Genomic DNA, 72,089 nt, shown 5'->3' with positions numbered 1-72,089 from the left:
TCTTTCTCTAACTTGTAAGACCATCCCCTTCAAACTATAAAAGGGGATGTGCCCTCTCCTCTCCAGGGACATTCACTGGGCACTAGACGCTCTCTCGGCACATGACATTCTCTCAGCTCTCAAGAGAAAAGAGGCTGGATGTTCTCTCTAGTTCTAGACAATCTGAGCATTCAAATAGCTCAACAGCACTAGAATTCAATAGCTACACCGAGCATATGCTAAAATAATTAGCACATGTTAAAGCACCCATCACTCTCGCTGCTTTGATTCAGAGTCCGACTAGGCCTTTAGCACCCCCCTTCTCATTCTTACTCGTTTGTAACCCCACAACAAACTTTGAGCACCTAGGCTCAGGAATAAAGTCATTGATCGACTAAGACTGGACGTGGGACACATTGCTTGAACCAGTATAAATCCTATGTCATTGAGTGCTAGGCCACATCCGATCATAACACATAGAAAAACTACAAATATTTACTTGATCACCTTTTGTACCAACAGTTGGCGCCGTCCGTGGGGAGGACGCCGTGCATTGACGCTTTTTGTCATTGGATGGCCTATCTTTCCACCATCCTTGTCATGGCAGGCTTGAGCGATATGATTCACTTTGGCTCGCTAGAGTTCCCCACACTCTCACCTATTGGCATGTGGGTTCCTCCCGTCTTCGTGCCACTCTAGACTTTCCTCTTCTAGAGTCTGAACTTCGTCGCTGACCGACTCGGCTACTCTGCCTCTATGTGGAGGCATGTGTCTTAGCGTCCACTAGAGGAGGATCATCCTCCACCAGCCCTAGGCCACTCGACAACCTCAACATCGAAACACTCTCACTTCACCTTGAGCCCATGCTGGGCTCAAACTCCACGGTGAGTAACATACATGTTGTTCTTTACTCGTTGTTTATTACCTTCTGCCGACTCTCCGGAGGTACCCTGTCGTCCCTACCGTGACTGTCATATGGCCGGTTCCCCTATGGCTTCACTCTCCCATAGACGCGTATGCACAGGAGCTCCGAAGGATGCTGAGGTCAGCCCCTCTCACATCTGAATTCATGGGGATGGTGGGCTATGCTCCCGCCTCCTTTCATGACCTCATGGATGACGAGGTCGAAAGCGACGGTGCCAGGATTGGTGATGTCATGGTACCTGGCCACCCTCTGTCCTGGGAGTGCACTATGGTGGACACTCTAGGATAGCCACCAGTGTTGGTGGAGTCACTATAGACTCACACCCCTCTGGACCCTCATGCGGAGGCCCTCGTGTGTTCACAAACCCAAGCGCGCGTAACCCAACGAGCGGCGCTCAGGGTTGTGCCTACCAGGTCCAGCGTAATATCCTAGATGGAGGGAATGACCCCCAAGCTGGCCGACCCGCTGGAACAGGCAATCCACCAGAACCTCCAGGCACTGGTAGAGACCACCGCCATTCAATAGGCAGAGAGCTCCGCATCGTGACATCAGCTCATGGCAACTTGCCCCATTGGGGGACTAGGGCTGCACCAGTTGAATCGCTCTATCCACTCGCCATTATAGTTGCCAGGAGTGGGGCAGGATGCTGTGGCTGCATCACAGCCCGACCTGGTGCCCGCTCCACACCGACCACCTGTGCACGAACATCTTGGGCCAAACCATGATGCTCGTAGCTTCATCAACAATCGACGCCATGCCCGGCACGATGATGACGTCTATTGAGTGGCGGCGAGAGCAGGTGGCGTGGATCTTAGCCTAACCGTCGATGAGTGTGGGGACACCCACCCTAGGCATGGAGGTCGACCAAACGACTGGAGCCCTAGCCTGGATGGCCCAGGGCCATGGGCCTTTGGTCGTCGCATCTAGAGAGTGTTGTTCCCATAGCACTTCCGACCACCCACCAACATCGCCAAATACACCAGGAAGACCAACCCTGGTATATGGCTCGAAGACTTCCGGCTCGCCTGTCGAGCCAAAGGAGTGGATGATGACCACTTCATCATCCAATATCTCCCCATCTGCGTGGGGGAGCATGTTGGAGCATAGCTCAAATTCCTTTTGCCCAATAGCATCTACGACTGGGCGGACCTCAAGAGGGTCTTCGTCGGCAATTTCTAGGAGACATATGTCTGCCCTGGGAATTCCTAGGACCTCAAGAGCTGCCAATAGGAACTTGACGAATCCCTATGGGATTACATCCATAGATTCTCAAAGCGGTGCAACTCCCTTCCTGATGTCATCGACGTGGACATCATCAGCGCATTCCTCTCTGGGACAACCTGCAAGTCCTTGATCCACAAGCTCGGCTGGGTAAAGCCCCGTACCACCCACGATTTGCTCGACATTGCCATGATCCATGACTCTAGCGAGGAGGCGATCAGGGTGGTCTTTAGCGGCGGTTGGGATAGGGGCAAGGCCAAGCGTGAGGACCAAGATGAGGGCCCCTCTACACAAAAGGGGAAGAAGAGCAAGAAGGATCGGTGTTGACCGACCAACCCAGACTTTGTCGCCGCAGCCGATTGTGCAGGCAAGTAGCCCCAGTAGGGCTAGCCTGACCACTTCGACAAGCTCATGGGGAGTCCATGCACCAACCATGCCTACCCCATCAAGCACCTCTACAAGGATTGTGAGCTCCTCAAGCGCTTTCTATGGCAGGCCAGCAAGCCTAAGGAAGGGAAAGGCAAGGAGGAGTCGGCCAAGAGAGGAGGCATGGTGGGCAAGGATGATGATGGCTTCCTCAACCTCAAGGAGTTCCTCATGATCTTTGTGGGATCTGACACCATCCACTCCAAGCACACGCATAAGGTACGCTATAGAGAGGCATGTGCCACCAAATTGGCCATCCCCTTTTTCCTTAGCTGGTCGGACTCTCCGATCACTTTTGATCAGAGAGACCATCCTTCCCACGTCACCTGGCTGGGTCGCTACCCACTCATCCTCGACCCCATCGTCCATAAGAAGCACCTCACCAAGGTGCTGATGGATGAAGGCAGTAGCCTCAACATCCTCTACATCGACACCCTTGATGCCATGTGCATCCCCTGGTTGGAGCTCTGCCCAGTGAGCTCTCCCTTCCATGGTGTGATCCCAGTGACATAGGCATACCCGCTCGGGCAGATTGACCTGCCCGTCTGTTTGGCGACCGAGCCAATTTCTGCTCAAAGGTCCTCACCTTTGAGGTGGTGGACTTTCCAGGGTCCTACCATGCCATTTTGGGGTGGCCATGCTTTGCCAAGTTCATGGTGATCCCCAACTACACCTACCTCAAGTTGAAGATGCCAGGACCAAATGGCGTCAACACCATGGGTAGCACCTTTTTGCATGCCTACACATTCAACCGCAAGCATTATGAGCTTGCCACTACCATCATCAACTCCACCGAGCTGCCAAAGCTTAGGAATTTGTTGACTCCAGCAGTCCTAGACTGCAACGAGCCAACCTCCTCGACTACCTTCCACCCAACTGAGGAAACCAAGGCGGTGGGGATCGACCCCACCGACCCGATCAAGATGAGTGGCCGAAACCAACAATCGTCGTCTATGTAGATGACATAGTGGTGAAAGAGGCTCAAGCTAGCGATCTGATCAAAAACTTAGTTACAACATTCGTGAACCTCTGAAGGTTCATTGTCAAATTGAATCCCGAAAAATGTGTTTTTAGGGTTTAGAAGGGGAAACTACTCGGATACATCGTGTCCAAGCATGGCAACGAAGCCAACCCTAAAAAATCATGACCATCTCCAACATGGGCCCTATATGCAATGTCATGGGAGTATAGAGGCTCACCGGCTATTTGGCCACCCTGAGCCAGTTCATCTCCCAACTAGGCGAGCGGGAGATTGTCGATACGGGACCCATGGGGTTTCGTACGGAGAAGAGAGAAGAAGACCTAGTCCAACTAGGATTCCCTACATGTAATCCTACTAGAACTAGTTACACGTAATCCTACTAGGATCTCTACTTTGTAACCGACTAGGACTCCCGCCTCTCCTGGACTATATAAAGGAGGGTAGGGGTCCCTAGATCGGGACCAACACATAACCGATAGAACTCACAACCACAACATACCTCGCAACACAACAAATAGCGCAGGGCGCAATATACTATCCACCCCACACTGGACGTAGGGCGCCGTGATTTTCCGGCGTGCCGAACCAGTATAAATCGTTGTCTCCCTACGTTTACCATCGAGTTCCTACAAACGCCGATACCCCTCCGAACAAATCACCGCCTCGGGTACTCCCGTGGCGGGTTGCCGGTGGTAAAACATCGACAGCTGGCGCGCCAGGTAGGGGTTCTCGGCGCTTTGCATTCGAGAGCTCGGTGGACCTCAGATCAAAATTCGCCGCGGTTCTCATCGGCCCTTGTCAACAAGACGCTGCAGTTCCCATCAACCACGATCAACAACTCGCTACAGATCTCTGCGCATGGCACTCATCGACAACTCGCCGTGACAACTCTCGCCGACCATCATCAACAACAACTCAGCTAATCATGGCAACATCCTCGACAGGCCAAGGCATCCTGATTCAACAAGCAAGCAAGTGAAGCCGCACGTTCAAATTTGCAGAAGACTCAAGGCACCAGTCAGGAGTCAGTCAACTCCTCAGCCACGGCGAAGAGTCTGACATCACCACATGTTGGATCAGCTAGCATCAACTTCGGCAAGGAGTACGTCCCAGCGTTATCAACTCGGATACGGAGGTATGACCAGATAGAAGACGCACAGCCTACCAAAAAAAAGGACAACATATATGTGTATATACACGCACGAAAACATATGGTGTATATGCTACGTCCGACAACCAGCCCCAGATTTCACCTCGACAAGACGACAACTGAGTTCGACTCCAACTCGAACACCTCGAGGGCTCATGGATGCAGCTGGATCAGAGGACAACTGGGATTTATCCGAGAACATCCGAGTTCAACTCCAAGAACACGACATCCGAATTCAACTCTGTATATCCGGAGACATCTGACTACATCAAAGCATCCCACGACACCACAACAACAAACAAATATAGGGAACGCGTATGTGTATATATACGTACAAGCAAGACCAGAAGCCATCCAAATTGATTACTAGACACATACAAGACTACAAGATGGAAATGTGAACTAGTACACATACACCGACAAAGATCAACTTTCATCCGGCACCCGCGACAACTCCATCACACACGTCAAGCTGGATGGATGCACCGTACGCACACTGTCGGCAACGACTATGACAAAGGCTTCAGAGTACACAACGATAGGTTCCAAGTTGTTTCAAATACTCGACATACCGGCCACTCGACTGGTTTACCCCATCAACAAACTACTCAGCCAAACTGTCCGACTACCAGGCGACAAGAGAGCTATCAAGTCTACTCTACCTACTCGGCCACACGTCGCACTGATCGACCACCCGGCTGTAGTGATCATCAACGCGGCCACGAACCAAGCTAAGTCATGTCTCATTTTTTATATATTCCAGATATTATTCGTATGCCTCTGTGGCCATATCATCTTCCCTTAACGGCTATTAATTTTCTCGGATAGTAAGCCTTAATTCATGAAGCTTGTTTTCTCGAATGGATGGTCACGTCAATGAACCTCTGAACCATACGGATGGTCACGTCAAAGAACCTCTGAACCATATGGGTGGTCACGTCAATGGACCTCTGAACCATACACGAGATTCAAGTGCTTAAACGTAACAGGCTACTACCCAGGAAATTAACCGACCTAGCAAGGGAAGACACAAAAAATCATCATGCGAGCAAACATAGTGCTCTAGGTCTTCTCTTAACGATCGCCGAATTCCTCAGGTAGAACACGCCTTAATCCGTGAAGCTTGTCTACTCACATGGACGGTCACGAACCGAGTGCCAGGCTCACATGGTCATGTCATGAACCTCTGAACCATACGCCAGAGATTCAACTGCTTAAACGTAACAGGACACTACCTGAGGAATTTGCATGGCCTAGCAAGAGCAAGACGCAAAAAGTTTATATGCATTTCATAATGCCGGGGCCTGCCCCTGATTGATTATTCAAATATGGGACATGCGCCCCACTTTATATCTGGAATGTTATTTACAACATATTTTTATGTTTAACATGCAGGAGAGCTACATTGGTACCATGAGATCAGGAAAAACATGCTCCTGAGAGCTAGCCCAGAAACAACCCGGATTGATCAAAAAAGAACCCCGACAAAGTGCGGCAAGAACCAAGACAAGATCAGAAAGAACCTGAATTGAAGAAAAACAACCCATATAAGTTGGGAACAGAAATCAAGACAAGAAAGAACCCGAATAGATAAAAAAAGAACCCCGACAAGGTGCGGCAAGAACCAAGACAAGATCAGAAAGAACCCGGATTGAAGAAAAACAACCCAGATAAGTTGGGAACAGAAATCAAGACAAGAAAGAACCCGGATTGATCAGAAACAACCCCGTAGAGGTGCTGTAAGTAACAAGACAAATTCAGAAAGAACCCGGATTGATCAGAAAACAACCCGGATGAGGTACATACAAGATCAGAAAGAACCTGGACGAAGTGCAAACAACCTAGAAGAGGTACATCAAGAACCAGAGAAATCTAGAAACGACCTGGATGAATAAAAAACAACCCGGATGAGGTACATACAAGTTCAGAAAGAACTGACCTGGATGAATAAAAAACAACCCGGATGAGGTACATACAAGTTCAGAAAGAACCTGGACGAAGTGCAAACAACCTGGAAGAGGTACATCAAGAACTAGAGAAGTCTAGAAACGACCCGGATGAATAAAAAACAACCCGGATGAGGTACATACAAGTTCAGAAAGAACCTGGATGAAGTACAAACAACCTGGAAGAGGTACATCAAGAACTAGAGAAGTCTAGAAACGACCCGGATGAATAAAAAACAACCCGGATGAGGTACATACAAGTTCAAAAAGAACCTGGACGAAGTGCAAACAACCTAGAAGAGGTACATCAAGAACCAGAGAAGTCTAGAAATGACCCGGATGAATAAAAAACAACCCGGATGAGGTACATACAAGTTCAGAAAGAACCTGGACGAAGTGCAAACAACTTGGAAGAGGTACATCAAGAACCAAAGAAGTCTAGAAAACGACCTAGAGGAATAAAAAACAACTCGGAAGAGCTTCACGGCTTTGTCAAAAACTAAGCTCGGGGGCTCAGCATTCACTTCAACTACGCCCGGGGGCTCGGATTCAAGGATGAAAGTCCAAGAATACAAGTACTCAAGACTATGACAACACATCAAGACCCTTCATCCGATTTCTATTCTAAAGAAAAGTACTCAAAGAAGGCTCGGGGGCTGCAGGATACATAACCCCCAAAAAAATTTTTGAAGACAAGAATCTAGACCCTCCAACTTTTGCAAGCAAAAGCAAGAGGCTCGGGGGCTACACTCAGTGAGTGCAATTTTCTAAAAAAGAACTCGGAGCAACCAAGAAGACTAAAGGGACCCTCTGGCTTCTTGTCCCAACAAGCAAGAGGCTCGGGGGCTACACTCACTGAGTGCACTTTTGTCCAAAAGTGCACATCAGTCGAAGAAAAGACAAAGAAGACCATCTCAAGGTTTCACTTGAAGAAGAACCTGGAACGGATTTACAACAACTCAACGAAGACCAAGAAGAACAAGAAGGCTTCCGAAGCTCATCCATGAGATGCTCGGGGGCTTGTCGATACGGGACCCATGGGGTTTCGTACGGAGAAGAGAGAAGAAGACCTAGTCCAACTAGGATTCCCTACATGTAATCCTACTAGAACTAGTTACACGTAATCCTACTAGGATCTCTACTTTGTAACCGACTAGGACTCCCGCCTCTCCTGGACTATATAAAGGAGGGCAGGGGTCCCTAGATCGGGACCAACACATAACCGATAGAACTCACAACCACAACATACCTCGCAACACAACAAATAGCGCAGGGCGCAATATACTATCCACCCCACACTAGACGTAGGGCGCCATGATTTTCCAGCGTGCCAAACCAGTATAAATCATTGTCTCCCTGCGTTTACCATCGAGTTCCTGCAAACACCGATACCCCTCTATACAAATCACCGCCCCAGGTACTCCCATGGCGGGTTGCCGGTGGTAAAACATCGACAGAGATGACTCTCTACAAACTTCTCAAAAAGATAGACACATTCGTCTGGACAGAGGTGGCACAGTAGGCTTTAGAAAGCCTCAAAGCATCACTGATGTTGGCTCCAATCCTCATCGTGGCAAGCAACAATGTTGTGAGCGCCGCCCTAGTCATCGAAAGGGAGGAGCTGGGACACCCCAAGAAGGTCCAACAACCAATATACTTCATTGGTGAGGTACTCACCAATGCCAAGGTTTGATACTCCTAGGTTCAGAAGCTTCTATATGCCATACTGATGGCAACCCAGAAGCTCCTGCACTACTTCACCTACCACAAAGTCATGGTCATCACTTCACACCTGCTGGGAGACATCATCCACAACCACAACACCATGGGATGGATCTCCAAGTGGGCTCTTGAGCTCATGGGCCATGACATCAGGTATATCCCTCGCACTGCTATTAAGTCTGAGGCTCTCGCTAACTTCATCACCGAATGGATGGAAGTCCAGCTCCTAACCCTGGACATCACCTATGAGTACTAGACGATGTACTTCGACGGGTCAGTCATGGCACCCAACTCGGGGGCTAGAGTGGTTCTGATCTCCTCAGATGCGAGTAGGCTCCGCTACATGATCTGTCTCCACTTCTCAGCCTCGAACAACGCCATGAAGTACGAGGCTCTCATTAATGGACTATGCATCGCTGTCGAGCTTGGTGCCACACGACTGTATGTCCGTGGTGACTTGGAGTTGGTCGTTGACCAAGTATGAAGGAGTCCTCCTACAAGAGCCCTCTCATGGCAGCATACTGCCTGGAGGTCTACAAGCTCGAGGACAAGTTCTAAGGGATCGAACTGCATCATGTCCCCTAAAAGGACAACGATGTCGCTGATTCCCTCGCAAAATTGGCTGCTAGGAGGGTTCTGTCTCCAAATGGGGTCTTCATCAATGACCTCCATAAGCCATCTACCTGCATTCTAGAGGTTCTGATCTAGATGCACTCCTACACCAATATGGCACTCGGAGGCTCTAACCCCCCGACGTGGCCTGACCCCGACCAAGCGCTCGGGGGCTCCAACCTTGGCACCTCCATAGCAACGTCGCCCGTTGACATCGCCATGGCGGCATTCGATCTAGTCGACTAGAGAGCACCATAGCTCGTATACCTCCTCGAGGAGGTTCTCCCACCAGAAAGAACTCAAGCATGATGAATCTCTCAACGCGCTAAGACATTCATCGCCATTGATGATGAACTTTACAAGCGGAGCCCATCAAGAGTACTCATGAAGTGAATCCCGACCGACCAAGGAAAATAGCTCCTCCTCGAGATCCATGCTGGACTTTGTAGACATCATGTGGCCTCGAGGTCGCTGGTTGGCAAACCTTTCACCAAGGTTTTTACTAGCCCACTATGCTACGATATGCAGAGGAGGTCATCCGTAGGTCTGAGGGATGTCAGTTCTATGCTCGGCAAACTCATTTGCCAGCGTAGGAGCTTCAAACCATCCCCATCACCTGGCCACTCGTGGTCTAGGGCCTCAACATGGTCGGACCCGTCAAAAAGGCTTTGGGCGGCTTCACCCACCTACTCATAGCAATGGACAAGTTCACCAAGTGGATAGAGGCGAAGCCCATCACCAATATCCACTCGGAAGAGGTGGTCAAGTTCTTCCTTGACATCATCTATTGATTTGGAGTTTCAAACTATATCATCACCGACCACAGAACAAACTTCACTAGGAAGAAGTTCCTGGACTTCTATGATGGATACGGCATCAAGATCGACTGGACCTTAGTCGGACATCTACATACTAATGGTCAGGTCGAGTGGGCCAATGGCATGGTCCTCTAAGGACTCAAGCCCTACATCTTCGACCAACTCAGTAAGAAAGCCGGGCAATGGGTTGCAGAGGTCCCCGTGATCCTCTAGAGCCTAAGAATGACCCTAAACCGATCCATGGAGTTCACTCCCTTCTTCCTAGCCTATAGAGCTGAAGCAGTGTTGCCCTTCGACCTCGACCATGGTGCCCCAAGAGTGAAGGCCTTCGACCAAGACCGAGCCACAGAGGCTTAGCAGGATGCGGTCGACCTACTCGAAGAGGCTCATGAGATGACCGTCATTCGCTCCGCTCGCTACCAACAAACTCTCTGTAGGTACCATAAAAAGAAAAATCAGGGGAAGGATCCTCGAGGTCGGTGATCTCATACTTAGGAGGACCCAGTCCACCAAGGACAAACATAAGCTCTCTCCACCATGGGAAGGACCCTACACGGTGACCGAGGTGCTCCGACCAGGTGCCTACCGGCTGAAGGACGACAATGGCAATGTTCTCTCCAACACATGGAACATCGAACAATTACATTGTTTCTTCCCCTAAAATTTGGTCTTATAGTTTCTTCCATTCAACATTTGCTCCTACAGCGCCCTAGCCCGAGCACTCTTGGCCTAGGTCCCTAGGGGGCTCCATGGGGGTGCGATACCACCCTCCTTCAACAGCTAAGTGTCGCGGAAATGCGTATGTTGCGTTGGATTTGCGGTCATACAAGAAGGGATCGAGTTCGGAACGATGATATACGTGAGAGATTAGGGGTAGCGCCAATTGAAGAAAAGCTTGTCCAACACCGGTTGAGATGGTTTGGACATGTGCAACGAAGACCTCCAGATGCACCGGTGCGTAGTGGAATCCTAAATCAGGATAGTAACGTGAAGAGAGGCAGAGGAAGACCGAAGTTGACTTGGGTAGAGGCAATAAAAGGAGACTTGAAAGGATGGAATATACCCAAAGACTTAGCCTTAGATAGGAGTGCTTGGAAGACAGCTATTCACGTGCCTGAACCTTGATTGCTTCTATTGGGTTTCATCTCTAGCCTACCCCAACTTGTTTGGGACTTAAAGGCTTTGTTGTTGTTGTTGTTGTTGTTGTATATAGTAATACTTTTTGCCCAAATGAAAGGGCGTCGCCCAAATGAAAGGGCATTGTATTCCTTTGATTACCCTACATAGCTTGCATTTTAAACTCCCGACCGATCACACCCCGCCATGACCTATGGTTACAAGCAGCTGAGCCTCGTGGGCCATGCCCAAGTTCTTAAGGTTGCAGCCTATGGGTCAACGGGCAGGTGTGAAAAAGAAAGGACAAAAAACAAAACTACACTAGGGTAAAAACAAGGGCGGATGGGACAACCTTCCCCTCATGAGTGATTTCATCACAAAATGAATTTGAAATATTCATGAGTATAAAATAGTTCACACGAGGGCTTCCCCACGAACTCATCTTTTACATGTACCGACTATTTCTACTCTAAACTATATCATGGCCTCCCGGTGGCATCATCGGACGGTACGGTTGACGAGGACGAAGGTAGCTAACTCTCGATCGGGGTGATGTTTGGCTCGGTTGGGGGCGGGACGACGCTCGCCTTTGACCCAGTCTCCCCTCCCTCCATAGGTTGGACGGCGTCTTCCCGACGCACGTCTTCAGCCATGCTCAAATGGCAAGCCTCCATCACCCACTGCGTGGAGACCTGCTCGGCGACCCTCTATGCATATGGCACCAAACTCTCCCCCAGCACATGGATTTCATTTGCGCTCCACCCATCGGCGTACCCTCTGCAGATGGTTATGAAGTCCAGATCAGGGTGATGGGTCGCCACCGAGGTCAACACCCCTGACGTCCCATAGAACATGCCATCAGAGATGAGCGCCCGAACTTCGTTTGGGACCTCCACTAGCTGGACGACGGGCGTATTGGTGCTTGGTCCTAACCCAAACACCTCAGAGATGACCACCTATGCAACATTGTGAATCTGGTCGAGCTCTCCCTCAAGAGCGCATCGCTCTTCAAGGGACTAGGCTAGTGCCTCCATGCCTTGACCGATCGCCGTTGTGGCTGTCCCTAGCTCTTGCTCCAGAGATCTGATCTTTCGACCCAGTTCTTGAAAAAGCGACAAATTCAGAAGCAAAAGAAAGGAAAAATCAAGGCATCAACTAAGGGCGAAACAGATATGTACCAAGGCAAGCGCTTTCAAGAATGGAGAGCCCTTCCTCTTGCCGGGTCACCTTCTCAAGCAGTCGGGGGTTCGACTCCTTTGCCCCAAGCATCTACTCCCGAAGCATGACCACTTCTTATTCAGCATCCAACCAGGCTTTCCATTCCACCTCCAGATCCTCCAAAGACTTCTAAAGCGCTGCCTCAGTCTCTGCTAGGTGGATCTTCACCACGTCAAGTTCTCGCTCAGCAACAGTCACCCGCTCAACTGCATGTAGTTTCGCCACCTACGCTCCTGTCGCCTCGGCCATTCGGTCTTGGGACTCATGGTGGGCGGACTCTAGCTAGTGCCTGAGATCATTGACCCACCATGATGCTATTGCTTCCTGCTCCATCTGACCATGCTCCTCCTGAAGAAATTGGGACTTGCGGATCGACATCATCTCCAGATCCTATGTGACAAGAAGGAGGCATATTAAGACAACCATTGAAAGGCCAAGGAGTCAAGGACAACACCAAAAATGGAGAGAGCTTACCTCTGCAACACATGGTAGGTCGACTGTCATAGCATGATGGATGACCTCAACCCTCTCCAAAGCCTCCTTGAGCCTCGCCATGGTAAGGGCAAGGTCGGACTCCATCAATAGTCCTCTCTCCCTGAGCAGGCGCTAGAGCTTCACCTCCTCCTCATCACGAAGGACGAACCAGGCCTTTCCCGGCTCGCCAGGGCAAGGCCACACCAACTCGTGGCTCGCCCTCAACCCACTAGAAGATCTAGCCACCATAGTATCATGCGATGACCAGATCATCACCAGCTCCTTGGACGCCGAGATGGCCAGCAGCCCTACCCCAGTGTCTTCCTTGCTGGAGAAAGGGATCTCCACCTCTAGGGCTCCATGGTCTATCGGTGGATGCCCTACATCTGGTCTGGCCATAGTTCCTCCAGACCCCTCTAGCTCCGACCAGGCGAGCGAACCATGCACCCCTCCACCGAGTGAGGCAGGGAGCCTGGTTTCCCTCCTCTCCTCCTCTGTAGCCATCCGGGGAGGGACCATGAGAGTCACCTCTGGCTTGACCTTCGCTGTCACTATGGGGATCGCCGCCATCACCGCCGCTGCCACTGTCGCTGTGCTCATAACCGACTAGGAAGACGCAACCCCCGGTAAGGAAGGTCGTGCCACCGCTAGCTTGCTTCCTCCACCACCCATCGTGACCCACTGTAGGCTCAGTCTCCACTCCTCTCGCATTGGAGGTGGGGAGATTCCTAGTCCCACTAGCCCCTAACTATTGTCAAACAAGCATAGGTTATTCACACTCAAAAACTCAACTATGAGAACAAAGGGGGGCATGGATGCATACCTAGATGATAGCGGCAGAGCCCTAAAGCCCCGAGTGACTGATGATGAGGTGACCGAACGAGGACCGCTCACAGGTCATGACCCGCGCCCCTCGTATCGTCTGAGGGAGGGGCCAACCCAACATAATGGAGATGAGGGTCTCAATCTTCCATTAGGTTCAAGATAAACAATGATTTGTTCGGAGAGCGACACACCGATCCGGCTATAGATCGCAAAGACCCAAACCCTGCAACCTTAGCACCACGTCTCCTCTGGTTATCAACCGTGTCACAATCCGGTTGACCTCGCTAAGAAGGCTAATCCCTACTACGAATCGAGGAACACAAGTAAGAACAAGATAAAACGCAACTCAATTAAGTGACAATTGCAGATGAATGATTAAGCACTCGAAGTTGGGGTCTTGCAAACCGATAACGGCGACTGTTCAATGACAGATTGATCTAAAACAAAACCCAAACCCTAAAGTAGGTGGTGGCTACTGATTATATAGCCTAAGGGACGTCCAAGGATCCCTCTTCACGTCCTAAAGGTGTCCCAACATGTTGCAAGGCCCAATGGCCCAAAAGACGACGACGCAGCGCCGTGACAGATTCTGGACATCAACTTGTTTCGATGATTCCCATTGATTTTGATGCAATTTTGATGTGGGACCACTTCCATTGGTTTCCTTATGAAATTATCTTTCCATCCATATGTGGATCATCAAAAACAGACTTCGTATGCGACCTGGACGTCCGTTTTATTGCAGACTGGTCCTGATGGCCGAGGCAGACTCGAACTCGGATTGGACTGGGCCTCTGGCTTGGCTTGGACGTCCTTGCTGGCCTCCTAAGGTGGTGGCCAAGGAGGAGGACGTCCAAGGGCTTTCTTGGTGGGTTCTCCAAGTCCTTGGGGTGTGCTCCCACTTAGGCCAGGGTCTCAAGGATGAATAACAAGCCCATGACGACAGTGTAACTCTTGCCAGAAATAGTGACAGAATATATTGGTGATTTGAACGCCTTGCCGACATGATATTGAGATGTAACTAGATCTATTTGAAAGCTTATCAAATAAGCTTTCCATCAAGTGCTCATTGACCTCGATCGCACTCCGGATGGATGAGTTATGGCCTTCCCAATGAGGCACTGTCGGGCTGCTGACGAACCGAAAGTTCAACTTTGATGAACTTCCATTATGAAACACATTTGAACCTACAATCAAATAGTGACATATACATGTGGAACCAAGTGAATTATAACCAAAGCCACTATGCAAATGTAGGAACGAGCATACCTTATAATCGTTGTTCATATCCGAAGGTGCCATGTCCTCATCATCCTCCCCTTCTTGACAACAAACCGTCCTCGGTTTGAGCTTAGCTGGTGGACAAGTTGTCGGTAGTAGCCAACATTGCTCCCCTTCTTGAAATTTAACCTGTTGCCTCATTATAAAACTTGGGGATTTCAACATGACAACATTATCGCTATTGGTGCCCTCTAGTTGATCATATTTTTGCACAATGAAAGGAGATTTCAGAGTTGAACAAATATAGACACGATGCAACATATACTCTCCTTTACAATTATATTTGCTAATAAAGTGACATGTACATCTAGATAACCATGGCAATCCTGCACAATTAAATTTCTCCTCCAAACTACTCAGAGCACATAGTGTCTCAAACTCAATATACCCCAAAGTATTTAGAGAAGACAACAATTTTAGTTCATCTTGTTCAGTGGCAATTGGAAGCAATTGTTTATTTTTAGCACAAGTATTTGGTTCCAAAACAAAAGAATCATTCTCATTCACTGGTTGCGGCACATTAATAATCATATCACTATCACACAACTCTTCTCTATCGCAAAGATCAGTAGAACATTCGCCATGTGTCAAAGGTAAATCAATAGAAGATTTTAGTATAGAATTATTATCATCATTGGTGGAAAAAATCAGCACATCAAGAGAGCTCTTACCTGATACATTTACCTGTTCTTTCTCAGTCACCTTGTCCTCTTTTTGGGATACATGCTGCAAAATATTAGTTCCAACAAGAGGCAAAGCACTATCTCCATTTTGTAAAAATTCAGATTTAGATGACGGTATTGTAACATCTGAAATAGCCCATTCTTTTCTAAAAGGCTCATTTTTTCTTCTCTCTGTTCTCATGAGATCTTCTCTTAAAATTTTAGTAGCAGCCATAGGTATAAAAGTAATTTTTCTACCATTATATCTGAGCAAATATTTATTAGTAGTTGTGTTGTGCAAAACATTATTTTCAGATATCCATGGCTTGCCTAGCAATAATTGGCATGCTTGCATAGGTACTATGTTAAATTATGCACTGTCCTTATAAAGACCAATTGAAAACTCAATATGAGCAATTTCAGTTACCTTTATCTTATCCCAAGAATTTACCCATTGCATGTAATATGGATGTGGATGTGACTGTGTGGTCAGACCAAGCTTCTCAACCATCTCTAAGCTTGCAAGGTTGTTGCAAGTTTCTCCATCAATCATAACACGACAACATCGTTCCTTCACAACAAAGTATGTTTGGAACAAGTTGTTGAACTAGTTTTGCTCTACCTTCTCCATTTGAGAACTGAGCACGCGCTGTGCAAACTCTGTAGTACATGCGGGAGGTGACGGTGATGATGTTGTTGTAGCAGCGGAGGAGGAAGGTTGTGTGCACGCTCTAGTGACCGCTTTTGTAATTATTTCATCCATCCTTGTAGTCAGTCGGTCCATGATGTCCTGCATTTCACACTTAAAAAGAAACTTATTGTTTGGCATTGTTAGCAATCAAAATAAATGCCCTATCAACTATTTATTGGTCAGTGGAATCACACTCTCACACGTCTTACCAAGTTCTTACAAGGTTCTTACCAATGCAAAGCAGTGGATGGTACAACCGGTGGCTGGTTTGTGATACCTGTGAGGGTGTGACACTAAGATTGCAAGGGTTTTTTCTGTACCGATCTGAAGTATATGTGGAGCTTGGGAGGCATGAAAAAGAACAAATATATATATGTGGCACACAAGTCAGTGACAGACAGCAATATTGAATAAATGTCCAAAGCACTTATCCTAGTTGCTGGCCTATACGTGTTTCTAAAACTAGTTGTGATAAACAAGAGAGGAAACAAGGATGAAAGGAAACAAGTATTAAAGGTAACAACGGATATGAACAAGGCAAAAGATACCACAAACAATAGAGCTATTGGGTGTTCCTTATGTGCTCCTTTTCAATATCTTCTATTCTCTTTTACTATTTTTTTCTTTTATTTTTTTGTCCAATCTTTCTTTCTTGCTTTTGCTCTTTTGATATTTTTTTCTCAGCAAGGAGCACATAAGAATAAACCACAAAAAATTTGAGCTCAATTGAATAAAAGATGTGGCCTATAGAAAATTAGGACTGTGATCTAAAAAGCATACCAAAACTTGTGGGCCCAGAAACTTAATTTTCCTAATCGAATTTCACAAATCTAATTTTTGCGAACCCAGCAAAGCTAGGATGAAATAGATCTAAAATTTTCTGGAGTTCTCCGTAGATATAAAATTTTCCCCGTTTCGAGTTCGGATGCAAAAGTTATGACTGTTTTAAGGAAGCTGCTCGAATAAGGGTTTTAGTGGACACAAGATGCAAACCGATGGTGATACGGAATAGCGGCGGGTGGAGGGATCAACACAAACTAGAAAAGAACACAATCTAAATCAGCAAAAAGACTTTGACCTAGGACACAAACTCAACAAAGCGGACTCTAAAACTGAATCATGCAAAGGCTATGGCGCGGATGGTTATAGGATAGGAAACAAATATGGCATTGGACTATGGGATAAAAGTAAAAACACTCAAACGAGGGAATAAATGTGAACCTGACAGTATACCTTAGCTCTGATTACCACTTAATGGAGACGGGGATCCCGATCTTCCATCAGGTGATGGATAAACAACGATTTGTTCGGAGAGCGACACACCGATCCGGCTTCAGATCGCAAAGACCCAAACCCTACAACCTTAGCACCACGTCTCCTCTAGTTATCAACCGTGTCACAATCCTGTTGACCTCGCCAAGAAGGCTAATCCCTGCTGCGAATCGAAGAACACAAGCAAGAACAAGATAAAACACAACTCAATTAAGTGACAATTACAGATGAATGATTAAGCACTCGAAGTTGGGGTCTTGCAAACCGATAACAGCGACTGTTCAATGACAGATTGATCTAAAACAAAACCCAAACCCTAAAGTAGGTGGTGGCTACTGATTATATAGCCTAAGGGACGTCCAAGGATCCCTCTTCATGTCCTAAAGGTGTCCCAACACGTTGCAAGGCCCAACGGCCCAAAAGACGACGATACAGCGCCGTGATAGATTCTGGATGTCAAATTGTTTCGATGATTCCCATTGATTCTAATGGAATTTTGATGTAGGACTACTTCCATTGGTTTCCTTATGAAATTATCTTTCCATCCATATGTGGATCATCAAAAATAGAGTTCGTATACGACCTGGACGTCCATTTTATTGCAGACTGGTCCTGACGGCCGAGGCAGACTCGAACTCGGATTGGACTGGGCCTCTGGCTTGGCTTGGATGTCCTTGCTGGCCTCCTAAGGTGGTGGACAAGAAGGAGGACATCCAAGGGCTTTCTTGGTGGGTTTTTCAAGTCCTTGGGGTATGCTCCCACTTGGGCCAGGGTCCCAAGGATGAATAACAAGCCCATGACGACAGTGTAGCTCCCGCGTAGAAATAGCGACAGAATATATTGGTGATTTGGAGGCCTTTCCGACATGATATTGAGATGGAACTAGATCTATTTGAAAGCTTATCAAACAAGCTTTCCATCAAGTGCTCATTGATCTCGATCGCACTCCGGATGGATGAGTTATGGCCTTCCCAATGAGGCACTGTTGGGCTGCCGACGAACCAAAAGTTCAACTTTGATGAACTTCCATTATGAAACACATTTGAACCTACAATCAAATAGTGACATGTATATGTGGAACCAAGTGAATTATAACCAAATCCACTATGCAAATGTAGGAACGAGCGCACCTTATAATCATTGTTCGTATCCGAAGGTGCCATGTCCTGATCACAACGGTCCCCGATCAGTCCACGAACGACCGCGACCGCTAGCCTGTGGTGAAACCACTAGAGCAACTGGCGGGGCATCTCCCCATTGGGGGTCATGCACACCCGCCAACCCCAAAGCTATAGGGGAACGGTCACGCCCCACTGACTAACCGACATGCTCCACCACACTCGGAGTAGGGAGGCGCGAACCTAACAACACCTCCGAAGGGCACGGCGACCACGCCCGCTTCACCTCTCGTTCGAGGGTGGTGTCTTCGCTCACGGCGTGCTTCCTTGACATAGGAACATCACCGCACATCTCCGTATCACACCCACCACTGACGGGTGCGGCTGCGGGCTCACGGTGCTCCCCTAAGGTCATAATAGCACCCCTGTCTCCTTCGTCCTCGGAGGCACTCGCATCACCACCCATCTCCATGGGATCCTCCAACTCGAGCTCCGCCTCCACATCGCTCTAGCTCTCGCCCCCTAGACCCACTGACTGATCTCCTTCCCCTTCTCGAACCTCCTCCAGGCTTTCTCAGCCTTCTTCTTCTTCTTGGCAAGCACCGCTTCTCTCTAGGTAGCTTGCCAAGCTGCGCCCTTTGGACCCCTAAGAAGATGTGGCCGGGACATATAACCCATGAGTCTCTATGAAATGAGCAACTCGAAACTAGTCAAAACAAGAAGAGCAAGAAGGAAAAGGTCACGGGAAAAGAAGAAGGAAGCATACCAGATTGGATAGCTTTGCGGCATGGAGAGGCCTGGGCTTCCCTTTAAGGGAGTCATGATCCCTCAACTACAGCACCCGATCGAGTCAACTCCAGACTTCATCCTTCAGCAACTCCTCTAGTGACGCACGGTCGGGATCCATTAGGCCACCATACTCCCACATCGACCACCTTCTCTCCACCAATGGGGTGACCTAATGGTAGAAGAAGGTATGCAAGACCCGCAACCTATTGAGGCCACGCTGCACAAGCCTCTGAAGCTCCATCTCGATGATTTCCAATTTGTTCGGCCGACCGGTGGGACCCCACGACCAGCTTTCCCTACTCTCCGGCCTTCTTCCGGTGAACGATGGGAATGGCGCCTCCACCGGGTTCCTGATATAGAACCACTCACCAAGCCACCTCCAGTTGGAGTCATCGGGGGAGTACGCAAGGTAGGGGGTCGTTGGCTTTGGCTTCTTCTACAAGGCGAATCCCCGAACCAACGCAACTCTGGGTGGCTTCCACTCAGATAGGGCACGCCCGCTGAAGATCCGCTGGAAGAGGTCCACATATGGCTCTATCCTAAGGAAGGCCTTGCAAACGGTGATGAAACCGGTGATGTGCAGCACCCTAGTCGGGTTGAGGTGCTGCAACTCTAGTCCCCACTTGTTGAGGAGCCCGTGCAAGAACCAGTGCACAGGATACCTGAGCCTGTGCTCGTGGAAGGCAAGGAAGGATATGACCTTGTCAGCCTAGGGGCATGGGACGACCTTCCCTAGCATACGATCCCTCCAATGCACCACCTCCTTCGGTGGGAGCAGCCCCTTCTCGGCGAAGGCGGCCAGCACCTCTTCATCCACGCTGGAAGGCCTCCAGTTCGACATTGTGCCTCCAATTTGCAAATGAATCTATGAGTTTTTCTCTCCTTCGCTTTACCCTCCTCTCTCCTAGAAACCGCCATGGCACACGAATGGGCTTGGTGAAAAAAGGAAGTAGAAGAGGCAGCAGTTGGAGAAAGGTGAAAGAATGGAAGGAAAACCCTCTCCCTTCCCCTATTTAATGCGGAGAAGCATGCGGTGGGATGGCGTCCTGGCTGATGGGACGTGTCCTGCTCAACAAAACATCGCATGGTTAATGGGACATGGCCTGGGCTAGGCCCACCACTACCGCAACCTGGGCACAGGAAACAAGGCACAACCGCATGCAAATGACCCTCCGCCTTCTTAGGCAAGGTTTGGAAGGGCCCACCAATGGGATCTCCATCGAGGAGAAGCCAATGGGTCACCTGAGTCGATCGGATGGCTTAGGTGGCTACTGAGAGACAGGTAAGGAGCAGTGTGATGCCCCAAGCGGGCTATGCCAACTCCGTCATGAACAACGGGCCTAGATTCTATTTGGACATATCCGATAAGAGCTTCCCGAACCCATCACTCGAGCTATCAAGGTAACTTTACCAACCCCCACTTTTTACTTTTCCAATACATAATCATTCATTGATTCATGCATGCATTCATACATTCATCCCATACATCCAAGCATTGCATATGCAATTGTTGCATCACAATGCTTCGTGTTGCGTCACGAAGTGGTAGTCGCCTCATTCGATATGAGCAACAACCAACCGGGGTTCGAAGGCTAGCCCATGAAGGGCTTGAGGCCACCTCGTGTCAAATAGAGCTTGGGGAGAAAACACAGATGAGCCCCAGCGACCCTCGCCAATCCGCTCCGAAGCAGATAGGGTCATCTCGACCTTCTCGTTCGATCCTAACCTTGAGCCATGCCCACAGAATCTCCATCAAGGGGACACTAGCGGGCCACCTGAGTCAGTCTCTAGAATGCCTCGCCCGACCCCTTAGCCATGCCCAACGCTTGGGTTGGCGAATCCGCCTCGCCTGACCCCTCGGCCGCACCCAATGTATGGGTTGGCGCCCCGACACCTTGGGTAGGCGCTCCGCCTCGCCCGACCCCTCGGCCACGCCCGATGCTTGGGTTCGCGCTCCGTCTCATTAGACGACGACCCAAAAACTCACACCCACTAGGTATGCTCGCAAAACGAGTATAAATAGCCCCTTTATGACTTCATAGAAGTCCCAAAGGGCTCGGGGGCTCCTGTTGGGTTCTTAAACCCAGGGTCCCCAACGGACCCGCTTCCCTACAAAAAACTTGGCCCAGTAGATGGCGTTGCGACAATGCGCACCTCTTGGGCCGCCCCAGATGCATAATGATAGGCCAGGGCAATGATCCGGCACCCGACTAGAAGGCCCTATCTAAGGTAGGGACATGGTCTGACTCTGACCTCCTTTTCTGACCGGGGATACGCCGGACCTCCGCTTGCAATTCTTCTCCGACCGACATGGTCAAAGCTGACTGGGAACGACCCACTGGGGACGCCCGCTTGGTGAGGGCTCGGGGATCAGGCAGAGCAGATAAGATAAGGTGCTCAAGTCAACCGTAATACCGAGGACCGTACCGTGCCATACCCTGCACACCTACAGGACGATGCCACCAGGCCATGCCAGATAGGCACTATGCAACCTTCTAGGTGTGTCGGAGCATGAACAATATTATAGGCGCTGACGTTTGTCGTGCCAGGAGAACACGACAGAGCCTGCCACATGCGTCTGGCATAAACAGTATTGTGGGCGCCGACGACCATCTTGTACCCAACAGCGTGGGTAACAAGACTAGGTAGCACATGTATCCATTCTCTCTTTCTCTAACTTGTAAGACCATCTCCTTCAAACTATAAAAGGGGATGTGCTCTCCCCTCTCCAGGGATGTTCGCTAGGCACTAGACGCTCTCTCGGCACATGATGTTCTCTCGGCTCTCAAGAGAAAAGAGGCTGGACGTTCTCTCTAGTTCTAGACAATCTGAGCATTCAAACAGCTCAATAGCTCTAGATTCAACAGCTACACCGAGCATACACCCCAATAATTAGCACACGTTAAAGCACCCGACACTCTCGCCGCTTCGATTCAGAGTCCGACTAGGCCTTTAGCACCCCCTTCTTATTCCTACTTGTTTGTAACCCCACAGCAAACTTTGAGCACCTAGGCTCAGGAATAAAGTCACCGACCGACTGAGACTGGACGTAGGGCACGTTGCCTGAAACCAGTATAAATCCTATGTCATTGAGTGTTAGGCCACATCCAATCACAACGTATGACAAAACTATAAATATTTACTTGTTGGTCACTTTTCGTACCGACAACACTATACTATTTTGAGCCACCAACATAGCAGTCAGATAGGAGAGTCTTTCATTGTGCTCCCACAGTCCAACTCCACTGTAGGGAAATGAAATTGATAGAATAAGAACATGAATGATGGGATAGAGTAAGCAAAACCATCTCCAAATTTGTTTTAGGGGCCGTTTGGATCATTTTATTTTGGAGGAATTGAAATATACTTAATGAATTAGGCTATTTGGCTTGAAATTTGACATTTCATAATTTTTCCAAGCTCACGCTCTCAAATTCATACGGTGGGAGATGAAAATAGATTCTATATATCACTATATTATAATTCTACTCTACTCTCTAATTTATAGCACACTCTTCAACTCACTTCCCTACAATAGAAATGCATCTTGTAAGTATGTCCTTTGTATACCTAACAATAAATAAACAAATATATTCCATATACAACTATATTAGCTTAATTAATTTATATGTAAATTGTAATTATTAGTATTGATCAGTATAGCGTATTCTAGGCATCCCTAGCAATCTGGATCTACAAAATCCAGCACAGAGATAAAAAAAAAGCAAATAGAAGTTGACATTTCGCTTCAAAGGATGCACAGCTTATAAAGTGAAATGTTATTTTTTGGCCAAGGCACATTATATTAAGGACCTATTTGGTTGAGATGTGACTTTTGGAGAAGCTACTGTAAGTTTTGAAAAAGTAGATGTGGAGAAAGTAGCTATGGAAAAAACAGAAGACCATTTGGTTAAACAACTATGGCTTTTGGAAAAACTGTTTTCAGCAGACCTACATGTCATATATGGCCCACATGTCACTCACTTCTCTCTTCCTCGTCTTCTCCAGCATGCTCCCGTTCGCCTGGATGAGGCCGCCAGCGCCGGCCGCCCGACCACCATGCTGCGCGCTAGCTCGAGGGAGAGGCGGCCACTCCGGCATGCTGCACATGTTGCCCTGCCACCGGCCAGAGAGGGAGGGCGTGGCAGCAGTGGAGCTCGCGCTCGCTCTGCAGATCGACGGAGATGGCACAGCTGCAGATCGACGAACAATCGAACGAATGGGGCCGAGGACCATGAGCACGGATCAAAATTAGGAAGGATTAAATCGGAGCTTTCTCAAAGAAAAAAGAAAGTAGAGAAGCAGCCAATCTACTGCTCGTAACTGCAGGAGGTACGAGATGGCTTTCTGGATCTCATGACCACGGCGTGCCGGACTCGCGCACCTGCTAGGTGTAGACCTCGTGGACTTCGCGGATGTTGCACTCGTGCCACCAGGAAGGGAGGGCCGACCTGGAGTTGTGTCACGGCCGACCGGAGTTGCGCCCGCCGAAGCAGGGAACGCCCGCCGCCGCCGCCGCCGTGGGATTCCCCCGTCGAGCGCGGCAGTCGGCCGTACTCGTCGCCACTCGCCTCGGTCTCCCGCGCACCCGCGTGTCGCGGTCAGGGCAGTGTCCGCTGCCGGGGCCAAGGTAGAGGCTCGCCGTCGCTGGAGACCTGACGCGCGCGCGCTCGCTCGCGACCGAGGAAGACGAGTTGCTCGGGAGAAAAAAATCGAACCGTTGTCTTTCTGTGGCAGTTGGGTAATTTCTTTGAAGTTGTCCACCTCCAAAGCTGGTGAAAGTGGGGGTGAACCTACTTTTGAATTTGTACCAGAGGAAAAGCTGCTTTTAGAGTAAAGTAGCTGTGTCTTTTCACTCATTTAGTTAACTTTTGGTTTTTGGAAAAGCAAAAGTAGGTTGTAAGACACATATAAAGAGGGCCTAAAGAGGAATCCTTGAAGACCTCGTATGCAAGAGGCAATAACAAATATATTAAGGACTCATCCCAACTATGCTACATGGCAAACTCTTGCGAACAATAATTGTGAGGAGTTGGGAACGAAGCTGACATTACATTTGTTGTCGATCTTAGAGATGAACGAAATTAGACATATTGACTTCAGCAAGGCTAGATTATGAACCGAATTAAAGAAGATCATGTGATAAAAAGAAAAGCATCCGGGGAATTTTGGTTGGGGTGCTACTTGATAGATTTGATATGGGATCAATTAATCAAGGAGAGTTTATGCTAAAAATGAATTTGTGGGACAAAGCTCTAAAATTGAAATGGAATCTGCTAGTTGTGTATGGAGCAGATCAAGAAGAGAAGAAGTTAGCTTTTTTAGCCGAATCGTCTCATTTCTGTGCATCTAACTCTGAACCCATGATAATTGGAGGAGATTTCAATATTATAAGATACAGTAAAGAGAAGAACTCCATGGATGGTGTTCATAGACACACTCCTCTGTTTAATTCTTTGATTCACTTCTATGAGTTAAGGGAGATTGTTATGTCTGGAGGTATGTTCACTTGGTCAAATAATCAAGAAATTCCTATTCTTGAAAGTTAGACAGAGTTTTGGTAACAAAAGAATGGGAAGATATTTTCTCTCAAGCTTCTATTAACAGATTGCTGAGGGAAATATCTGACCATAATCCTCTTATTGTATCCACTGGGAAAAGAGATAATATACCTTTCATTCAATTTAGATTTAAGTTAGGTTGGCTTTAAAATCTAGATTTTTTTTCCACTTGTCGAAAAGATTTGGACAAGGCCTTGCAGGGCTAGATCTACCATTGATAAGATTCAGTAGAAACTCAAATTATTTAAACAATTTTCAAAGGATGGGGATTCAATCTCTCCAAGGTGAGTTGAGAAAAAAGAGGAAGGAATATCAGGTTGAGCTAGCTGATTTAGAAAAAATTGAAGAAGAGTTCGGTTTGAGTAGTTCCCAACTTGATAGGAAGGTATGGTTGTTATGTGAAAACCTGAAGAGTCTAGAGCAAGAAGAATTATATTGGTTTGAAAGGAGTCATGAAACCTGGCTACTGCAAGATGACAATAACACAACTTATTTTCATAAATGTACTAATGGAAGAAAAAGTAAGAATCAAATTTTAAGTCTTGAAAATGACGGTCTTTGTAAGGAAAATGGACCCTAGGCCCATTTACTTTGGATTTTGGTGTTTGATGACTAACACAACCAAGTTGGACTAATGAATTTGCAAGTGATTATTTTGTAGTTCAATAGGGTGCAAGACGTGACATGGACGAAGGCGACGTGATGATCCGATGATCAACACCATAAGCAAGACAATAGGAACACAAGAGAAGACCCAAGATATCAAGCAAAGTCTAAGCATGAAGATAGGAACCAAACCGGACACAAGAGCGCGAAGAAACGAGCTCACAGAAGTGACCGGACGCTAGCGGAAAGCGACCGCACGCTCCAATCAGGAGGCTCGGCAATAGCAGGCGCGACCGGACGCTGGCGACAAATCGACCGGACGCAAGACTGCAGCGTCCGATCGAGTACAGAAAGGTTCTAGAGCGGCGAAATTGCGATCGGACGCGTCCGATGGCATGTGACCGGATGCTGGCAGCGTCCGATCAGTTGATCACGGCTCTAACGGTTGGGACGACCGGACGAGTCCGATCAGGACGACCGGAGCATCCGGTTAGTAGCAAAAAAGCGAAATTTCATCCCCAACGGCTACTTTCTCAGTGGGGCTTATAAATACAACCCCCAACTTGCCAAATGAAGTGTGTGGAGCTGAGGAAACATATCAAGGGTGTTGATACACTATTTTAGTGATCTCCACTTGCATAGTGCTTAGTGATTCATTAGGTGATTAGCGTAGGTGCTTTGCAAAGTGCTTAGGTTGATTAGACAACCGCTTATGCGCTTGCTCTAGGTTTAGGTCTAGTGTTTAGTGAGGTTTGCATACCTCTTACCACTCGGTGCTTGGGTGCACCATTGTTGTACATCGGAGGAGCTTATAGTCTTGTGAGATCACACCAATCGCGGTTGTGGTGTGGCCGCCACCGTGTACCGGAGGGAACAAGGCCCGTGGCGTTTCGGACGGAAGCTTGATAGTGAAGACAGCGGGGAGCATCCGAGAGAGGCTTGCCAGAAGACACGTCAGAGACCCACTTACGCGTGGGGAAGGCATCGGTTTCAGTCTTAATCCTTGGAGCAAACCTACATGGTTTAGAATTGTTTAAGAGCACAACACATAGCTTGTCTTTCGATTGTTCATCTAATAAGTGCCAAAGTCCAAATTGTAGATAATTTCTCCCAAATATCGCCTTTGAAAATGACTCTCACATTCATGTGATGTCATCTTTCAAGTGGTATTTTTTATTCTAAAAATCAATGTGCAAGTTTCCTACAAGTATTCCACACTTGTGTGCACAAATTTAGGGGAGGTTACTCTACAAGTTGGATGCCTTGAGACTAATACCTTTTCAAGCTTATCATGTGTGTAGTAGTCTCATTGCAAGGAAAATGGAGTCCCTGGAGTTAAGCATCATACTTCAAATATCCACCACCTATCGCAAGTGGTAGAAATCAAATTGGGTTCCACATGTGGTATTTCTAAACCGATATCATCATGTTGATTTTATTTTGATATTTATATGCTTTCTCTATACATTATATAGATTAAATTCCCTTAGCAATAATTTACCAATTATGCATATGTTTTGCCTTCTACCATATGCATGCATATATTTAGGGGGAGCTTAATCTATATAATGTGAGAGTCAATTTTTGTGACCTATTCCACTCTACACACAAAGGATCATAAAGTTTGACCCTCCCTTGTGTTACTAATGTCTTCCTTTTCGATGTTTGGTTCTAAAGGGGGAGAATTTAGAGGACCAAAAGCAAGCATTAATTGGTAGGACCAAAAGCTAGATCATAGTAATTTACAAGTGGTAATGGTTCGAGAAAGGGAGGATAGTGGATTATGGATTAGTCTATGTAATGGGGAGAATTTGTAGGAAGCAAGGCTTAAATCCATAATGCCACATGGGGATATTTGCAAGGACAAGATAAGTTTTTATGTAGTATCTTTTAGTCTTACAAGTAGTATCTTTTAGCATCATATAACCTTGCCCCAGGCATTGCATCCTAGCAAGTAGGTAGTCTTCAAATTTCAAAATTCTATTATTTGCTTGCTTTGATCGTGTTGTCATCAATCACCAAAAAGGGGGAGATTGTAAGGAAAATTGACCCTAGGCTCATTTACTTTATATTTTGGTGTTTGATGACCAACACAACCAAGTTGGACTAATGAATTTGCAAGTGATTGTTTTGTAGTTCAATAGGGTGCAAGACGTGACTTGGATGAAGGCGACGTGATGATTCGATGATCAACGCCATAAGCAAGACCCTAGGAGCATAAGAGAAGACCCAAGATATCAAGCAAAGTCCAAGCATGAAGATAGGAACCAAGATGGATGCAAGAGCGTGAAGAAACGAGCTCACAAAAGTGACCGGACGCTGGCGGAAAGCGACCGGACGCTCCGATCAGGAGGCTCGGCAATAGCAGGCGCGACTGGACGCTGGCGACAAATTGATCGGACGCGGGACTGCAGCGTTCGATCGAGTACAGAAAGGTTCCAGAGTGGCGAAATTGCGATCGGACGTATCCGGTGGCATGTGACCAGACACAGGCAGCGTCCGATCAGTTGATTGCGGCACTAACGGTCGGGATGACCGGACGTGTCCGATCAGGATGACCTGAGCGTCCGGTCAGTAGCAGAAAAATGGAATTTCGTCCCCAACGGCTACTTTCTCGGTGGGGCTTATAAATACAACCCCAACCGGCCAAATGAAGTGTGTGGAGCTGAAAAAACATAGCAAGGGTGTTGATACATCATTTTAGTGATCTCCACTTGCATAGTGCTTAGTGATTCATTAGGTGATTAGCATAGATGCTTTGCGGAGTGCTTAGGTTGATTAGACCACCGCTTATGCGCTTGCTCTAGGTTTAGGCCTAGTGTTTAGTGAGGTTTGTATACCTCTTACCACTCGATGCTTACGCGCACCATTGTTGTACATCGGAGGGGTTTGTAGTCTTGCGAGATCACACCAACCGCGGTTGTGGTGTGGCCGTCACCGTGTACCGGAGGGAACAAGGCCCGCGACGTTTCGGCCGGAAGCTTGATAGTGAAGACGGTGGAGAGCATCCGGGAGAGGCTTGCCGGAAGGCACGTCGGAGACCCACTTACGCGTGGGGAAGGCCCGAGGCTATCCACGGAGTTACCCGACCGGGAGCTTGGCCCTTGCGAGGGGCTCCAATGAGGACTAGGGGGAAGCTTGCGTGCTTCTCGATACCTCGGTAAAAATACCAGAGTCGTCGACGGGAGTTTGCATATCTCTACCTTGCTCTTTAGCTTCTGCATTTACATTGATTGTATTACTCCTTTTGCGGTAGAGATAGCGACATACTAGCAAAACTGTAGTTGCACATTTGGATAGTTTATCTATTGCATAGGTTTTGCTAGGGTTAGAAAAAGAGGCCATAATTTAGAGTTAGAATTTTAAGTTGCCTAATTCACCCCCCCCCTTCTTAGGCGTCACGATCCCCTATAATCTTTTGATTGAGGGGGTGACAATTTACTAAAACATGCCTCTGATTATTACTCTGATTTATTTGGACCACCTATTGAATATGAGGTCCAATTAGATCCTTCTTTGTGGGATGGGATCCCCAAGGTTTCTGAGGAAGAAAATAACTTTTTATGTAGTCCTTTTTCTGAAAAAGAGATAAAAGAAGCACTAAACCAAATGGGAAAAAACAAAGCTGCAGGGTTGATAAAATTCCTATCAAATTCTACCAAAGCTGCTGGAACTTTATTAGACTTGATATTTTATAACTATTTGATGATTTTTACAATCAGAAGGTTGATATCAGTAGATTGAATTATGGGATCGTCACTTTGCTTCCAAAAATTAAAGAGGCTGGTAAAATACAACAGTTCAGACCGATTTGTCTATTGAATTGCTTGTACAAACTGATCATAAAAACTTTGACAATAAGGCTTGAAACCGTAGCTGATAAGTTGATTCATAGTACACAGACGACATTTATGAAAAATAGGAATATTTTATCGGGAATTATGTGCTTACATGAAATTTTGCATGAGACTAAGAGAAAAAATGAGATCGGAGTCATTTTGAAACTTGATTTCGAGAAGGCTTATGACGAAGTAGATTGGAATTTGTTTTTTGCCTGTCTAGATAGAAGAGGATTTGGGAAAAAAAAATGGCGTGATTAGATCAACAGGTTGTTTTGGGGGTACTGTTCCTGTGAAGATAAACAACAAAATAGGTTCTTACATCAAAAGTTACAAAGGTGTGCGACAAGGGGATCCATTATCCCCAATACTGTTTAATTTTGTAGCAGATTGTTTAACTAGAATGGTTCATAAAGCTCAACAAAATGGTTTGATAACTGGTCTGATAAGTCATATTGTACCCAATGGAGTGGCAATTTTACAGTACGCTGATGATACTATAATTTTTCTTGAACATGACTTTGAAGGTGCCATGCATATGAAGCTATTGTTGTACTTATTTGAAATGCTTGCTGGTTTGAAAATAAACTTCAATAAAAGTGAGATTTTAATGATAAATGATGAAGGAAACTGGGGTCAAACTTATGCTGAGATGTTCAATTGTCAAGTTGGCCTCTTCCCTATAAAATATTTGGGGGTTCTTGTTAGCCCAAGTAGGTTGAAAGTTAGTGATTGGCTGTCATTGATTGAGAAGAGTAATAAAAGACTTGATGTTTGGAAGGGAGGGAATTTATCTATTGCTGGTAGATCAACTCTTATTTCTGCTAGTTTGAACAACTCACCAATGTACCAAATGTCAGTTTACTTGCTTCCAAAGACTACTGTGAGTCATCTAGAAAAAAATTAGGAGAACTTTATTTTGGCAAGGTGGTGGGACTAAAAAGAAATACCATCTGGTAAAATGGGAAATAATTTGCAAGAGTAAGAAAAAAGGAGGTTTAGGAATCAAAGACCTAAAAAGATTGAACATCAGTCTTTTATGTAAATGGTGGTGGAAGCTGGAGAAAGAAGATGGCTTATGGCAACAAATTGTCAAATATAAGTATATGCAAAATAAATCAATTCATGATGTAGATCACAAAATCAATGACTCGCCCATGTGGGCTGACCTTTTGAAAGGCAAACATATTTATCTTCAAGGGAGGGGGTTGTCATTAAAGACGGGACCATGACCAGATTTTGGCATGACCCTTGAGTTTATAGTGAGCCTTTAGCTACACAAGCTCCTGTGTTTGCATTGTGTGAAAACAAAGAGATCTCTGTTGCTCATGCTTTACAAGGAGTACCTATTCTTTTTAGAAGATGGCTATATTATGAGCTCAGGATAGAATGGGACGAGATCTGGGGAAATGCAACCAGTTTTCAGTTAGAAGATAGTCAGGATGTTATTGTATGGAACCTGGGTAAAAATAAAAAGTTTTATGTTAAATCTGTATACAATGGGCTCACAAAAAATGAGAGTGGGATTTTTCACGAAAGAATCTGGAAAGGGAAGATCCCAGCAAAAATCAAGATTTTCTTATGGCTTATGTCGTGTGGAGCACTGCTAACTAGAGATAATTTGCGAAAAAGAAATTGGCAGGGTGACCCAAACTGTGTTTTCTGCGATTGTGTTGAAACCATTTCACATTTGTTTTTCCAATGTCCAGTAGCTAAAGTTGTTTGGTCCGTTATAGCTAAATGTTTTGAGGCAAATTACATTCCAACCAACTTACAACAGTGTTGGAGTGGGTGTGAAAGGTGGTTTCCTTTTGGGAAAAAGTATCATCCCTGGGGATTGCGGCAATTTGCTGGGCTATTTGGAAGAGCCGCAATAAAGCATGCTTTGAAAAGATAATCATAGAGAGTCCATTGGAGATATTGTGCCATGCTAGCGCGCTTATGATCTTTTGGACAGGTTTGTATGCTGAAATGGATCGTGACCAACTGATTGAAGGAGCCAACCTGTTGCCAAGGAAGTCCTTGCGAAGCAGATGGCGAGGCAAGTGAATCAGATGATGCTCCAGGATGAACAAGATGGCGACACTAATGAGGACTCGGATTGAGATGTTGAAGGGCGAAGATACCTGCCTCGTTGAAGGAGATGTGCTCAGCTTTTGTGTGTTGCTATATCTTAGCTTCGGTTGACTTAGGTCCCAGTTAGCGTTTCTGTTCGTTTGTTCTGTATTGTGTCCGGCCGTTTAACTGTTCGAGCGCGTTGCTGCTCTTTGGTGGTGGTCGTTGGCGCCTGTCTGTGCGCGTGAACTGTTTGGTGGTTGGCCTTTATACTTTCTGCAGGTTCGGTTGGATCGTAGGTTCTTCTAAGTTCTATCTACCTGTAATGCTGAATGCTGTATTCCCGTTATTTCATAATGGGAATGAGATGTCTCGTGTTGAGAAAAAAAAAAAGGAAAGCATCCACACCATTCAGACATTTCATCGAATAGGGTATCTTCGTATACTGTCTCGCCATCGAATAGGGTATCTTCGTATACTGTCTCGGTCAATAGAAAAGAGTGATTCTCGCTTCCTAAAAAATCAACGACTTTTAACTTTGATCAAATATATTTAATAAAATATTAATATTTATGTTATATAATTAATATCATTAGATAGATCGTTGAATATGCTTTATAATAAACTTATTTGAATATATAAACATTGTACGTGTTTTCTACAAATCTAGCTAAAGTTTAGAAAGTTTGATTGATACGATTTCCATAACTACTCTTTTTTAGGGACGGATGGATTATGGGATAGCAGTGAGCCATGCACCTGTGGCCGCCGTGTGGTTGCCAACGCCCACCGCTCGGCCGCCGCACTTGAGACGTTCACGCGATGGTGGGGCGGCTACTGAACAACACCGGCGTCCTGATGATTAGATCCGGTCGCATGTAATCTGGCGTACTGGAGGATCCGGTCACGAACACCACGTGATGGAGGCGCGATGGCGCGGGTCCTGGAGACGGGGGCGGAGGCGCGATGCCGCAGGTCCTCGAGACGCGGACGAAGGCGCAATGCCGTGGGGCCTGGTCATGATCGGGAGAGGCGAGGCGTGGAGACGATGACGCCGCCACGGCGCCACCTGATCCTGGTCCCGATGCTCCACGCACGACAAGGACGAAGGCGCCGTCGTGGGGTGGCGGGGTCTGCAGACCGCGAGCGAGGTTCGTAGGCGGGGCCTGGAAGCGGACAGCGCCAGCCGGACGTGGCGAGGCCTGGAGACGAAGGCGCGGTGATGTCGCGCGGACATGGCGACAGGGACGAAGGCGTGGTGATGTCGCGCAGATGTGTTGCGCGCGGATACGTTAACCGCGGATGTGTTGCCTTGCACGCGGATGATGGTAGGGGGCTAAGGTGTACCATACACACAATCCTGACCATCGTATCTGACTGAGTAAGGAGAAAGAACAGTGAGAAGCAATATGGATGGTTCATTTGTAAGGAGTTATTTTTGTAGGTAGACTTTGCGGGGTGCGTGGAGGAGGGCCAACTTAACAGGGGAGGGTTTTTTATGAACTTAGCATAAAAAAAGATGATGCTTTAGTAGGGTAGATTATCTACTTCTACCGTTATATGACTAAAACATAAATAGCCCTCTAAATATAATAATATCTAAATTTGTATCTAAATTACCATATTGCAGCAAAAGGTAAACTAAAATATATCTCCAAAAAGGAGAGATAATATACATGTTTATAGGTGTCCGTGTCTGTCTAATTCGGAGAAAAAGAGAATGACATATTGTAATCTTTAGAGGAATTCTTAGTCTGTTCGGTTGACTGGTTCGTATCGTTGCTGGTTTGTGAAGAAATACTGCTTGTTGATTTGTGTGAGAGAAAAATACTATTTCGACTAAAAATTTACGATCATTTACGACAAACTATAGCCAAACAAACAGGCTGATGCGTCAGGCTTCGCTAGTCTTGTGAAATGGGACTAATAAAGATCTGTACACACTCACGTGATCACACCAGAAGTAGCAAATGTTTGAAGTACTTTCTCGATAAGACCAACCAATCCTCCAAAATAATGCAATTAGGTCCTGTATAACTAAATGGCATATCGTCATCTTCAGATTGTGATGCTTCACGCCTTGCATCTCGATGTTTCTCGTAGCCATCCGTTAGTTTAGTAGTGACTTCCGCTCGACCAATCCTATTATGTACGTGTTGGAGGACGAAGTTGATGGGACAGGAGGCTATGGATATTAGAATAAGAATATCGATGATACATGTTTGGTTGGACAGATGTAACAAACTATTTTTTTTTTGTTTAGAAGGATAAAGTTAGATTGGATGAGAATAGTTGACTAATTATATCTATTATTTAAAAATAATAACAACTAGTTAGACACTAATAAATATGCACTAATACTAATTTTATCATGATAATCACTAATTTAAATAAAATATATTAATTAGCACCATAAATATCCTAATTAGCACACGAAACATGCACTAATCAACTTATTAGCATTTATCAAAACTAATCTTATCATCATAATTACTAAGTAATAATATAACATACTAATAATTCATAATTTATTTACTAATGATACATATCAGAAGATATGAATAAGTTAGTCCACCAAATTTTTTCGGCTCAGGAAATACAACATCTAGAGGTATATTCCCTATTTATAGATTTGCTTATCCAGTGACCCAACCAACCAGACGCTGCATATCCATGGATAATCCTATCCCATCTATGTATATCCAAGCAAGCAAACACACCCACCCAGTGCATAATTAATATACCAATAATCCATGTAAACAAAACAGTTTGTTTCAGAGTTGCACGACAATCCAACACTTGTCCATCATCTCAAATTATAAAACGTTTGACTTTTTTTACCTCAAGTTTGACCACTTGTCTTTGTGGGGGTATTAACCCCTATACCCTTACGGCTAGGTTTGGGCCGGCCCGGATCAGGGGGTCTGGCCCACTAGAAGACGACGTGCGGCCCGGCCAAATCTGCTCGGAGTCCCGCGCAAGGAATCAAGGCAGACCTGGAGATCAAGTAAGATCCTGGTCGATTAGAATAGGAATCCTTATCCGGTCACCTATGGCAATTGTAACTGGTTAGGATTAGTTTCCAGATCTATAACCCTGCCCTCCAGACTATATAAGGCGGGCAGGGGACCCCCTCTAAAAATATCTCTCATTGACATACAGCAATACAATCAGACGCAGGACGTAGGTATTACGCCTTTACGGCGGCCGAACCTGGATAAAACCTCGTGTCTGTCTTTCGTCACCATCTTGTTTGTAGCTTGCGCATCTGTCTACCGACAATCTACTACCTTGGGCATACCCCTAGGTAGACTACCGACCATATTTCGTCGACAGTGGCGCGTCAGGTAGGGGGTGTGCGTACTGCTCTCCAGACGAACAAGATAGTCATCGTCCCCGGTTCCATGGCTACGCCGAACGGCCTCACGTTCACCATCGGCCAGATCATCAGGACCACTGGCTCCGACGACTTCATCGCTATGACTACGGAGGAGGCGCAGATTCAATCTGCGTCGACCACTGCTTCACCTGCATCGGCTATGACTCCGACCACGGTGGATCTGGCTCCGGCCACACCGGCATCGTCTTCAGCCACGCCGACAACCCGTCGCCTGCTTCCTCGCTACAAAGGGAGGCAGATCGACAACACTGACCTGCTCGACTCCATCGATCGGGTCGACGCCAAGCTTGCTGAAACCCTAGCTCTGGTAAGTTCGATTCAAAATTAACCTAATGAGCAGGTAACCACCACCCACAACAAATCTACCCGACCAGCTCGGGCCAGTCGTCCTGCGTGACTCGGTACGGATCTCGTGGTCACATCTACTCCTAAAGGGCGCTCCGTTCGTCGCCGACCAGCCCCCGCGATGGGTCTCCGGCTCTCCGAGTGCGAAGCCTCAATGGAGAACTACCAGGCTCAGCCCTACGGCCTACGCAACTTCGTCAACATGGTCCAGATTGAGGAGTACCAAGAAGGATCGGTCCACACAGTTCAAGAGGGCGGCTCAAGCTCCTCGTCCGGCATCGCATCTGATGGCTCTGTCCACACCGAGCTCCAGCATCATGACAATGAAGGCGTTGAATACAATGTAGATATCCTAGACCACGCCCCGGGGTTCCCACAATTCCCATCCTTCCCACCAAGGCGAGGAGACTTGATCAATGTCATCAGTAATGACGAGACACCGACAGTTGGTGAAACAAAATAAGAAAGGCTAGCACGCGAAGCACGCAATATTGACCGGTTCAATTGCCGATAAGCCGAAGCTGAGGCAGAAGAGGAGGCACGACACATAAGGGTCCAGCCACGCGACCTTAACAATGCCTTTGATAGAGTGGGGGACAAGTAGGTCTTCAGGACTCCAAGCGCCAACATAGCCATTGCTATGGCGACAATACAACGACTACCCAATACCCCGGAAACTTAGGCAATTCATGATGATGTACAAGCCTACTCGACGGCTGCTATGGCCCAGACCGCAGAGATTACAAACTAAGCCCGAGCTCCGTCCGTCTCAGTTGAATCAACCCGCAGTCGCCAGTACTCAAGTCACCCACAGTCACCCAACCAACGTGGCTCGCGCAACAATGACCCATCAGACAACCGTCAAGGCAGAAACGGTGGTCATGATAGTGGTCGGGATGACAACCGTCGCAACAACTGGGACGATAATCGACGAGACAACCGTGACAATCACCGTGGTAACCACGGTCGTAGGGTCAACTAGGATGGCAATCGGGATCGCCGTGATGGCAATAACGATCTCTGCCATTCCCTCAGAGAACGCGATCTGCGTGATCGCATTAACCAAAGAGCCAACGATCGTGCATCCCACAAAAGCTATTGCCGTATGGAATATGATACTACCCACGGCCCTCTGGGTTCGAAGTAGTTTACTCCACACCTTCGCCAAGTCATATGGCCCAAGAACTTCAAGCTCAAAAAACTTCAGAAGTACGACGGCAAGGAGAACCCCGAGTTATGGGTCATACTCTACGAAACCACATGCAGATCAGCCATGGCTGACGAGCACGTCATGTCTAATTACTTCCCAGTCGCCGTCGGCCATGCAGGCCACCAATGGCTGGTCAATTTGCCGGCAAACTACTTTGATTCTTGGCAAGAGCTCAAGCAAGCATTCATCGACAACTTCATTGCTACTTGTGAACAACCCGGCAACAAATATGATCTGCAGCGGATTCGAGATCGCAAAGATGAGCCACTGCGCGAGTACGTTCGACGCTTCTCGGAGATGCGTATTAAGGTCCCGTCAATCTCTGACAACGAGGCAATTGAAGCTTTCATCACTGGTCTCCACTTCCACGATGCCCTAAGGGACAAGCTCCTCTACAAAAGACCTGAATCGGTCACAGCGCTCCTAGCCACTGCTAAAAAATATGCGGATGCCGATGATGCTAAAAAGATAATCATCGAAGAAGCGGCAAGGGTTCCACGCTCTAACCACCCCCCACACCGCGATGACTACCACGGCAAACGTGGTCGGAACAACAATTTTGATCGCTGCAACCAGCGCAACGATTCCCGCGACCACCGCGACCAGCGTAATTAGCGGCGTAATCGCCGTGACGATTACAGGGGCAAGCGTGCTCGGGAAGATGACGGTGAAGTCAACACCGTTAAAAAAGGTGGCGGACATCGCAACTATGAAGAAGACTATGCCAAAGCATTGAAAGGACCCTACCAGCTCCATCCCAAGTCAAACCATACCATGGAGAATTGTCGTGTTCTCAAATCTATCTACACGCATCAACAGGCTCTAGATACATCCGACAAGCCTAACGACGCAGGGGAATAACGTAACGAGGACAACGATGATGAAGGCGCAGATCCCCGTCACAAGTACGTCAAGCCAACTAATCATGTCCACACCATCATTGGGGGCAAAGTGTTCATCGAGACCAAACGAGAACGCAAGCTACTCGCCCGCGCCTGCTTGAACATGGCCAACGCCGATAACCTCATCGCCGATCCATAGCTCCCTCCTTGGTCTCACCATGAGATCTCCTTTAGCAGAAAGGACCAATGGGCTGCTATACCTGAGCCAGGGCGTTTTCCCCTAGTTCTCAATCCTTGTATCAATAAGGTTCAGTTCGATAGAGTGCTGGTTGACGGTGGCAGTTCCATTGATATACTATTCAAGAATAGTTTGCCAGCCCTGAAGATAACCCAGGCTGATCTCAAGCCATACGAGGCACAGTTCTAGGGTGTTCTCCCTGTACAGAGCTCTACACCTCTTGGGAAGATCAGGCTACCTGTGCAATTTGGTACCCCAGACCACTTCCGCACCGACTACGTCAACTTTGTGGTCGCCGACTTTAAAGGCACCTACCATGCTATCCTTGGTCGACCAGCGCTCACCAAGTTCATGGCCCTACCTCACTACAGGTATTTGGTGCTCAAGATGCCTACTAAGAAGGGGGTTCTAACTCTCAGGGGCAACGTGTACGCAGCTTACACCTATGAGGATGACAGCTTCAAAATAGCAGAGGCTCATGACCTCTCTATTCGCATGGCCGAGACCACGTTTGATGCCAAGAAGACCCCAGCCGATCACCTGAAGATCCTAGAGCTCGAGGCCCCACGCAAGAACATCAAGTCCAAAGAGCACAAAGAGATCCAGCTGGTCGACGACGATCCCAGCAAAACGGCCCTTATCAGGGCCAACCTAGATCCTAAATAGGAAGACGCGCTCGTTAGGTTTCTGAGAAGCAACGTGAGTGTGTTCGCATGGAAACCCGCCAACATGCCCGGTGTACCTTAGAACTTGATCGAGCACTCCTTAAATGTCGATGGCAAGGCCAAACCCATCAAGTAGAAGCTACGACGGTTTGCTCACAACAAAAAGGAGGCTATTAGGGTAGAAGTTACATGGCTTTTAGCAGCCGGATTTATCAAAGAAGTGTATCATCCGGAGTGGTTAGCCAACCCGGTTCTTGTACGCAAAAAGAATAAGGAATGGAGAATGTGTGTTGATTACACTGATCTCAACAAACACTGCCTTAAAGACCCCTTCAGCTTACCTTGCATAGATGAGGTCATAGATTCAACTGCCGGTTGCGAGCTGCTTTCCTTTCTCGATTGCTACTTTGGTTATCACCAGATCGCTCTCAAAAAGGACGACCAGATTATGACATCCTTCATCACGCCTTTCGACACCTACTGCTACATGACCATGTCGTTTGGGCTTAAGAACACCAGGGCTACCTACCAACGCGCCATACAGGCCTGCCTCAAAGACAAGATAAAAGACGACCTCGTCGAGGCTTATGTTGATGATGTAGTTGTCAAAACCAAGGAAGCATATACCCTTGTCGACAACCTAGAACGCACCTTTGCAGCCCTTAACACATTCCAATAGAAATTAAACCCAAAGAAGTGCATCTTTGGTGTTCCATCTGGTATACTGCTTGGCAACGTCGTCAGTCACGACGGCATATGCCCTAACCCAGAGAAAGTCAAAGCTGTCTTGGACATGAAGCCACCCAAAAAGGTGAAGGATGTTCAGAAGCTTACCGGATGCATGGCTGCCCTTAGTCGTTTCATATCAAGACTAGGTGAGAAAGGACTACCATTTTTCTAGCCGCTCAAAGCATCCGAGAAGTTTGAGTAGTCAGAGGAAGTAGACGCTGCCTTTATATAGCTGAAACAATTCCTTACATCACCTCCGGTCCTCACTACTCCCAGAGAAGACGAAACCCTCCTGCTTTACATCACGACAACTAATCGAGTGGTCTCCACCGCCATGGTGGTCGAGCGCGATGAGCCCGGCCACGTCTACAAGGTACAGCGACCAATTTATTTCATTAGTGAGGTGCTCAATGAGTCCAAGACCAGGTACCCATAGATTCAGAAACTGATCTACGCCATACTGATCACATCCCGAAAGTTGAAACACTACTTCAACGGATATCGTGTGGTGGTCATGACTGAGTACCCTCTGGGAGACATCATTCGCAATAAGGATGCAAATAGGCACATCGTCAAATGGGCAATGGAGCTATGCCCTTTCTCCTTGGAATTTGCAAGCCATACTACAATCAAGTCTCAGACACTTGTCGATTTCATCGTCGAGTGGATAGACTTAAGCACACCTGCCTCTCAGGGGCCCACTAAGTATTGAAAGATGTACTTCGATGGCTCTCTCAACATCGATGGCGCAGGAGCAGGAGTCCTTTTCATATCACCATCCAGGGAGCAGCTCCGATACGTCCTCAGGATTTATTTCCCGGCGTCTAATAATGCCACCGAGTACGAAGCATGCCTGCACGGTCTGTGCATTGCGGTCGAGCTCGGCGTCAAGCGTCTCTATGTCTATGGAGACTCAGCTCTGGTCATCAACCAACTCAACAAGGACTGGGATACGACCAACGAAAAGATGGACGCATACTGCAAAGCGATCAGAAAGCTGGAAGGCAAGTTCTATGGCATCGAGTACACACATGTGGTCCGAGACAAAAATCAAGCAGCAGATGCGCTGTCAAAGTTAGGCTCATCCCGAGCCAAAGTCCCACATGGAGTATTTGTTCAAGACTTGCTCACACCCTCCATCTTAGAAGAAGATCCCACAGTCGACAAGCCTCCAGACCAGCTATTGGTGGCTATGGTTCCGGCATCAAACACCACCAAACCACCTCCAACCACTAAGGAGCCTAACTGGGGAGTACCTTTCATCAAGTACCTAACAGATGGTAGCGGTTACATCGATCGGATAGAAAACGAACGCCTGATGCGTCGCAGTAAACAGTATCTGCTCGTCGATGGCAAATTGTGGCGCAAGAACGCGAAGGAGGAAATCTTGATGAAGTGTATAACCCAGAAGGATGGTGAACATCTCCTGGACAAAATCCACTCTAGCTCCTACGGCAACCACGCGGCCTTGAGAATGCTGGTTGGCAAGGCTTTCCAAGTAGGGTTCTATTGGCCGTTAGCCGTAGCTGATGTAGAGAAGCTAGTCCACCATTATGAAGGTTGTCAGTTCTTCACCAAGAGAATCCACGTACCAGCACACGAGATTCAGACTATACCAGCCTCTTGGCCCTTCGCATGCTAGGGACTAGATATGATCGGGCCTTTTAAACCGACCCCTGGAAAATTTACATGCGTCTTTGTGCTGATCGACAAATTTTCCAAGTGGATAGAGTACATGTCCCTAGTCAAGGCATCTTCAGAAAAGGCTATTGCGTTCATCGACCAGGTCATCCACCGCTTCGGCATAACCAACAGTATCATCACTGATCTAGGTACTCAGTTCACCGGGAACGCTTTTTGGGACTTCTACGATGAAAGGAGCATAGTAGTAAAATATGTCTCGGTGGCGCACCCTAGAGCTAATGGACAGGTCAAGCTGGCAAATGGTATGATCTTGGACGCACTTAAGAAGAGGATGTACAGAGAAAATGACAAAGCTCCCGGAAGATGGCTCAAAGAGTTACCAGCCGTGGTCTGGGGCCTCAGAACCCAGCCCAGTCGTAATACCGGCGTATCACCATACTTTATGGTTTATGGCGCTGAGGTAGTGCTCCCAGCAGATATAGCCTTCAGATCAGCACGGGTAGAGAACTTCGATAAAGACAAGGCCAATGAAGTACGGGAGCTAGAAGTGAATAGTGCAGAAGAGAAGCGGCTCGATTCTTGCGTACGTACAGCCAAATACCTTCGTGGTTGGGGACCTGGTCCTAAAGTGGAAGACGAATCAGGCTAGCATCCACAAACTCACAACCCCATGGGAAGGGCCCTTCATGATCAAGGATGTTACACGACCAACATCTTACAGGTTAGCTCACCTGGACGGTACAGACGTACCCAACTCATGGCACATCGACAAGCTTAGGCGTTTCTATGCTTAACTACTAAGATATGTACCCCTCTTGTACTTTCTATTTAATTCAATAAAGTTATTATGATTTCTCCAACCACTCTAATGTGTCACTTCGAAGTCTATTGATTTTCTAACTCAACCAGTTAAAACCGACCACCATTCCTTCTCAGGTTTTTGGAGCAGGCCCTGTCTCTGGTTTCTCCCAATGCGTGCATGGGATCCGTTCTCTACGGTACGGGTGATCAGCAGGTCCTTTCTGGTTTGACTTATGTGTGTCTACATGTGCACAAGCTATGCACCTCACACTCCGACCACAAGACAAACCAGGGCCATACAAACCTTTCAGGATGGCGTGTCGACTAAACTGGTACAAGTAAATAGAACGCTAACATGTTCTCACTTAGTTACACCAACACGATATCCGACCTTAAATACATTTTCTACAAAACAAATAAGCTTATGCTGATATACAGTAATGTTATTACAAACTTGCCTAAAAAGGTCCAAGTTTATAATAACACAACTACATCTTCTTCCATAGCTATAGCCTATACTATTGGCAGGTCAGGGCACGCGACACCTACCGCTCGCTGGGCCTGACATCGTGCAAGGGTCTTGGGGACTCTGGCATTGATCGAGCTAAAGAAGGCCCCGCCGATGCCTGGCTAGTCGAGACCATAGGCTTCGCTGGTTGGCTTAAAAATAATGGTGCTTCTAGCTGACTTATTGATGGCATTCCCTATACAGGTGGTGTCGCGCCTCCACACAGGTTAATGTCACCAATTATTTTCACCGACAAGTCCAGCTAGGTCATCCATAGCTCCTTAGCCTTGTCTAGATCTACCTCCTTCGGGTATCCAGCCTCTAGGCGCTTGAGATCGATCAAGGGGTAGTGAGCACGTACCATGCTTAGCACATGTGCGCCTGTGTACTCACCCGCCACCTTCACGAACTCCTGGAACCATCCCCATGCCTTTCAGCATCTTTCAATCAATCCCAGCTGCGGCATCCTTGGCACGTCCTCAGCTAGCGCCGGATCAATGAGGTTAAGGACCGGCAAAATGCCCGTTGCCACCTCTTGGCACTAGTTTTTCTAGGTGTCATGATCCTTGGTGATCTCTTAGCACTGCGCCTTCCAGCCGTCATGGTCTTTTATCATGGCCTCCAGACGCTTCTTCACATTGATTTTTATAACTGCAAACTGTACATGTTGTTAAGACGCTATATTACGCCAAACTATGATAGGCAACAAAAATGAGCAAAGGGGTTTGGAAAACTTACCTTTCATCTCCTCTATCATCTTGGTCGTGTGGTCCAAGAGCTGTGACTGGTCTTGCGCTAGTTTTCTGTTGTCCTCTTTCAAGCGATCACACTCCATGACCGCCCGACTGTTCTCCTCACAGAGACGGACCACTTTGGTTTCTAAGCCTACACTACAGCTGTTACTACCAATAACGCAACAACACTTGTCAGTAGTCGTTATGATAAAGTGGCTACTTACTTGTTCTTTCCTGCGCTTTATTACTGAGCTGGACGACTAGGTTCTGGTTCAGGGACTCTTGCACCGTCTTTTCATGGTTGGCGGCTTCAAGTCACTGGCGCAAGCGTTCCACCTCCGCCATTAGCTCCTTGTTGCTTGCAGCGATCCCCTCGATCTGGTTGAAGCATTTCTTGCGGTACCTTGCGGTCTTTGTAACAGAACCGACCAATTATATAAAATTAAGTAAGAAAATCATTCGCTAGAGCAGACGATTTAGCAAACTTAAGCCCGTATAACCCGATAGTCCGTGAAATCATGAAGGATTTCAAACCAACTCACATACCAGCCAAGATCGTAATAAGTTTAGCGGTCACCATCACATATTACATAAAAGTTCGCATCATAGATACATCAGAGTTTAATTAATATAGTTATTACAAAATGAGTTCAAATAGAAGTAGCGGAAGCCATTTGTTCAAAACCACACACACTCACATGGAGTTCAAATACAGTGCCAGCTAATGATCATCTCCAACAAAAGCATCAGATGAGACGTAAGGAATGACCATGCCCATGGTCCTAAGCATCACTCATCGCAGGATAAAGGCAGTTGATATAGTAGCCGTAATACATCTGCCCATCTGCAACAAGTGGGAATAAAACCCTAAGTACAAGAAGGTACTCAGCTAGACTTACCCGACATAACCAAAAATAAAGTGACACCAAGGATTATGAAGGGCTTTATAGTAGGGTAGCTGACTCATTTGCAAAAGAGGCATTTTTAGCATTTCAAGAACCTTTCCAAAAGCATTATTGTCAAGTTAGTTATTGTTAACTTGTCGACTATATTTGCACCTATACTAGAGCAAGCATATGATTAAGCAACTGATGATAACCAATGATCATTAACAACTTCCATAATGTCATATTCATTATAACTATTCAAGTGTTCCATCAACATTACTACGATGAAGTCACTCAAGTCAAGTGCTCACTATCCAGGAGCGATGGCGATTCGAATCGATTCCTAACTAGTTGGTGATTTATTCCTTACACAAACCTCACTCACCCGCTAAAGTGAGGTATCGGTCACCGAGTCAACTATCCAGGAATCTTGAGTTTGCTAGGAACCACATGTACCCAGGGGCCGACCGACTACACTTTGGTCTTATCATCTCACCCCCATGTCCTACCACACCTGCTCTGGCACAGTGCACTGCGGGCAATCTACTTGACCCGAATAATCTCCCAGCTTCGCGGTCGAAAGGTACTTTATTCGGCCAGCTAAATGTAAGGCATGCGTTCAACATGACTCGAGGCCCAACAACGGTCGATCCTTAATCAACACAGACGGAAAGCACTATAGTCCAAAACTCTATAAGTCTCCATCCGGTCTCAACTTCATTTAACACTTAGTTATACCATGACTACATAGTTATCCAAGCAGATCCAGATAACCACCTATAGCTCGCAGGTGATAGAAAATCACCCGACTTCTACCGGTCTAAGCCAGCTAAGCATTGACTCGACTGCGGATACCAGGGTAACAAGGATATAGTATAACAAAGGTAGACAAGGTATAATGCAGCAACGGTTGCAAACAACTCCTAAACATAATGCATCAATTAAAGTAAAGCATTTAATTAATAATTGCAAACCAGGGAGAAAAATGCTCCGGGGCTTGCCTCTCTCGAAGGAGCTCGGGCGGTGATCGGGGCACTCTGGAAGTTCCTCAATGTCCTCCTCGTCTGCTCCGGTCACTTCCTGCGGCTGCACCTCGAGCTGCTCCTCAGGCTCCTCGGGTATGACGACTGGGTTCTCGGTTTGTGATCCTGTATGATGCATGTGCGTAAGTGCTTATGCAAAAAGTGCATCGGATGAAATGAACACAATGGATATGCTTGAATGCAAGGTAGTCAACATCATCCAAGAACATGTACTACAAGCACATGTCATCTACTACATTCTCTTCTACTACTAATATGCTAAGTCAACACATCTCATTAAATGCTTCAAAGATACACCAAAGCTTCACTAATTTCTTAATCATGCATAAAGCAACATTTGATTAAACCCTAATTAATAATAGGTTTGAATAGCAACATCTATTTTATAGCTTAGAAAAATCTTAGACAATTATCATAGCACAGTACTACCCTAAGTAGTCTACCATTAAATTTTTATGGCATTTGGATAAGTGGATTAGCCTACACAAAAATGACAAGCTATGGCATAATTATGAGCATGAAAATACTTTGTACTATGAAAAGTGTCAAACAATAGATGTAATATTTTTCCTATGTTCTACACAGTAAATAATCACTGCGCAAAAATTATCACATGCATGTTTTATACAAATTTTGCTCTCTAGCAAAAATAACAAAAATCAGCCATTAAAGGCACTTGAACTACATCTCACAATTTTTCTATAGGACATGCATGGCATATATTTTTCCTAGGAAGTACATTACACAAGAAGAATAACACACTTGGAACCATATTTTTCTCAAACATATAGGTTTTACTACACATTTTACAAGATATCAGCAATATCAAGGATTAAATAAAGCTCTACAGAAAAGTATATAAAAAATGACATGCAATATTTTTATCATGTAGATCTGGTGACAAGGAACCTAGCAAAATTTGTTTCAACAAATTTGGAGCCAAAATGAGTACACAAACATTTTCCAAAGTATTTCTCTTCCCAAATAATAAAAGAAAACCGAAATCAATTTTTCCTATTACTATTGGGCCGGCCCGTGGGAACAACTGGCCCACGGCTAGTTTCGACATGCGCAACCGAGCGAAGGGGAAGGGCGGCGGCCTGGCTCGGGGCTTCGGCCCAAGGCCGACCTGGCCTAGCTCGGCCGAGGCGAGACGCCACGCCACGCAGGCGTTCTAGGCGCCACGACGGTGCGGGCGCTGCCAACGGGCCAGCGGCCGTTGCCGACCATGACCGGGCAAACAGGCGTGAGCGCTGGGTTCGCAAGAAGGTGGTGAACCTAAGTAGGCTACACAAAGGGATGGAGAAGGGACGGGGGAAGCTTTCCACGGTGGGGTCAAGCGCGGCGGCGCCATGACCGACGGTGGCGAAACGCGCAAGGCCGCTATACCTTGCTCAAATGGTGTCCCTGCAGCGAGCACCAGATGCCGGGGAGCAAGGCAGAGCGATGTGTGCTCGATTGAGGGCAATGGTGGAGCACCGGCGGCCAATTTTACCGGCGGGGCTGCGGTGGCGATGGCGGCGCGAGCAGAGCTCGGTGCGGGGCAAAGCAGAGAGGCAGCGCGAGAGAGAAAAATGAGAAGCGTAGGGAGAAGCAAAGCTGCGGTGGCTTGAAAATGGCGAGGCGCGCTCACTTGCGGGGGCCATGGGACGCCACCCGGCCGGCGTCGCCGGCATGCGCTCGCCACGCGGCGCGGCGTGCCTGACGCGGTCGAACGTGTACGTGCGCGGGGGAAGAAGGAAGCCAGCGCGTGAGGTGGGCTAGGCCGAGGCGAAGGCGCGGTGCGGGGTGGATTGTTGGGCCGGCTTTGGGTGGCGGGCCAGAAGTGAGGCGGCGGCCCGTGAAAGGAGAGAAACCATTTTTCAAATTCTATTTTCAAGGAATTTTCAAATATCAGTTTTCAAATACCCTTTTGAGCAAGAAAATTACTTCTTTTGAAATTGGCCCAAAATAAAAGTTGATTAGAATTTAATCCTCTACAACTTTGCTTTAGGGACCAACTAAAAATTTTGCATAGATTTTGAATTGGGAAGTAAAAGCTAAATAGGGAGGATTTTTGACCATTTTCAATAAAAATTCCAAATTCATATTTTGTCAAAAGTTTGAATACAAACCTTGCTCTAAAAATTGTGCTAAGTAATTCTAGATGATTTACAATTATAGCCAAACATGTTTTACTAACCTAGCAAGCATAATTAGGTCAAAAACAACTCTAAACAGGTGTATGCAACATTCATGTTTCACGAGCATGTTTCATATGTTTCGAAGCATGGTTTCAGTTATTATTTACATGATTAGGCCTGGATACTTAGGATGCTTGATGATGCACAATATGCATGATTTGCAGTGCCTAAATGCTGGCATAACACCGGGGTGTTACAGCCCTCCCCCTTATAAAAATCTTATCCCGAGATTTGGGTTACGAACCATTTGTTATAAAAATCTTCATAAGCTTTTTGTAGATATTCTCCCGTTTCCCAAGTTGCATCTCCCTCATCATGATGATTCCACTGTATCTTGTATGTTTTCACCACACTATTCCAATTAGCATGTTCTTTAGTGTCTAACACATAGACCGGTTGCTCACGATACACCAAATCTGATTTGAGTTGAATGCCTCAAGGTTCTATTCTTTTCTTCGGAACATGCAAACATTTCTTGAGATGTGATATATGGAAAACTAGGAAGACGGTACTCATTGTCTCAGGTAACTCTAACTTGTAAGCTACTAGACCTCTTCTTTCCAAGATCTTATATGGTACTACGAATCTAGCGGCAAGTTTTCTCCGGACTCCAAACCGTTTCTTCTTCATTGGCGTGACCTTTAGATAAACATAGTCACCAACTTTAAACGCAAGGGGTCTCCTTCTTCTGACTACATAACTTTTCTGATGCGATTGGGCTGCCTTCATATTTTGTTGAATAATATGAACTTTCTTCTCGGCCTCTTCTACAAAGTCAATGCCATAATACCTTCTATCTCCTGGCTCGACCTAATTAAGTGGTGTTCTATATTTTCTGCCATACAAAGCTTCGAATGGAGCCATCGTGATGCTTTCTTGATAACTATTATTGTAAGCAAACTCAGCTAATGGTAACCATGACTCCCATGATCCCCTAGAAGACAACACACAGGCTCTTAACATATCCTCAAGAATAGCATTCACTCGTTCAGTCTGACCATCTGTCTGAGGATGATAAGCGGTACTACGAATCAAACTCGTTCCTAAGCCTTTGTGTAAATCTTCCCAAAAGTGAGCCATAAACCGTGGCCCTCTATCAGATACTATAGTCTTTGGTATACCATGCAACCTCACAATTTCTGCAATATACTTCTCAGCATATTGAGGTGGTCGATAAGTTGTCATGACAGGTAGGAAATGAGCGGTCTTGGTAAGATGATCCACAATCACCCAAATCAAATCATGTCCCTTTTGAGTAGTGGGTAAACCCGAGATAAAATCCATACTTATATCATCCCACTTCCAACTAGGGACTGACAAAGGTTGCAACAAACTAGTAGGTTTCATATGAATGGCTTTCACTCTACACACGTGTCACATCTGGCAACATATGATGTAACTTCTTTCTTCATTTTGGTCCACCAATAACAAGGTCTTAGTTCTTGATACATCTTACTACTTCCCGGATGGATAGATAGCTTAGAAAGGTGAGCTTCATCCATGAGTTTATTCCTAAGCTCTCGATCCTTGGGAACCACAAGATGGTCGTCAAACCACAACACGCCTTGTTCATCCACTCTAAAGTGCTTAGACGGCTTTTCTTTTATTTTCTCTTTGATGTGGAATATCCCCTTATCGGTTTTCTAGCCTTCTATTATCTTACTCTCCAAAGAGAAACTAATCTGAATACTATGTAACATAGCAGGATGCATTAGATCGAACCCATCTTCAAGTAATGGCTGCACATTCAAGCAATGCGACTTTCTACTCAAAGCATCTTCCACTACATTGGCTTTTCTAGGATGATATTGCACATTCAAGTTGTAATCTTTGATCAATTCCAACCATCTACATTGTCTCATATTCAGCTCTGGTTGGGTAAAGATGTACTTGAGACTCTTGTGATCTGTGAAAATATTGTACACATTACCAAGTAGATAATGTCTCCAAATTTTTAGGGCATGCACAACTGCAGCAAGTTCAAGATCATGGGTCAGATAGTTGCCCTTGTGCTTTCGCAATTGACGTGAGGCATAAGCAATGACTCTTCCTTCTTGCATAAGGACACATCCCAATCCAGTTTTCGATGCATCGCAAAACACATCAAATGGTTTCTCAATGTTCGATTGTGTGAGAACAGGAGCAGTGGTCAATAGTTTCCGCAAGGTGTGGAAAGCTGCTTCACACTCCTCTGTCCACACGAACTTGTGATCTTTTTGTAGCAGACTTGTCATTGGCTTGGCAATCTTCGAGAAGTCCGGTATAAAACGATGATAGTAACTGGCTAATCCTAAGAAACTTCTAATCTCGGGAACTATGGTCGGTGCCTTCCAATCCATAACCTCTTGCACCTTACTTGGGTCGACTAAAACTCCATTTTTTGACAGAATGTGACCAAGGAAAGGAACTTTCTTCAACCAGAATTCACATTTGCTAAACTTAGCATATAGCTTATGATCTCTAGTCTAGTCAAGACAATTCTCAGATGCTCTTCATAATCCTTCTCGTTCTCGGAGTACACCAGAATGTCATCGATGAACACAACCATGAACTTATCCAGTTCTGGCATGAAAACTATATTCATCAAAAACATAAAGTATGTAGGAGCATTTGTCAAGCCAAAGGACATGACAAGATACTCATACAACCTGTATCTGGTGGAAAATGCGGTTTTTGGTATATCTTGTGGCCTAATCTTGATCTGATGGTAATCGGATCTCAAATCTATCTTTGAGAACACCTTAGCCTTGGCTAACTAGTCAAACGGAACATCAATATGAGGCAAGGGATACTTATTCTTGATGGTTACAGTGTTAAGTGGCCTATAATCCACGTACATTCTCAATGTGCCCTCTTTCTTCTTCTTCACAAATAAGGCGGGACATCCCCATTCAAACTTGCTTGGCCGGATAAACCCCTTTTTCAATAACTCTTCTAGTTGCTTCTTCAGCTCAACTAATTCATCAGGAGGCATCCGATAGGGTCTCCTTAAAATTGAAGCTGTTCTAGGGATTAACTCAATTCCAAACTCAATATCCCTATCTGGCGGAAGACCAGGTAGCTCATACGGGAATACATCCAGAAACTCACACACTACCGGAATCTAATGAATAGGAATGACTTCCGTAGCACATGTCACACTTATAAGGTCTGTTCTCCGAGGCACTGGTACTTGGAAAGTACCCTCACCTAGGGGATCCTTAAGGGTAAGTACCCAACTTCTGGTATCTATAACTGCTCCCCAATCCTTCATCCAATTCATTCCTATAATGACATCTAGTACTAGTCTAGGCATAACTATCAAGTTTACTCAAAACTTTCAGCTACCTAATTCAAGGGTTGCCCCTCGAACCATCCGGTTGGTCAAAACATCAGCCCCTACTAAACTTATATGGTAACCATAACCCAATTCTGTGCATAGTTGTTCATGTTTCTATACAAATGCTTGACTCATAAAAGAATGTGATGATCCAGAATCAAATAGAACAACTATAGGGTTTTTGTTGACAGGAAACTTACCAGCGGTTACGGGCTCTCCCTCAGGAATTTCATCCACAGTCATACTATGGACCCGAGCATTATAGGTCTGTTGCTTCTTCTTGGGCGGATAAGGACAGAACCTTGAGAAGTGGTCGGGTTGGTCACAATTGTAGCAGGGTCCCCTTACTGTAGCAGCAGACCCCACAGCTCCCTTGGAACTGCCCTATACTGCAGTTGTGGCTGCCTTGTTAGACTATACTGCCATCTTGTAAGGCTTCTGGGGTCCCTAGAAATTCTGACCTCTTTGCTGTGGTGGCCTGAACCTAGCGCCAGGTGCAGATGGATGATAGGGAGGATGACCTCCCGCAGGTGCTCTTGCTTGGGATGGACCACCTTCTAGGGCTCTCTTGCGAGTCTTTTCTGTGGTGCTGGCGTTGTTGTTCTTTTCCTACTTCAGACAATCACTGATGAAGTCATTGAATCTGGCGCGGGTGTTGGTACCCACATGCTTCATCATCTTTGGATTGAGTCCTCTCTTGAAACTGGTGATTCTCTTAGCATCGGTGTCAACCATGTCGGGAGCATAACAACACAAGTTGTTGAAGGCATGCAAATATTGCGTCATGGTCTTGGTGCCCTGATTCAACACCAAGAACTCTCCCAACTTTATCTCGGTCAGCCCAGGTGGAATATAAACTCCACGGAAGGCCTCAACGAACTCTCTCCATGTAATCTGAGCATTTGGAGGGAAGGTTGTGCGATGGTGCTTCCACCACATTCCCGCTGGCCCTTGCAACTGATGTGCAGCATACTCAGTTTTCAATACCTCAGTCATCCTCAACACACGGAATTTATCTTCCATAGTGTTGATCCATTCTTCAGCATCGAGTGGTTCCATTGCTTCCTTGAATATTGGCGGCCTGGTGTCCATAAAATCTTTGAAGCTGCTGTGCTGATTCACCCCAATGCCACCACCCTGATCGTTACCGCGCTGAACATTGTTGGCAATAGTACGCAGAAAATCCTCCATGTTCTTCTAGGACTGTTCCATGTTGCGCTGACTCCTGAGCAACTGTGCGAGGAACACCTCTAGGGTAAACAGGGGAGGAGGTGGCAAATGCGGTTCATGGGGAGGCTCATTGTTGTAGCCGTGGTTTCCACCACCACCACCGGTCCCCACACCATTAGCACCGGTCTCAGCGGCCTCATACGTGGTACGGCGAGTATTTGTCATCTGCATATTTCAGCAATAAGTAATGATTGAGTGAAGCTGTAATAATTATGAGTGAATGAAAAATTATGCCAAACTGAATTTACTAGAGAGAATAAATTCATACAATAAAACAAAGGCACAATAATCGCATCCCAATTAAAACAACATCACTAATTAAATTACTTCAAAAGCAAACATCGCGTCCATACAACCAAATTGCCAGCATACATACACTGGACTTTTATGCGTTCAGATATCGCATTACTAGCCAAGTTCCAATCACAAGTCTCATAAGTTTGAAGCAAGATACATTAGGTTACATGCCAACAAAAGAAAGGTCATCGCGACAGGACCTAAACACTAGCGCAAGGCAACTAGCCTACTCCTCAGGGCCGTCGTCGGGGTTAGAGACGTCACCATTACCCCCAGGTGAAACTATAGGCTCGTCCTCATTGTCGTCGTCGATGTCCATGCCAGCGGCGTCTAGAGGAGCATATGGGCCAACCCCATTGTAGAGCGCATGAAACTCCTCGTGCAGGTTGATGTTGTACTCCTCTAGCTCATCGACCTTCTACAGCAGAAGGTCCCTCTCGTCCTAGGCTTCATTCCTTTCCTGAACCAACTGTCCAATCATGCGGTCTACATTGTTGTTGGCTTGAGTCAATGTATGCACCCGCTGCATAACTCTATCACCTCTCTCAACCGCCTGATTTCGCTGCAAGTTCATATCAGCCAATTGCTCCTGCAAACTAGCTATAGCACATGCCTACTTCTTCCTCTGCTTTCCTACCTTGAGCTTATCATGACTACGTAAGCCAGTCAAAGTCTAGTAGGTACTCTCTAGACCCTCATACGCTCTGATGGCGGTGAACATAGCACTCATAGCGTGGTTGTCGCTAGCCTGTCCCTCAGCTAGACCTCTGACCAAGGCACTTCCCTGAGGCTAAACCCAAATAGCATCACGAGGATCGTCCCTAGGAAAGGTGCCAGCTAGAGCTGCTGCAAGCTCACTGGGAAATCTGCTCATGATATCTCTGATGACACAGAAAGCTGCTCCCTCTGCACCCTCCACAGGAGTGCGACCCTCAAACTCCAAGTGCCAACCATCCCAATCTGGAGCATCACCAAGAGCAGGAACCGTGATCTCTACCACTGCAAGTCCATCCTCTGCTAACTGGCTCTCATTCTAAGAGTACACAAGCTCTTGACCCTCTGGGTACCCCACATCATGGAGCACTCTCCAAAGCAAGGTCAGCATACCAAACTTGCTCAAGAAGGTGTCCATGGTGCGGTGCTCCCTCAGGGCCAACGGACGTCGAGGTGCTCTTCCTCCGGTGGACTTACAGGCGGTCTACTTCGTGCGGGCCATCTGTAGCAAAATTTCTTTTATTACTCCATGGGAACATATTTTAGGTGATACAACTTTTATCAAAATGAGATAATCAATTTATAAGGGGAGGAATGCATGACATGAATGAAATGCACAAGTAATATGATGTATGTACGTGCCGTACGTTCTCACAAACTTATGAAATAAATAATTTCTAGCGATGAATTCGGTGGCATACAAACGATCTCTCAAAATACATATCTAATACGTTCTACACAATAACGTTATTATGTACATACAGAAGATTCATTTCAGCCCAATTCCCGATAAATGCATAAAAGCAGTAAATTTTTATCTACACGCTCTACACGAATCCCTAGATACGTGTACAACGGTAGTAACTACCCGAACCATCATCCCATTGATGGCATCGCCTCAACAGACGGAATACCCACACATGAGATACCTTTATAAAACATGCATCGAACATGTAATTACTCTAGCATCATATAAGCATTCACCCTAGATCGGCGGTGTATCCGATCACGCTCTCACAACTCACACTTACCGAGGCGTAGAGGCAATTGATCCATACACTACCACTCAAACAAGTGGCACTCATACAATAGCACGCCGTATGAGCGACGAAAGGGAAATATGATGCAAGAACCCCAAGTTAGTACTTAATTAAGCCACCTAGAGTCCTTAACCGGGCATAAAGGATATGACCACTGGCACACTTTTAGTTTGGAAATCACGTTTTTCAAATGCCTTTTTATTTTAAATACACTTGTGAACAGTGACACTAAACCATGCTCTGATACCAGTTGTAACAGAACCGACCAATTATACGAAATTAAGTAAGAAAATTATCCGTCAGAGCAGACGATTTAGCAAACTTAAGCCCGTATAACCCGGTAGTCCGTGAAATCACGAAGGATTTCAAACCAACTCACATACCAGCCAAGATTGTAATAAGTTTAGCGATCACCATCACATACTACATAAAAGTTCGCATCACAGATACATCAGAGTTTAAACATAGTTATTACAAAACGAGTTCAAATAGAAGTAGCGGAAGCCATTTGTTCAAAACTACACACACTCACACGGAGTTCAAATACAGTGCCAGCTAATGATCATCTCCAACAAAAGCATTAGACGAGACGTAAGGAATGACCATGCCCATGGTCCTAAGCATCACCCATCGCAGGATAAAGGCAGTTGATACAGTAGCCGTAATACATCTGCCCATCTGCAACAAGTGGGAATAAAACCCTAAGTACGAGAAGGTACTCAGCTAGACTTACCCGACATAACCGAAAATAAAGTGACACCAAGGATTATGAAGGGCTTTATAGTAGGGTAGCTGACTCATTTGCAAAAGAGGCATTTTTAGCATTTCAAGAACCTTTCCAAAAGCATTATTGTCAAGTTAATTATTGTTAACCTGTCGACTATATTTGCACCTATACTAGAGCAAGCATATGATTAAGCAACTGATGATAACCAGTGATCATTAACAACTTCCATAATGTCATATTCATTATAACTATTCAAGTGTTCCATCAACATTACTACGATGAAGTCACTCAAGTCAAGTGCTCACTATCCAGGAGCGATGGCGATTCGAATCGATTCCTAACCAGCTGGTGATTTATTCCTTACACAAACCTCACTCACCTGCTAAAGTGAGGTATCGGTCACCGAGTCAACTATCCAGAAATCTCGAGTTTGCTAGGAACCACATGTACCCGGGGGTCGACCGACTGCACTTTGGTCTTATCATCTCGCCCCCATGTCCTACCACACCTGCTCCGGCATAGTGCACTGCGGGCAATCTACTCAGCCCAAATAATCTCCCAGCTTCGCGGTCGAAAGGTACTCTATTCGGCGAGCTAAATGTAAGGCATGCGTTCAATATGACTCGAGGCCCAACAACGGTCGGTTCTTAATCGACACAGACAGAAAGCACTACAGTCAAAAACTCTATAAGTCTCCGTCCGGTCTCAACTTCATTTAACACTTAGTTATACCATGACTACATAGTTATCCAAGCAGATCCAGATAACCACCTATAGCTCGTAGGTGATAGGAAATCACCCGACTTCTACCGGTCTAAGCCAGCTAAGCATTGACTCGACTACGGATACCAGGGTAACAAGGATATAGTATAATAAAGGTAGACAAGGTATAATGTAGCAACGGTTGCAAACAACCCCTGAACGTAATGCATCAATTAAAGTAAAGTATTTAATTAATAATTGCAAACTAGGGAGAAAAATGTTCCGGGGCTTGCCTCTCTTGAAGGAGCTCGAGCGGTGATCGGGGCACTCTGGAAGTTCCTCAACGTCCTCCTCGTCTGCTTTGGTCACTTCCTGCGGCTGCACCTCGAGCTGCTCCTCGGGCTCCTCGGGTATGACGACTGGGTTCTCGGTTTGCGATCCTGTATGATGCATGTGCGTAAGTGATTATGCAAAAAGTGCATCGAATGAAATGAACACAATGGATATGCTTGAATGCAAGGTAGTCAACATCATCTAAGAGCATGCACTACAAGCACATGTCATCTACTGCATTCACTTCTACTACTAATATGCTAAGTCAACACATCTCATTAAATGCTTCAAAGATACACCAAAGTTTCACTAATTTCTTAATCATGCATAAAGCAATATTTGATTCAACCCTAATTAATAATAGGTTTGAATAGTAACATCTATTTTTATAGCTTAGAAAAATCTTAGACAATTATCATGGCACAGTACAACCCTAAGTAGTCTACCATTAAATTTTTATCGCATTTGGATAAGTGGATTAGCCTACACAAAAATGACAAGCTATGGCATAATTATGAACATAAAAATACTTTGTACTGTGAAAAATGTAAAAAAATAGATGTAATATTTTTCCTATGTTCTACACAGTAAATAATCACTGCACAAAAATTATCACATGCATGTTTTATACAAATTTTGCTCTCTAGCAAAAATAACAAAAATCAGCCATTAAAGGCACTTGAACTACATCTCACAATTTTTCTACAGGACATGCATGGCATATATTTTTCCTAGGAAGTACATTACACAAGCAGAATAACACACTTGGAACCATATTTTTCTGAAACATATAGGTTTTACTACACATTTTACAAGATATGAGCAATATTAAGGATTAAATAATGCTCTACAGAAAAGTATCTCAAAAATGACATGCAATATTTTTATCATGTAGATCTAGTGACAAGGAACCTAGCAAAATTTGTTTCAACAAATTTGGAGCCAAAATGAGTACACAAACATTTTCCAAAGTATTTCTCTTCCCAAATAATAAAAGAAAACCGAAATCGATTTTTCCTATTACTACTAGGCCGGCCCGTGGGAACAACTGGCCCACGGCCACTTTCAGCCTGCGCAACCGAGCGAAGGGGATGGGCGGCGGCCTGGCTCGGGGCTTCGGCCCAAGGCCGACCTGGCCCAGCTCGGCCGAGGCGAGACGCCACGCCACGCCAGCATTCCAAGCACCGCGGCGGTGCGGGCGCTGCCAACGGGCCGGCGGCCGTTGCCGACCACGATCGGGCAAACAGGCGTGAGCGCTAGGTCCGCAAGAAGGTGGCGAACCTGAGCAGGCTACACAAAGGGATGGAGAAGGGACGGGGGAAGCTTTCCACTGTGGGGTCAAGCGCGGCGGCGCCATGACCGACGGCGGCGAAACGCGCATGGCCGCTATACCTTGCTCAAATGGTGTCCCTACAGCGAGCACCAGATGCTGGGGAGCGAGGCGGAGCGATGTGTGCTCGATTGAGGGCAATGGTGGAGCACCGGCGGCCAATTTTGTCGGTGGGGCTGCGATGGTGATGGCGGCGCGAGCAGAGCTCGGTGCGGGGCGAAGCAGAGAGGCAGTGCGGGAGAGAAAAATGAGAAGCGCAGGGAGAAGCGGAGCTACGGTGGCTTGAAAACAGTGAGGCGCGCTCGCTTGCGGGGGCCTCAGGACGCCACCCGGCCGGCGTCGCCGGCATGCGCTCGCCACGCGGCGCGGCGTGCCTGACGCGGTCGGACGTGTACGTGCGCGAGGGAAGAAGGAAGCCAGCGCGTGAGGTGGGCTGGGCCGAGGCAAAGGCATGGCGCGGGGTGGATTGTTGGGCCGGCTTCGGCTGGCGGGCCAGAAGTGAGGCGGCGGCCCGTGAAAGGAGAGAAACCATTTTTCAAATTCTATTTTCAAGGAATTTTCAAATATCAATTTTCAAATACCCTTTTGAGCAAGAAAATGACTTCTTTTGAAAATGGCCCAAAATAAAAGTTGCTTAGAATTTAATCCTCTACAACTTTGCTTTAGGGACCAACTAAAAATTTTGCATAGATTTTGAATTGGGAAGTAAAAGCTAAATAGGGAGGATTTTTGACCATTTTCAATAAAAATTTCAAATTCATATTTTGTCAAAAGTTTGAATACAAACCTTGCTCCAAAAATTGTGCTAAGTAATTCTAGATGATTTACAATTATAGCCAAACATGTTTTACTAACCTAGCAAGCATAATTAGGGCAAAAACAACTCTAAACAGGTGTATGCAACATTCATGTTTCACGAGCATGTTTCATATGTTTCGAAGCATGGTTTCAGTTATTATTTACATGATTAGGCCTGGATACTTAGGATGCTTGATGATGCACAATATGCATGATTTGCAATGCCTAAATGCTGGCATAACACCGGGGTGTTACAGTCTTCATTAAGTCCTGTGTGCAGATAGCTAAGTAAGACAGCTACGACTATACAGCGAGATCAGGGGGCGAAGCGAAGCTTACCTGCACTTCCGTCACCAGCCGTTTTGCCGCCCGTTCAACTTTCTTGGTTTCTTCAACCTCTGAGATTTCCTCATGGACAACCCATTGGTCGTTCCGCCAACACGACACATACACATGTTGTCGCTTGTCCCGTGGACGGCCCAGGACCTCTTCCACTTCGTCCTCTTCAGGCTCTTCTTCGGGTCTCAGTCCTGGTCCGGCGTTAGCAGCTTCTGCGATCACCATGGCCTTCCCACGAGCTACAGCATCGACAAACGTGGTCTGTGCTCTCACCTTCGGCCGCTGCTCCTAGGTCTGTTCTGTTACCCTTGATGCTGAGGTGTTACCCTCAACAGGTTTAGCGCTCGGAGCACTCGTGCTTGGCTTGGCTCTTCCCTTGACCCCCTGCTCGGGGACTATTGTCTGACTGTTTGTTTGCTGAGGCCCCGATGGATCTTCTGCTATGGGTTCCTCGATGGTCGGCTGCTGGGCAGTCTGCTCCGCACTTATTGGCGATGCCACGCCGCTTCCGACTAGCTGGTCTGGACTTTCGGTGGACGCCGAACTAATACATCTGAGATAAGTTCAGAAGGCAATCATATTCAATGCAAATTGCTAAATTACATCAAGGTTACAAATACTTACATGTTGAAACCACGGAATGATGTGGAGAAGGCGCGTCTCCTCGTCTGTACGTGCTCTGCGTGCTATGCGGGTGACACCTGGCCTCCCTCTACATCCAGCACTGTCGCTAGGTCTTGGTGCTTGACCCCTCCGCCGCTTATCCTTCGCACTGTAGTGGTCGGCGATGTAGGTCCCACCGGCACGGAGGAGCCACCTTGCTCCATCGACTCTAGTTGCCTCCTCCTCTTTCGAGGGACGAGTCGAAAGGTGTCTGCATCCTCTCCCTCCTTTGCGTCATCGTCCGATAAAGCAAAAATCGCCTGACGACGCTTGCTGGCCGTCGGCCGCTTGCCAGCAGCTTTAGCCGCTGCCTCCTCTCCAGCTCCGAGCACCGCCCAGTCGAGGTCCTCGATCCCGACGCTGGTCTAGGTGGTTGGATCAGCTCCTTGCGGCCATTCTACTCTAGGGGGTGGCGACACAAACACTGTCGCTCTATCCCGACCATTAACCTGGGTAACAAAAGGGAGTGAACACAGTAAGTTTCTACTTATCCTAGCACAATATAGGACTACGGGTATAAGGCAAGACGAGTTACCTTTGGGAGAGGTCGGGCAAGCTTGAAAGCATGCTCGATGTCGCTCAATCTGGCATAATTTGGATCAGCCAAGTTAAATAGCTCGCCAATTCTAGCTTTGACTTTGATTTTGTCAAGCGCCTCCTGCCTTGTCCTCGTCGGGTCCGCGCTCCCTTGATACTCATAGCCAGGATGTACCCGCCTCTGGCAGGGCTAGATCTGTCGGCTGATGAAGTTCACGACCACGCTCGGACCATCTAGTTTTTTCCACGGGATCACTCTAAATATTTCGGGAATCTGTTCTAGGTGCTCTGGTTTCTCCGACCAACTTGTCTTCTTCTCCGAAATGCAGCCCACATCGCACAGCGTGATTATGTTCGGCTCTTCGCGGATGTAGAACCATTTCTTGTACCAGTCGTCGAGCGACGTGTTCCATGGGCAGTGCAGGTACTGGGCTTTCATGCCGTCACGGAGGTTGAGGTACACACCCCCGGCTATCTTTGAACCGCCGCTTCCTTAATTCCACAGACAGAAAAGATGGCGGAAAAAAAATCAAAATGGGGCTAGAAGCCGCCATACGCTTCGCAAAGATGTATGAAAGTGGCGACAAAGAGGATCGAGTTGGGATGCAGATTGCAAATCCCAATCTCGTAGTAAAGACAGAGCCCCTGAAGAAAAGGATGTACCAAAACCCCAAATCCCCGCTTAAAGAAGTCTTCGAACACCACGATCTCACCTGGTTGTGGATTGGGGTACCCCTCGCCCTCCAGCGCACGCCATCCTGCGAGCTCCTTGTTGTGGAGTACCCCCATGGTGATAAGGTCTTCAATGGTCTACTCGTTGCTTCTTGATTTCCACCATTCCTTCGCCATGACTCCTGCTTTCTTCTGCGCATCACTTTTCGTCATGAATCTGGCCTTACTGATGAACGAGGAAATGGCGGAGGATTGATTGGTGGTGATTTCAGAGGTATTAGGGTTGGTGAGAGAAAGAAGAAGGCTACGACTGCGAATGGCAATGGGATTCAGTAAAAAGTAACTTACCTATCCTATACTGTATTTAACCCAAGAGTTATGCCGTTTCGTCTGCCCGAGATTCTTGGGAGACGTGTGAACGCGCCGCAGACGGTTGTTTTCATAGCCTCAAGATCTATGCCAATATATGCGCCTCTTCGTTGCCAGTGTGGGAGGGCCCACGCTGACGCACCTACTGACAGGTGCCACGCCACTGTTTGCTTGACAAGACAAAAAGGCAGTATGACGTGCTATACCCGTCTACTTTTTTGACCAGACATGTCAGATTGGACTTGACGGAACAGTGACTATCCTTGTGTTCGGGGACTGTCCAGACCACCATCGTGCTCGGGGACTGTCCAGACCACCATCGTGCTCGGAGACTCTCGTGCTCGGGGACTGCCCCGATCACTCTCCGACCATTGCTTGGAGACCGCTCTCCTCGGCTACATGTGATTTGTACTCACATACAGTTGAGAGGCATTTATTTTTTCTCACTTAGACCTTGCTACAAGGCTTATCCTCGTCTTCCAGCAAGCTCAGGGACTACATCGGTACGATGCACTGACCGGTGCATCTTGTATCGTCTGTACGATGATTGGATTTTCAACTTAACTGGGAATTATTTTTAGACCCTGGCACCACGTGCCTACATCACCTACTACCAGGCTCAGGGACTAAGTGGGCACACTTCACCTTGCGGTAAATGTGTTTATTTTATCGACCCCTACGCTCTGACTGTTGGCCATAACTACTATTGTACAAGGGTCACTTATATTTCTTTTTAGAAATATAAGTGGGCACACTTAATCAGGAAAGAAATCTTTTTCTTTTTTTAGAGCACCATGCATTCTTTGGACAACCAAAATCTTCGGCTATAATCGTGGTCTACTGTTCTCTATGCTGATCAGAATACTGGCACATTTGCTTGGTCAATGTTTCAGCCAGTTGGAGATGACATGAAGACAGATCGCATTAGTTAAAGAAGATCAAACGGCGTGTCGCAACATAATACATGGTGCTCGGGGACTAGTTGTGGGGGTATTAACCCCTATACCCTTACGGCTAGGTTTGGGCCGGCCCGGATCAGGGGGTCTGGCCCACTAGAAGACGACATGCGGCCCGACCAAATCTGCTCGGAGTCCTGCGCAAGGAATCAAGGCAGACCTGGAGATCAAGCAAGATCCTGTTCGGTTAGAATAGGAATCCTTATCCGATCACCTATGGCAATTGTAACTGGTTAGGATTAGTTTCCAGATCTGTAACCCTGCCCCCCAAACTATATAAGGCGGACATGGGACCCCTCTAAAAACATCTCTCATTGACATACAGCAATACAATCAGACGCATGACGTAGGTATTCTGCCTTTACGGCGATCGAACCTGGATAAAATCTCGTGTCTGTCTTGCGTCACCATCTTATTTGTAGCTTGCGCTTCTGTCTGCCGACAATCTACTACCTTTGGCATACCTCTAAGTAGACTGCCGACCATATTTCGTCGACAGTCTTATACAAAAATAATTTGTGTGAACATAGCCAAATTTAAGTCATTCTTGAAGAACTTTTATTAATAAAGTAAGCCACGACAAAAAAAAAAGGTAATATTTTGCATAAACTTTTGAATAAGACGAGTGATCAAACTTAGTGTCAAAAATGTGAAATATCTTATAATTTAGGATTGATGAAGTACTATGTATTATTATTGTTTACACAACCACACTGATCTCTCCATCACCCACCAAACCATATGGACAAAATCACACGCCACTGGCAGAAACACCGTGCAAAGACAGCTACCAGTTGCCTAGTTCTTGGGCAGGAGCACGTTGCGAACCAGGTCATCAAAATTCCGGTGAGACGTGCCCCCGGGCTTGGCCACCTCGATCGCGATGTCCCTCCATTCCATCGCCTTTCTCCTCATCTCCTTCCCCTGCTCCCCCTCCATGAGCTCAGTGATGAGGCTCTCCACGGCGTCGCGGCGGACGTTGCTGTCGATCTCCATCCCGACGCCCCACTCGTTGCACTGGTAGCGGCAGTTGGTCTGCTGGTCGGCGAAGAAGGGCCAGCTGATGACCGGCACGCCGCCGCACATGGCCTCCAGCGTGGAGTTCCAGCCGCTGTGCGTGAGGAACGCGGCCACGGCAGGGTGGTCCAGCACCGCCTGCTGCGGGCACCAGCTGGCCATGAGCCCGCGGTCGGCCGTCGCGGCCAGGAACTCCGGGGGCAGCACGGCGGTGTCGCCCTTGACGAGGTCGCGCCGGATGATCCACAGGAACGGCCTGCCGCTGTTGGCCAGCCCCCACGCGAACTCCACCAACTGCTCGTTGGTCATCACGGTGATGCTGCCGAAGTTGACGTACACGACGGAGCCCGGGTCCCGGCCGTCCAGCCACCGCAGGCACTCCTCCTGCTCCTTCCACAGGCTGAGGCTGATGGAGGAGCGCGGGGTGGGCGGGTCCTCGCGCGCCAGCAGCGGCAGCGGGCCCAGCGTGTACACCTTGCGCGCCAGGCCCAGCGACTCCATGGCCGCCACCGCCTCGCCCTCGAGCTCGTCCAAGGTGTTGATGATCACCGCCGACGCGCCCGCCGAGCGCCCCGTCTCCTGGAGGACGTAGCCCACCATGTACTCGTCCGGATCCGTGGTGCGGATGAAGCTCGGGAAGTCCCGGAACCTCATGTTCCGCAGCCCCGGCACGTCCTCCACCGGCGTGTCAAGGAATCCGTTCGTCAGCTGCTCCACGCCTGCGCATGTAAACAACACGATGAGATGACGATCACCATAATGACGTGGACGAGGCAACTGGCAGGCAGAAAAGTTTGACTCGTTGGATTGGAGTCAAAAAGGAAGGGGAGACAAAGCACACGAACTTTTGAGCGGGGCGAGGCCACGGCTCTTGAGGAGGCGGTAGTGGTAGTAGCCGAGGAAGCTGATGGCGCTGGCGGTCCAGAGCTGGACGTAGGGGAGGCCGAGCTCCTTGGCGGCGTCGATGGAGAAGCCCATGACGACGTCGGAGACGACACAGGTGACGGGCGGGTGGCCGCCCGTGGCCGCGGGGTCGTTTAGGTCGGCGAGCAGGCGGCGGAAGGGCCCGAGGCAGGTCTCCGTGGTGGACTTGCACAGCGACGGGATGTCCTGCGTGACGTCATCGTCCTCCGACGGCGGCAGGCCGTCGGGGATGGTGGCGAAGCGGAAGCCAGGGAGGCCGCCCACGGCCGCCGCGCCGTGGGTCCGGACGAGGCGCGCCTGGTTGTACTCGGTGTTGACGAAGGTGACGTGGAAGCCCCGGGCGTGGAGCAGCTTGGCCACGTTGAGCATCGGGGTGATGTGGCCCTGCGCCGGGTACGGCAGGCACACGGCGTGCGGCTGCTGCTGCTGCTGCTGCTGCGCGGCGCTGCCGAGAGAACCCATGGTATGGTTGGTGTCTTGGTGATCCAGATCTCCGTGTGTGTGTGTCGTGGCCTGTGGGTGTTGGCTTAGCACTGGTGCTCCCCGCTGCGTTACACGGCGAGGATGCTCTGTGTTTGCTTGAGCTGGTTTCTGTGTGATTTTTGTTGATGGTTGGGTCAGCATGGGCGGGGCTATTTATAGGCGTCGTTGGGATTTCAGCAATAAATAAACAATGTGGTGATGGCCGTGGACAATCAAGGGAGCACGGGAACGCGATAGCGTCTTGCAACTGGGTTAGGGGCTCCATCGTGGGTGGAGGCCCGCGGGTCGCCGCTCGCCATAGCAGCCTCTTCTGGTCAGCGGAAAGCGACACCCGGGGCGTGATCTTTTGCGCACCAGCGTGATGTCGGTACGCGCGCAACGGCGCAGGCGCGATTAAGGCGGCTCGGCGTCGGCGATGCCATCAGGCATGCGGCATGCGCGCTGCGTGCCAGCCGCGTCCGCGCGGAACGGCAGGTACGCCATGCTGCGCTGAGCCTGTACGTACGCGCCGGTGCGGGGTCGGCGCACGCTGCCACGTTAGGTACGCGGCGTGTTCCTACTGTACTTTCCAAACTATGGCGGGTGTCCGGTGTGTATATAGTTATGTTCTCCGGCATTCTGGGCTTCTGGCAAGCCGTCACCTAATCGGATGCGGGCGACGGTGACCTTGCTGAGCTGTGCAAACGTTTGCGGGTCCCCCCCCCCCCCCCCCCCCCCCCCCCCCCTCTCTTGGGATAAGGATTCAATGCTCTATGATATGATTGGAGACTTGGACTCGATTTCATTTCGAACTTTGTACGTGTGCTTTCGTAGTTCCTGCTGAAATTAACTCGTCCTCGATAACAGTTACCATTTCTATAGCACAACACTAGAAAAATGCTAAGTAAAATGGTCTAAACTTTGGCTAAGTTAAAGATACTAATATTCGTGAAATATATTCTTATAGTTATTTATCTAGAGACATACGTTGTTCAGTTTTTTTTTTTTTTTGATGGAGACTGGCAACATGGATTGGTTTTTGGGTGAGAGAGCAAACCTGAGCCCCTCCACATGTCTCATATCTGGAGAGGTGTGGCACACGGGATAATTCTATGGATCGCATCCTCCAGCGACGCAAGTGATCACCCAGCTTTTGTATGGACCCTCCATGTCGCCGTACGTGCCAGTGCCACACCACATGCGTCCTGCTCTGCTGCCCTCCTCATGCGTGTGCGTACAGGAGGTCAGGAAGATCGCCATCTGTTCTTATCTCTCCCGCTGTTGCTGCCATGGTGGAGACGACGATAACGATACCACCGGGGACCATCGGTTCGGATCGGGAGCATGACGCCGTTCCTGACGTCAAAGCACATCACGGCGAGAGAATGAGAGAGATATTTGCGATTGCGATCGGGCGGCTGCTGAGTGCTGAAATACAGGGGTCCAACGACCGACGTCTGTCCAAGGGTCAAACCGAGCTCAAAAACTGAGAGATCTGGCCAGCCCAACGACGTGATTTTGACCAACGACTACACTGTAAATAGTGTGAAGTCAAAACGAATCAGCCAATCAGGCCACGCCGGCACGAGCGAGCTGGTAGCCGCCTGACCTCAATGCTGCTGCAAGTGGTAGTACGTTAGTCCAAGAAACAAGGAGGCCATGCCCCGTTCGGCTTACCCCATATTTAATCAATACGATTTGTTTTTTAATTAAAATAATATTTTTTTTCTCATAACAATTCAATCAGAATAGTATTTTTCAGCCTAGATTTAAACTAACGAACGGGTCCATATGTCGATGCGCGCTGAGGAATCCAAAAGTTACTTCGCCAAGATAGCTTTTCTTTGGTATTTTATTAAGGACTGCCAAAGTGCCAAGATATTGTACACCACCTATGCACGTAGCGCACGTAACAGCTACGAGAGGCTAATTCCTAAAGAACGGTTAGCATCGAGGTTGTGCACATTTGCTGCGACCGCGAATGCAGCAAACTACTTCCAACAGCTGCAGATGCAACATGCTGTGATATCGACGCTAAGCAATTGCTTGGGCGAGATGCTCACGAGAGACGGCACATGCTGTACAGGAGACTTAATTTTTTTTTTTTTGGTAACGAGGTTCGACGGAAGCCTACGTCCCCGGGACATAGCCAACACATTGTCTCGCTCGCTGATTTTTTGCTCTCCTTGCGCTGTACTGAGCCAACCCTCTGCTATGGATTTATTTTACCGCGTGAGCTATGTCCGAGCTTGAGCCATGCCTTAGACTGTCACCAACAGAACATGCAAACCATGACCCAAACGCAAAATAGGTTATTCACAGTGTTTTGCTTACAAAAAACAACGCTCCAACAAAATACCAAAATACCTCACCCATTTTGCATACGACGCTTGCCGAAACGCAAATCTGCGTCGTCGAGAGAGACCGACGCAAATCTCTGGCGTCATAGTGGCGGGCCCGTAGGAGCGGGGCACGGCGAGGCACGGCCGGCGGGTACCATGGCGAGGCGGGGAGCGGGGTGTGGCCGTCGGGGACCGGGGATCCAGGGTCCTCCTCGCCCATGACCGCCGGATCAGGGATGGAGGGGAGGGAGGGGTGCTGCCGCTGTCGTGGTCTGGTCCATGTGTCGGCAAGGCCGGACACGGATCAGATCCGGCACCAAGGGAGAGGAAGAGTCGGCCCGCGGAGAGGATCCAGCAGCAGGGTCGGCCGCGGAGCAGCGGAGTGCGTCGCAAGATGGAACCAGAGAGGGCGGGGGCGGGCTTGCGGCGCCGGCGGCCTCACGACTACTAGTGGTGGCATGGCGACCTCGAGGAGGGAGCGTCTGTGCAGGGAGGCAGCCACCGGAGGGGCACTACCGGGGGGCTGCGCCGCGCAGCTTGGGAGTCACTGGGACGGCCGTGCGAAGCGTGCAAAGGTGGCCACGCTCTGGGCCTCCCACAACGCCATCACGTCGGTAGAGAGGGAGGGAGAGAAGGGAGGCTGCGGTGGGGACGCGAGTGGCGGAGAGGCAGCGCCAGGGACCGGCAGGGTTTTGCCGCGGCGTTGGTGTGTAGGCAGCGAGAGAGGAAGCGCCGGGATGGGGAGTGTCGGTGTTTTGGACCGGCGGGCCCTCAACCAACTAGTAAAAATGTACTGCGTGCCCCTAATCCCGGATGGTGATGCAAAGAGACACAAGGTTTATACTGGTTCGGGCAATGGATGCCCTACGTCCAGTCTGAGAGATCGATCTTGTATTCCTTGCACCGAAATGCTCGTTGTCGGGGGTTACAAGCAGGGCGAGAAAGGGAGTTAGTCCTAGGTCTCTGCGTGGAGCGGTGTGAGTTGCTTGAGATGCTGATCTCAGGCAGCAGGTAAACGTGCGTGTTACAGAGTGTTGCTTGCGCGTGAGTGAGTTCGTTCGTCCGTCTGCCTATGCCCGTCCTAGAAATGGCCTCGGTCCCTCCCTTTTATAGGGTCAGGGATGATACATGCGTTCGCTATGCGGCGTCCTACGAACAGAGATGGCATGTCCAAGCCCTGTAGCCTATTACTGTGGCGGTATGGTCGACGGAGCAGTCCTGTCCTTGATGCACTGGAGCAACGCGCCGGCCACGCCCGATCCTGTGCGATGTGGGAGCTCCAGTGATAGGCTGACGCAGGGCATGACGGACAATGTGCCGGTTGCTGTGTGCTGATAGTGTAAAGAGCCGAGGCTCAGTTGGTGCCAAGGCCAAGCCATCTTGGGGGGCTCGGTGGGCATGAATCCCGAGGTTGCCGAGACCTTGAACTAGACTGCCGAGGCGTGGAGGGAGCAGTTGGTCTTGTACACTGATTATGAGGCTATAGTAACTCGGACCTGACTCTGCACGTCGCGTTGTCCCTAGAGTAGGAGTTAGGTAGCACAGCGTAGTACAGGCGTCGGTCGTGGGCACAGCACCAAGCATAGTGCCTGGTAACCCCCGCCCTGTCCTATCTTGGTCGGCATGAGTTAGATGTGACTGGCGTTTAGTCGGCCACGCCGCTGTGTCGAGCCATCGTTTGGCTGATATCGTGGGAGCGGTTGAACGCGTCGGGCGGACGTGACATCTTGTCCGAGAAGTTGGTCGAGGCGGAGGCGGCGGGGTTGTTTTGCCGAGCCAGCCTTGAGCGAGGCGGAGAATTGGCGTCTCGTCCGAGGCTGTATGCGTGGGGCCTCGGGCAAGACAGAGAATCGGTTCCCCGGCCGAGACCTTTCGCGCGAGGCCTTGAGCAAGACAGAAAATCGGTAGGCCGTTTGAGGCCTCTCGTATGAGGCCTCTAGCGAGGCAGAGAGTAGGTGGCCTCGGACATGGCCGGGGTTTAGCCAATAGTTATTTCTTGGCTTTGATTTTGATGGGGTATAAGTGATTTTTTACGATAGTCGCTTAGGGGACCCCTTCTCGTGGTACCCGACAGTAGCCCCCGAGCCTTAGGGAGAGTGCGAGCGCTCTCCTTGAGGTTTTGGCGAGACTAGGCTCGCAGCAGCTCCTGGCGGTATGGTGTTTCATACTCGAGGCTTCGGTGGGTGCGCGCGAGCGCACCCGCCGGGTGTAGCCCCCGAGGCCCTGGAGGAGTGGATTTATTCCTCCAGGGGCTTTTCTTGCGTTGTGAGAGGGGTTTTATTGCGTTTGCCGGGCCCATGAGTGTGAGTTCGGGTCACTGAGCCTCGGCAAGGTTGCAGGAAGAGCCCCCTAGCCTCAGCGCGGAGTGAGAGGCCCGTCAGAGGTTCCTCTAGCTTTTTGTGCGGCCCTCACGCATCCTTTTTGTTCAGAAGGAGGGGTGGAGGGTGCCATGCTACCCTCGGTGGGTGCGAGCAGTGACACCCCCGGTGAGCTGTTATCGGGTAAGTTCGAGTGGAGGCCCATGCCCCATTCGATAGGGTTGGCTAGCAGTCTAGAGACGCACTCTAAGAGTACTAGAGGGCTTCTCTAGTGGGTGCTGGGGCCGTTCGATGGGCCCCGGTGGCTCGGTGCCTTCCTACGGTGGGATCCCATTCGGAGACCTCCCTACCGGTCTCAGACACGACTTAGGGTATCCCGAGCGATCGTTTGCTTGGGCCTTGGCCATGCGCGGGCTCACCAATAGTTGTCCCTGACTCTGCTGTTCTAGGGCGGCTGTCGAAACCCTCGGGGGCCTAGCCTTCGAACCCCTGGACCATAATGGGCTCGATGCCCTTTATCGCATTTTTCTGGGCCTTTGAGCACGAGCTCGGGTTGCTTGTCTTCGTCCTGGGTGCAGGAAGAGCCCCTGAGCCTCTGCACGGAATGAAAGGGCGGTCGGGGGTTCCCCTAGCTTTTTGTGCCACCTCGCGCATCCTTTTTGCTCGGACGGAGGGGTTGTTCACCGAGCCCCCTCGAGTGCGAGCCTAGGTCGCTGGGTCTCGTTGAAGTTGTAGGAAGAGCCCCCTAGCCTCTGCACGGAGCGAGAGGGCCATCAGGGGTTCCCCTGGCTTTTTGTGCAACCCTCGCGCGTCCTTTCTGTTCAGATGGAGGGGTTGTTTGCCGAGCCCCCTTTAGTGCGAGCCTAGGTCGCTGGGTCTCGGCAAGGTTGTAGGAAGAGCCCCCTAGCCTCTGCATAGAGCAAGAGGGCCATCAGGGGTCCCCTGGCTTTTTGTACGACCCTTGCGCATCCTTTTCATTCGGAAGGAGGGGTTGTTTACCGAGCCCCCTTGGGTACAAGCCTGGGTCGCTGGGTCTCGGCAAGGTTGTAGGAAGAGCCTCCTAGCCTCTGCACAGAGCGAGAGGGCTGTCATGGGTCCCCTGGCTTTTTGTATGACCCTCACGCATCCTTTTTGTTCGAAAGGAGGGGTGGAATATGCCAGGCTACCCTCGATGGGCGCGAGCGGTGGCACTTCCGGTGAGCTATTATTAGGTAAGTCCGAGTGGAGGCCTATGCCCCGTTCACTGGGGGTCGGCTAGCGGTCCAAAGACGCACTCCAAGAGTACCAAATGGTTTCTCTAGTGGGTGCTGGGGCTGTTCGATGGGCCCTGGTGGCTCGGTGCCTCCCTACAGTGGGATCCCATTCGGAGACCTCCTTACCGGTCTCAGACACGACTTAGGGCATCCCAAGCGTTTCGCTTGCTTAGGTCTTGGCCCCATATGGGCTCACCCGTAGTCGTCCCTGACTCTATTGCCCTAGGGTGGCTATCGAAACCCTCGGGGGCTTAGCCTTCAAACCCCTGGACCGTAACGGGCTCGGCGCCCAGTTCCTTCGTCTGAAAGGAATCAGGTGGGGGATATTCCCTCCCCCCATCGGTTTGACAATAGTGGGCGCGCCTTTTGAGGTGATTTTCTTGGGGAGGTGGAACGGCGCCTTCCACTGCAGTGGTCGAACGCGACGTCGTGTCAGCAGATGGAACATAACTGTTCACGCGATTAATGAGGAAAAGGTGGGTACATGGGCGGTAAAATCGGATCTACATTAACTATGCCGGATCTAGGGGAAACTTTCCCGATTTCGTCGCTCGCCTGTTTCACCTCCTTCCTGCATAAATACGTAATGAGCCTCGCCCCTCCCCTCCTTACCTTGCCTGTATTCGCCTTTGCCGCCCTTGAGCCGTTGCTAGAACAGAGAGCGCCGGGGAGAAGGAGAGAGAGAGGCGAGGTAGAGAGAGTGAGAGAGGCTCATCGCCATAGTCGTATTCTCCATTGCACCCATGGCCGGCGCCATTGTCATTGAGGTGGACCCTTGGGGTCAGTCCAACATAACCGTGGAGACGCTCCAGTCGCTCGTCGATGGTGGCCTTCTCCGTCCAATTACCGACCCCAACAGGCCAAAGTGGATCGCTCCATCGGGCGAGCCGGAGCCAAGGCCACGCAACGGCTACGTCGTGAGCTTTGTGTCCTTTCACGAGCACAACCTCAGCTTGCCGGTAGACCAATTCATGCAGGCGCTCCTGCACTACTACGGCATGGAGCTCCACAACTTCAACCCCAACTACATCGCGCAGGCGGCCATCTTCGTCGCCGTCAGCGAGGGGTACCTAGGGATTGCTCCCCACTGGAAGCTATGGCTCCACCTTTTTTGGGCAGGGCATACCACCAAGCCAACGGGCACGTCGGGCATGAGGAAGGCGGTGAGGGCTGGCGGCTGCACTCTCCAAGTGCGCTAGGACCATCAGCACCTGTACATCCTAGCCCAGCTCATGTCAACCAATCGCCGCTGGTACACCAACTGGTTCTATCTTCACAATGACGACGGCAGGCTTCCCCCCCACACTGGGCAGATCATGGAGAGCTGTCTAGAGAAGTGGAAGTATGGTGTCCCGAAGGAGGATTAGCCCAAGCTGCAGCCGCTCTTAGAGGGGCTAGAGAGGCTGTGGAGCCGCTACCTTATGGCGGTTGTGGTCGTGGCCGCCTTCCACCATCGGAGGGTACTACCGCTGATATCTCTGCGACGACGCCTGTTCGAGATGAGACCGAATGAGCCAATTGAGGGCATCCGAATGTCCACCTCCACCCTCTCTGACAAGGAGATTCTTCGTTGAGTGAGGGAGACGGTGGAGGCAAAGCTGAGGAGCGGTGGCCTGACCCCCATCGTGATGCGCCCATCGCGGGGGTTCCTCTCCCTGGTAAGTCACGCGCCGCTGCAGCCCTGAGGCCTCCTCGTTCTTTGCTATTTTCTGGTCCCTTATTTGTGTTCGCTGTTCCTTTAGAGGATGAGAGACGGGCGAGCCTCCTCGCGGCCCATTCCAGAGGACGCAGCGCGGCGGGTGGCGAACCAGTCACATGCCGAGGTGCAGAAGAAGCGGAAGGATGCCGAGCAGGCAAAGCGTAAGAGGAAGACCCTTGAGCATGAAGAGATGGAGAAAGGCCGCCGGCGGTACAGGTAGGAGGGCCTCCCGGTGTAGGCATCTCCGTCGTCATCACTATCAGCGGATTCTTCGGGCGGTGATGATGTGGGCGAGCTAGGGTGGGGTCCCCTAGACCATCTCCCTGACGCCAGGGAGACTGCGCTCAGGGCATCAGCGAGTGGCCCGGCGCTCTCAGGAGAAGGAGGAGGAGACACCTTGGGGCTGGCGATCGCTCGCCCCGAGGCCGAGGCCGACACACCTGAGGCACGGGCATTGGGAAAGCGCGCTGTCAGCCCATAGGCTCGACGACAGTGGTGGAGCAGGTGGCGGTGGGCGCGATGCAACTGCCCCCGTAGAGGACCGAGGGGGCGCCGGGGGCCATCGAGGACCGACCAGCGCCGGCGGATATAGAGGCCATGCCACTGCCGCCGCCACCACCTTCATAGAGAAGGGTCGCCATGCCAAAGCGATTGCTGCCCCACTCGAGGTAAGCCTTTTTTCAGCATAGTTGCAGTATCTTCCATTCGTTCTTCGGTCGCATACTGACCCCATAAGTATCTTGTCTTCAGCCGGAAGCATCCTACGGAGGTGCCTGCCTTGGCGCCACTTAAGGCGCTCAAGGTGAGCCCTAGCTCCACCGCCCACTAGGTGGTGGAGGCGCAAGCTGCCATACAACGTGGCACGGCGTCGGTGAGGGCCGACTCAAAGGAGCCGGTCACCCAAGGAGAGGCTGCCGAGGCGGCCCTGACATAGACAGGGGAGGGAGCGCCTATGCCCTGTGAGGCCAGGGCCTGTGAGTCAGATGGGGCCGAGGCGCCCTCAGTTGCTGAGGCCCCTCGGGCCTCTGAGGCCGAGGCGATAGAGGCCGGGGTGCCCAGGGCCGCCGAGGCCACGGCGGTGGGGGCCGGAGCCCCCGGGACCATCGAGGCCACGGTGGCGGAGGCCGATGTGAGTGCGGCGAAGCCGGCGGCCCAGGAAGTGGAGATGAAGGCGGTGGAGGCCTCGGTACCGCCCCTGGTCCAAGGCCTACCGCTGTTGCGGGAGAGCGCCCGGGAGGCGGAGGTCCATCCAATCTCCTTCGATGATACTTCCCAGGCGTAGGAGGTGGTCAACGCCGAGGTGGCCGGCACCATGGAGCAGCCGGCTCCGACCTCGGGTGAGGGAAGCTTGGCCCTCGTGCGGGTACGACCCAAGCCTCGCGGGTGGGATCACCCGCGAGTCCAGTGGCAGAGCTAGGACAACCCTGAGGGGGAGCCTCTATTCACCCTCGAGGACGTGGCCGAGGGTGGGTGCTGGGACACCTTCGAGCAATACCGCTAGCTAGCGGAGCAGTCACTGTGGACAACGCTG

General features: G+C 48.6%; 1 protein-coding gene across 2 annotated transcripts; it reads right to left on the bottom strand.

Annotated features, from left to right (window-relative positions):
- Positions 1 to 32,513: 32,513 nt before the first annotated feature.
- On the bottom strand, positions 32,514 to 63,129 carry LOC136474886 (7-deoxyloganetin glucosyltransferase-like). Of its 2 annotated transcripts, XM_066472463.1 has the most exons (3): positions 62,406 to 63,129; positions 61,335 to 62,279; positions 32,514 to 32,661 (listed from the first exon to the last, which is right to left on the bottom strand). In XM_066472463.1, exons 1-2 carry the CDS (start codon positions 63,106 to 63,108, stop codon positions 61,342 to 61,344), a joined length of 1,641 nt encoding a protein of 546 aa, XP_066328560.1. In that variant the 5' UTR covers positions 63,109 to 63,129; the 3' UTR covers positions 32,514 to 32,661; positions 61,335 to 61,341. The 2 variants fall into 2 exon arrangements, with proteins under 2 accessions (XP_066328560.1, XP_066328559.1); XM_066472462.1 differs by lacking the exon at positions 32,514 to 32,661 and having other exon boundaries at positions 61,201 to 62,279; positions 62,406 to 63,126.
- Positions 63,130 to 72,089: the final 8,960 nt, after the last annotated feature.

This window comes from Miscanthus floridulus, chromosome 8 (assembly GCF_019320115.1).
Source record: "Miscanthus floridulus cultivar M001 chromosome 8, ASM1932011v1, whole genome shotgun sequence".
NCBI lineage: Eukaryota > Viridiplantae > Streptophyta > Magnoliopsida > Poales > Poaceae > Miscanthus > Miscanthus floridulus.
Note: the sequence above shows the minus strand (reverse complement) of the source record. Positions and strands in the feature narration are given on the sequence as shown.

Excerpts from the sequence above, each read along its gene's own strand:
- LOC136474886 (XM_066472463.1), bottom strand. The coding sequence starts at position 63,108 with ATGCTGACCCAACCATCAACAAAAATCACACAGAAACCAGCTCAAGCA. Across the intron at positions 62,280-62,405 it reads TGGCCTCGCCCCGCTCAAAA|GCGTGGAGCAGCTGACGAAC; the intron begins GTTCGTGTGCTT and ends TTACATGCGCAG.